At 30.5% G+C, this 72,089-nt stretch overlaps 3 protein-coding genes across 8 annotated transcripts in view; 2 read left to right on the forward strand and 1 right to left on the reverse strand.

Annotated features, from left to right (window-relative positions):
* Positions 1-11,557, forward strand: part of LOC115880233 (Ca(2+)/calmodulin-responsive adenylate cyclase-like) — a 549,269-nt gene extending 537,712 nt beyond the window's left edge. For all 5 annotated transcript variants that reach the window (XM_030897392.1, XM_030897391.1, XM_030897393.1 and 2 more), the window contains 5 exons: positions 1-1,012; positions 2,541-2,667; positions 4,697-4,812; positions 4,877-5,019; positions 10,651-11,557. The exon at positions 1-1,012 is cut by the window's left edge and continues 861 nt beyond it. In XM_030897392.1, the coding sequence (XP_030753252.1) occupies positions 1-1,012; positions 2,541-2,667; positions 4,697-4,812; positions 4,877-5,019; positions 10,651-10,985 (1,733 nt within the window). In that variant the 3' untranslated portion in view covers positions 10,986-11,557. The remainder of the gene's footprint in view (positions 1,013-2,540; positions 2,668-4,696; positions 4,813-4,876; positions 5,020-10,650) is intronic.
* Positions 11,558-20,266: 8,709 nt separating this feature from the next.
* On the reverse strand, positions 20,267-38,870 carry LOC115880225 (tumor protein p63-regulated gene 1 protein-like). Of its 2 annotated transcripts, XM_030897380.1 has the most exons (6): positions 38,482-38,870; positions 30,325-30,550; positions 28,159-28,335; positions 27,939-28,046; positions 27,120-27,253; positions 20,267-24,650 (listed from the first exon to the last, which is right to left on the reverse strand). In XM_030897380.1, exons 1-6 carry the CDS (start codon positions 38,699-38,701, stop codon positions 24,442-24,444), a joined length of 1,074 nt encoding a protein of 357 aa, XP_030753240.1. In that variant the 5' UTR covers positions 38,702-38,870; the 3' UTR covers positions 20,267-24,441. The 2 variants fall into 2 exon arrangements, with proteins under 2 accessions (XP_030753240.1, XP_030753241.1); XM_030897381.1 differs by lacking the exon at positions 27,939-28,046.
* A 5,660-nt stretch (positions 38,871-44,530) lies between these two features.
* On the forward strand, positions 44,531-50,617 carry LOC115880245 (thyrostimulin alpha-2 subunit). The gene is made up of 3 exons (XM_030897416.1): positions 44,531-44,603; positions 45,930-46,036; positions 49,648-50,617. The coding sequence occupies exons 2-3, from the start codon at positions 45,931-45,933 to the stop codon at positions 49,908-49,910; spliced, it is 369 nt and encodes a 122-aa protein (XP_030753276.1). The 5' UTR covers positions 44,531-44,603; position 45,930; the 3' UTR covers positions 49,911-50,617.
* Positions 50,618-72,089: the final 21,472 nt, after the last annotated feature.

The raw sequence follows: 72,089 nt of genomic DNA on the forward strand, positions 1-72,089 counted from the left end.
CTCCACCTCTACCAACTGATACACAACAGTTCCTATTTCCGTCTGATATACAAGTCAACCCACTGTCTTCCCCCGAAGTGTCACCCAGGGCATCTTTAGACTATATTCCTCCAAATTGTTCCTTGAGGAACAACTCGACTGATAGAGGAAACGCGAAGAGAAATAACCTCCCTCCCAGCGCGGTATTAGCTATAGCTGGCACGTGTAATACCGTAGATTCATCTATAATAACTAGTCCGCCTTGTTTGGATGGAGAGGATAGTTACAGAGGTGAAAGTTGTGCTAGTTTTGAATTTGTCGGGAGAAGTAATAAACAGAGAAATCCGTCTCTTTTACGAACAACTAGTGCGAATGGGGGAAATAATATCCCTAATAAGGTATTGTTTAAACAGAGAAGCTTGGAAAATAAGAGAATCCGGAATGACAGTGATTCTGTACTGGAATGTAACAAACTTGCCGCTAATTGTAAAAGATCGCCCAGTTTTAAAGAAGCCGAGGAAATTAAGGAACTACTGAAGGAAGACGATAACAAGCTGACTGTAAGTAGCGATAAGAGTCTCAAAAAGGACGGATCATGTCAGACGGATAAGAAAGACTTGAAAAAACTACGAATGTCTCCTCTGACGTTCCGGGATAAGATCTCCCCTAACATGAAACTGACCAATTTGGAGCACTGCGATAACAATATGGGTCCGTTCGAGAGGGAGATTCAGAAACTGCTCGACGAGCAGAACCTGCTGCAAAACATCCCGCCCAAGCTGGAGAATCAGCAAAACAAAGATTTAGCGTTGGAGCCGCTAGTCAGGTACGCTCCCAACAATAATAACCATCAAGTGGGGCTGGCGGCCATTCAAGCGCTAGCTCTGGGTTTAAGGGTGAATCCCACAGGCAGCGTTACCCTTCAGTGCATGTCCCCCACGCGAGCAAGCAGCAAAGAGGGCTCCCTTAAGAGGGGAGCGTCGCCGGGCCCGTCCGAGTCCAATAAACAACCTAAAGTGTCGCCTTTGGACAGGTATTTTTTCATTTAGAAACTCGCAGAAAACTAACACTCACATCACTTGGTTTGGGGTTATGATCTAGCAGTGTGGTGACATACAGATCTTAATAATTTAAACTTAGAGATTAATAGCTTTTTCTTTGTCAAGCATATTGATGACCTACAATCAATTATTAGTCTCTAACTGACAAAAGTTTGATTTTTATTGATTTTAATTCTTAATATTTTTCATTATTTCTGTACAACCAATTACTAATTTAGCTAAGTACTAATAATGTCAGTTAAAGCTGTTACAAGTTCGGGATTTTAGAATTAAATTATGATTTCGGGAATATAGAATATTGTGAAAAATTGCATGCTGAGCAAATAATAAGATTCTGTTTGTTGTTAAATAGGAAAATATGAGACGAAAACAGTAGTCTGGGAATATATCTGGTTAAACACAGAAATAAAGAATAAAAAAACTGTTCATCAGTAATAGAATTCGGAAAAGAAGAAAACGTAATTTAATATTCAGAAAAAAATAGACCTGTGTTGTACATTTCTTTTTTGTCTCTTACATTTCAACAAATTAAAAATTGAAATACACAGGGTGCTCCGAATTGTATTCGGAAAACTTCGGCAGGATATTCTGCAGATAAATATACCTAAGTAAAAAAGTTCGTATAAATGTATGTCCTAAAATGCTTCGTTTCAGAGATACAGGGTGTAGAAATTTCAATGTCGATATTTGGATGAAAATTGGTGTTGGTGCTTTTTGATATGAGAAAATTGATTTATATATATTCAATCATATTGATTTGATATCAATATGACTCCCGAGTTTCCCGAATACAATTCGGACCACCCTGTATATTTTATCTTGATTTTTTGTATATTTCAATAGTTATACTTGTTAACGACTAGTGATACTCGTATATGTACAAGTCGAAACATCATAATTTAAAACCTAAAGACAATATCACAGTCTAAGAAAACTTTTTTTACAATATCTCAGTAGTTTGTTCAGTAAAATTTTAGGTGTTTTATTCTGTATGTTACCACACATATTAAATGGTTAGCATTTACACTGGTCCATGCTGCTTGCTCACTAACATGCTTACAGTGTCTTAAACATACTCTTTATATTTTAAGGAATAAAATATTTGCATGTTTAGAATCGATGCTTAAAATATTTCTAGCTTTAAATAGAAATGTAACAAAATTTATATAATAACTTAATCAATGTATTTTATTTCTATAGTTCCCATTCTTATTTATGGGTTCTTTACCGAATTTTCGCATAAAATAAAAATATTAATAACTCTGATCGGAATAGATTACATTTTTCTTAAATAACCTATGATTAATAAAGTTAAATTTATAGTTTTTCAAGGCAACACCATCATCATTTAAGAGAATTTTTTAATGGCCTTTGCTTTTAGTGTACAGAGATAATAGGTGACCAATTTTAAATATTGAGATTTAAATACAAACAGATAAACGAGCAATATATGTATTTTCTGCTTTAAATGGACTATATTTTATATTGAATATGTTTAAGGACCCCAAAGTCTAATGAAGAACCGGATGTTGACTGTGATATGCTGGAAGTCCAGAAGAGAGATGACGATACGGATGTGGAAAGTTTTGAGAGGGATGAAAAACGGATGGAAGAAGAAGTAGCACAAGTAAGTTTAAAATTTTTGCAATAGTTGTGGGATATTTCTAGTAAAGATATTTCTTTCAGAATTATTTAAACGATACAAGTATCTACTGTACTATACTTACTATACTTTATCAATTCATAATATGTTTTTGCCATTTTTACATATATTATTTTGTTTAAATTCATTTAAACAAAACTAAATTTCAATATTTTAAGATTTTACTATAGATTTCTTTTTTTGAGGATATGAATATATAAAGAAGATACATATAAAGATAGATATATATACAGGATGGTCCGAACTGTATTCTGGAAACTTCGGCAGCATATTCTGCAGATTAAAATAAGTAAAAAAGTTCGTATAAATGTATGTCATAAAATGCTTAGTTTCGGAGATACAGGGTGTAGAAATTTCATTTTTATTTAGATTTTTTCCAAATAATTTAAGAAGTAACGTGAATATTTGGATGAAAATTGGTGTTTGGGAGTTTTTGGACATGAGAAATTTGATTTTCATGTAAATATGACTCCTACTTGTAGGAGCCACCTACATATGCTTTAACTGGTTTGCTTGTAGCCACCTACATATGCTTTAACTGGTTTGAAGAGTAATAACTTTTCATCCATACCTGTATAAAACTACTGGATAAAAAAATAAACATTTACAACTTTTTTTACATAAAAAAGATCTCTTGGTAAAAATCGCTACGCGTAATAATGGTTCTCGAGATATTCGAAATTGGCATTATCAATACCAGTCATCATTGACAAATTAAACATGTTGACCAAATCGGTAGTTATTAAACTGAAATCTTAAATTTGAACTCTTTTTGTGCCAAAAGTTCAACACAAACTGTTTAATCATCATTTTTTCGCAGAAAAATTGATGATTAATTTATAGAAATAGAAATTTATTAATTCAGTCAAATAACTCTATTCAACGTATGCTTATTTTTTGTCAATAATGACATGTATTGACTATTTCCACTTTAAATATTTTGAGACTGGTTGCTCGTAGCGATTTTTACCAAGAGACGTTTTTTACGTAAAAAGTCTACAATTCATCAGAATTAAACTATTTCTACACTCTGTATCTCCGAAATTAAGTATTTTAGGACATAAATTTACACGAACTTTTTTACTTATTTTTATGTGCAGAATATGCTGCCGCAGTTTCCGGAGTACAGTTCGGACCACCCTGTATGTAAAGAAATTTGATAGTGGGTCTAACACTGTCAAATTTTTTCAGATATCTTTTATGAAAAATCTTTGACAAAGAGATTTGATAGGGTAATACAGGCCTAATATGTGTGATGTTATAAAATATTGCATATTAACAATGTCAAATTTTTCATCAAATATCTTTTATAAAAGGTCTTTGACAAAGAAATTTGATAGTGTAATACTGGCCTAACACTGTCAATTTTTTCATCAGATATCTTTTATAAAAGATCTTTGACAAAGAGATTGGACAGGGTAATACTCGCCTAATATGCTTGATTTTATAAAATATTGCATATTAACAAAGTCAAATTTTTCATCAAATATCTTTTATAAAAGGTCTTTGACAAAGAAATTTGATAGTGTAATACTGGCCTAACACTGTCAAATTTTTCATCAGATATCTTTTATAAAAGATCTTTGACAAAGAGATTTGATAGGGTAATACTGGCTTAATATGTGTGATTTTATAAAATATTGTATTTTAACACTGTCAAATTTTTCATCAAATATCTTTCATAAAAGATCTTAGAAAAAGAAATTTGATAGCCTTGCTACAATATATAAGTTACATTTTATTTTGGAAACATGGTAATACCATCGTTCGAATTCAATAAATCGCCGTTAAAATAAAGACTTTGAATTGTAAAAAGTTAATATAATAGTTAAATCATTTATTAAGAAATATAATTTTTTGATAGTACGAGAGATATTGTTTATAACAATTATTGTTTATTTTTTCATGCAGAGATTAAATACGGAATTGGTAATATAAACAGATATGTTTACTTTAACGTTGTTTTTTTAAAAAATATATTTCTATCATTTAGGAAGCTGAGGTAAAAAGACTGCTGGAAGAAAAAATACAGGAAAAACTTAAAAACCTGGAAACCATTGCTGTGCAAGATAACCTACTGACCACCGCAAGTGCAATGCCAGAAGGAAGGTACTTTCGCAAAACATTTTTACATTAATAACGAATGAAACTAATATTTTTGTTGATTTTTTAGCGTGTCTGAATGGTCGGAAGATGAAGACGGTGGAGCTTCCGAACCTTTACTGAACGACAGGGAAAGTACGGGGTACACCACTGATGATCCAGCTTTAGAAAATATATCTATGATTAATGAGGCTGGTTTGACAGATGCAGAAGGTAACTTAATAAATAATTTTTATAATAAAACCTTTTCCAGGTCAATATCTTTTATATACAATTACTTACTGTTGTTTGGTTTAGTAATACTTACTTTCTTTTTATTTCATTAATAAAATATTAGGAAATCACTAATTATTGACCGTGATTTTTTAACATATTAGTATGTCTGAATATTTCTCAGTTGATTAAGTATTAATTTTTCTATAGGTTTGAGCAGATTTAGGAACGGGTTTAATAAATCCTCTACATCTACGTCATAGGTAAATTAGTTGAATGGAGAGTTTTTGTCTACCCCCCTTTCATTCACTAATTTTAATTGTGCATTAATTGTCAATATCCTTAACCCCTTATTTTAGTAGGCAAATCCACAATTTATAATCATTTTCACCTATTTTGATGATATACAGTTTCATTATAATGCTTATTAGTCTCAAGACTTGCTGTAATGGGGTGGAGTGTTTTTGCTTGACCCTTTAAATAATTTGAATCATTTGTAGTATGTTAAATATCTATGGCTGATTTTAAAACATGTTTAGGTGTTTACTGAGATTTTTTTATGATGGTGTCTTCCCAATCTGTAATAATCCAAAATGTCCCTCCTAAGGTGTCCCAGTTTCAGAATTATAGATCAGTTAGTCCAGCCCATAGACTTAAAATAAAATATAGACTACACTATTTACATCTCAACGCGGACAAACAACCTTTTTTGTACACATGTTTACTTCTGGGTACAGTCGACCGAGCCTTCCTCATCCAGCCTATGTTGTCACGTCTTTAATATTATCAATATTTTTTTTCTTGTTATACACATATATTGAGATATTAATACTACAGTTAATAAAGTAGGTTTTAATATTCCATAGATGTATTAAATAGTCCTTATACTACTAAATTATAAGTCGGATACTGTTTAAAAAGGATAAGTTCTTTACAATATGATAACACCGATTAGAGGCGAGGGAGCCTATTCATTCATTTATTACCTTGTAGTACGCGTGGCAAGTGTGCGGTAAAGCTTTGATGCCGCTATGTCCCCGGCTGTATTAACGCATTTTCTTAGTTTGTAGTCCTTAAGTGTTTATTTTATTGACTTTTTCTGTTCAAGAACTATAAAATATGGTTCGCCAGTGCCAAATTTGCAAGAAATTTGACTTAAATAATCCATTTAAGTCTTGAAACGACTTTCGACCGGTAGACAACTCTCAATTTGCCCATTGGGAGCCAGTGGCGTTGTTGTAGAAAGGCGCTTATTTAGATAATATTTTAGTAAAATGTAAAATCTGAATTTTTTCTCATTACATTATTTACTTACTTACATTGTAACAAAGTCATAATTATAACCCTGTTAATAATTAATAATGATTTTATTAAAAATATGGTTTATTCTAAAATTATCTTGAGCATATAAAATAACATACAAGAATTTTAAATTGATATTACATTATGAAACAATATTTTTTAATATACCGGGTCGTCTCAAAAGTGGCTCACCCCCTATAACTTTTTTATTTTTTCAGATAAAAAAAACAGATTTGTATGTTATAGGTATATGACATAAATTAGGATTTATTGATGTATTCAGTTGTTTTTGGTCTCTTCCTGTTTCACCGAAATGATTACATCTTTTTATTTTTAAAGGCAACCTCGGTATATTGCTACTTTATTCGATAAAAAATGACACTCTGAATAGAATGACATATCATATGTCAACTTTTGACATTGTCGCTGAAAAACAAATCGTATTTTAAATTTCAATCCAGGGTGCCATGGTGTTGTTAAAAACACTAAGTTTTAATCAAGGAGCCTTGGAAAAATAGTTTTGATCGTCTAATAGGTTTCGTGTCTTGTCTAAGTCGGTTAAAATATGTACAAATCGTATTTTTAATCATACATATGTCAATTTTTTCAAATGGAACAAGGGTGACTCATTAGCATATTTGGAAAAAGCATTTTTTTATGAATATATTGATACCACACACTTGGTATTTCGAGTCAAATTGTCGTTATGAACCACGTGTTACAATTACAATTAAACCATATGCGAAAGTGTCAAAAGTTGACATATGATATGTCATTCTATTCAGAGTGTCATTTTCTATCAAATAAAGTAGAAATATACCGAGGGTGCCGTTTAAAAATTAAAAGTTATAGTCATTTCCGGTGAAACAGAAAGTGACCAAAAACAATTGAATGCGTCAATCAATCCTAATTTATGTCATATACTAACATACTAAATCTTGTTTTTTTATTTGAAAATATAAAAAAATTATGGGGTTGAGCCACTTTTGGGACGCACCCGGTATAATAAAGACAGTACCGAGTTAAATAAATGTAGTTTTCATTTTATCCCCTTCCTATCACCTTCCTTGCTTTAATGGAACAGATTTATGTTTTCTCTATTTTACATAATAAGACATCACTTAACCAGAAAAAAAATTACAACAATCATATTTTTTTTTCTCTCTCTGTCGCCGATTCTATTATATCTGTGGAATAGATCCTGTTTTCATTAATATTAGGGGTTGTAAATGTTTGACTAAAATTAATAATTTATTATTAATTTCAAAAATTACCTAATTTCGATTATAAAATTTCTTATATAACGTGTATTTTATTTTTGGACTCTAAATTGTTTTTTCTAAACTTTTATTTAAAAAACCTGTCCTAAATCTTAATAAAATATAAAAAAGTTTAAATACGATATATTTTTAATTTAATTATAGCTTCATTAAAATAAAAAAATTACCCGGCTATGATACGGAGAGTTCAGGTGTACTTGAGAAACGAAAGACAGTGTTGCATTTCTCGTCAGAGTCGTCAGGGAACGACCGTTACGACAGAGACAACCTATCTATCGCTCGTGTCGCACTCGTTATAACCTAAAACAATAACACAACAATAACAAGTCAATTAAGTCTATGGTCCAGCCATTATAGATCATAATGCTTTTTAGTGTATTCTTATCTCATTGTAGTATGTTAACAATATGAGGTCAATTGAAAGTTCGTTCTTAGAACGATCATTCTCTTACAGACCTTTAGCCCCTACATTCCTCTTACCATTGCTGTATCCATCGCTGTGTCCACTTGATTTTGATTGATAATTCGACAAACAACAAATATGATTAATCATTCACGAAAACAGGAAAATTTGTATTTTTTTCAGGTTAAATATATTTAAATGATTTTAATAATCTAACTAACTAATCACAGCTTATTCATAGACCGCCTGACGGCATACGATGATTTGCGTACCTAAGACATTCGCTTATCTTATGTAACAAGTCGGGTCCTGAGCTCCATTGGAGCTGTCTTTATAAAAACGATTGAGACTTACTGCTTGTAAGTATAGAATATCAAACGCTGCAGTGATACGCGAATATTCAAAAACATGTGAAGATGACTTGCTGGAAGTAAATAAGCCGAGGACTAATAGTTTTTTTTTATTTTATAAAATAATAAAAGGCAAGTTTTGAATAACGTATATTATTTTAGAAACGAATAGACTTCTTTTATACATTTTGACCCTCTAAGTATCATTAAAGGGTTGGTGTCGTAAATTATTATGTAAATTAAAAAGAAGTATAAAAAGACTCAAAGTCTCGGTCAGGTTAGGTTGTCTTTTTATACTTCTTTTTAATTTCTTAGAGAAGAATGGACGCCTTCTTTAAATTATTATGTAGTTTGTCTGAAGATAGTAAACGATGTGGTTTTTGTTTATAAAACCATTTTGTTGCACGTCCCTTGTCTTTATTTCAAAAATAAATAACACGCCTATTCAGGCAGTCTAACCTTTTTAAAATATACATAATTAGAGAATTAAATATAAATTAGAAGTAAATGGTCTTCATCCTTATCTACCAGTAATGACGACTCGTGTGTACCAACATGTAAAATTTTAAAATCACTATATCATTGGATTTTATTATTAATGTTTATGGATATATACGTTTTGTTTTATGTTTCTGATAGAGATCTCTCAAAACACTAACAGAGAAACTATGGTTGGTACATTTCTACTGTATATTTCACAGATATTTTTAATCTGCTCGGGCTAATCCTTTATCCTGCGTATCCGAACCTTTCAATGGCATCACAAAAAGTCACTTGTAAGACCACATCCTATTTGAAGTAAAAACCCAATGGTACTCTATTAGAGAAACACTCTAATCAAAGATAAGCCCGAAAGAAACTGTTGGTCAACAAAAATCTAACTTCCCAATCTAAAGAGAAACGATTTAAAGCATTTTACATTGGGATCTATATGAGTTCTACAAATCTCTTGCATATTGAAAAGGCATATTTAGCTCAGAGAGGTAAAAGAGTTAGCCTCTTCCCACAAAATAAAAGGTTATAAGCTTCATAAGCAAGGAATGATTTTTAACTGGCATGAGTAACATTTATCTCTTTTGCTGATGATTGACAACACTCTGATATAATGTTAAGCTTCGGTCGATATTATGATAGATCACAAACTTGTGATTTCGTAGACCGTATATGGATAGTTTTGTAGAAATTTAATCTTTTTGGTTCATATTTAATATGATCTAATCCTAACCAAAACATTTATTTCACACGCTGGTATACACGAGTAATCAATACAGTATTAATGTGTTTGATATTTTTGCTGTGTGTAAGGGCGGAGATTGACTTGAGCCAAGTGTTGTAATGCAACGCTTAATAACACGAGCATTCAATAGTCAATGCTGGGAAATAATCAGTGAACCGAGCAGCTCGCGAACAACGACGGTGGTCCACTCGACTGTAGGTTATTTAGAGAATCCCATTGATTGTTACATTACAAATCAGTACAGGTTTGGCGATCGTCCGTATCCCAATCATAATTCTAGTAGATGCACTCAGTGATTTTAATTGTGGTCAAATATGCTTTTGTTAACTGGCGGTGTAAGAAATATAATAAATAGCTAAGAAGTTTGGATAAACTTTTTAGCTATATATTATTAGCATTATCCTTTCATCTGATCTTAGGTCAGGTTGCTGGGGCTTGGAATCATGTTTGATCCCTCACTCAGAGGCTTGGGTCTATTGCGATACCCCTGTATTATTGTACCAAACCTTCATGCCATTCTTTCTTTGCGTTAAAGTACTTCCAGCTCTTTGTAAAGTTTCCGATGCCGCTGGTGTTGACTTCTGCTACTTCCTCTAGTCCCTCCAAAAAGCCTTACTCTAAAGTTTTAAAGCGTCGGTCTTTCAGTGCCGAACAGTGGCACAGCAGGTGCTCTGTGATCATCTCCGCATTCTCTGCAGTAGTCATCGATGGAAATTTTCGATCTCACGAGCTTTACCTCCGTGAGGCTCCGTTTACCTCCAGTGATGACACCTACAATTATGTGTACTAGTTTTTTTTGTGCTCTAGTAGTTGTTTTGTCTTTTGCTATCTACCACTGACCACAGTTCTTCGAGCTGTAGCGCAGTTCTTTCGGGCATCTGACCTTAAAGGCTGAAAAAATACTTGAGCACAACCAGCCGAGCATGCGAAACGAGATTTTTGCGTTTTGATGCGATCAGCGAACAAGCGTTACATTACAGCGCTTGGCTCAAGTCAATCTCCGCCTTAAAATGTATATTATATAGTAACCATAGTCTTATTAGGTATATTTATTTCCAGGCGCTCTCAGCGACGTGAACTCAGCCTACAATGACCACAACCATGACTGCGACATGGACGACAACACGAGCATGTCCTCGCGTGCGTCGTCGCGCATCTTCGACTCCGACGCCATGATGTCCCTCGACTCGCTCAGCGCCCTCTACGACTCGGAGTACGACAACTGCTACAGGACGGACGACGATCTGAACGCCGTGCCCGACCTGGACCGACTGAACTATTTTTCCGTGCCAGTCAGTGACGTGCATCTCGCGAACATTCGCTCGATGAGCGAGAGCATCACTAGGAACTTCGGGCAGCCTCGTAGCGAGACCGATCCCGACAGTGATATATAAGTAGGGTTAAGTTTTCGGTGCGGTCTCGAATCTTGGAAGATAAGACGATATGAATAAGGTAAAATTATTGGTTGGAAGTGATCAGTGGATAAACGTAGTGGAAACAATCTGAAATAGTAGTTTAATAACAAGATAGTACATAGAAAAATTATCAGTTGATTAATTTCTTGAGAATATATTTTTGAAGTTACTATATAAGAAAACTAAACAAATTTAGGTAAAAGGTAAAACGTTTTTGAATTATTTTTTTTTCTAAATACAGGGTGTCCCAATATTCCGTCAACTGCTACGTATTTTTGAAATCAAAATAAGTTGATTGAACACAATTTACCTCTATCCTCCTCTACCTTATCTACCTGTCCTTCGTTTGTCCCTCAGAGGGCATCAAAATTTACACAAATAAATATTTTTTTTTAATTTTAAGAACCCTAAGAATTTTAATTATTTAAATTTGATTGAAATGCCTATGTTTTGTTAAGCACTTTAGCATTTGACTGAATATACACTCAAATGCAAAAAAAAACGCAATGGAGAAATTTTTGGTGAAATTTAAAGCGTTATATTTTTGTTATTTTTGGCCTTATTTTCATGATTTTTTTAGTAGGCTGTATATAATTATATCACCTTTAATTCGTAAACTATGGTGCTTATAAACTTTAGTATTTGGCATATTATACAGGGCTAATCGAGGGGTTGTTTTTTTACTTTAACTTTAAAAAACCCTGTGCAATAATTTCGTTTGTAAATTTTCCTAAAATATAATTTTACGGTCAGAACCATGACTCTTGAGCATTTTGTTTCTTGATTAATGTCAATATATGCTTTGGTTTATTTTTAAGAGCGAAATAAACTGATAATAAAAATAAACTAATTTGCAATTGTTTCTTCAATTATCATTACTTTTTGATGTAATTTTTTAATATAACGAGATGGTTTTAGTGACGTCATATTATCGTAACGTCATATCCCGCTGCATTGGATAATCTTTACTAAATTAAAAAAAAACAACGTTAAAGACTAAAGATACAGTCCTTGTTTTAATAAACATTAATAACGATAACAGAACCAAACATATTAAAGAAATCATCTGTAATACTCAAGTATACAAACAGAATTTTATATAGGCTGCATATATCATATTGTGTTATGTTTTCGCACTCTTCTTTAAGGACCAAGCGAAGTTTATTTAATGAAGCTGGTACTGCTTCGCGACCTCTAACCCTCCTACCAAGCATTTCCCAAACGTCGAACATGATTGGCAGTTCATAGAAGTATATAGTTTACAATAATCACCTAAGCCGCCTTGTCATATTAAAAAATAACTTCAAAAAGAAATAATTGGAGAAATTGCAAATTGTTGGTGGCAACTTCATTTTCCTCTTAAAAATTAACAAAGGCATGTACTGACATATGACAAAAATCACAATACTCAGGAGACATGGTTCTGGCCGTAAAATTATATTTTAGGAAAATTTATACACGAAATTATTGCACAGGGTGTTTTAAAGTTAGGGTAAAAAACAACTCACCGATTAACCCTGTATAATATGCCAAATACTAAAGTTTATAAAAAAAAGTGTTTACGAATTAAAGTTGACATAATTATATACAACCTGCTAAAAAATTTATGAAAATAAGGCTAAAAATAACAAAAATATAACACTTTAAATTTGACCAAAAATGTCTCCCTTGCGTTTTTTTGCATCTGAGTGTAACTCCAATGACCACTGATTTTTTTTTGTAAAAAACGTCACCTGGCATACTTTTGTGAAAAAATGTTTTTTCGAAGCTGATTTACAAAAAATATTTCTTACATCAAGCTAAGTAGGCTAATAAAATCTGCTATGCACTAATAATCTAGTTGCCGAAAGTGGAATGTGATGTTTATATTACAAATAATGATGTTTGGCAATAAATTTTAAATTAATTAATTAAAGTTGGGGTTTGTTTTTGATTGGTGGTCCTCTAACGAACAAACAAAGCACTTAAAATATAATTACTAATTAACTTATTTTTATTTCAACTATACGTAGTTGGTTTATGTCCACAGAATATTGGGACTGCCTGTATATTTTGCAGGTCCGCTTTAGAGAATAAAATCTCAATGTTTTTTCAAAAAATACGCGGGGTTGCGTTTTTACAAGAGACAAAATATGTATTAAATACTAGGAGGATAATTTTACGTAAATTAAATGAGTCATCATTGGAGCTAAAATATTTCTTCTAGAACTTTTGTTGGGGTGGGGGTAGTTTTCACCCTTCTCGTATTACTTCCCGCTTAGTAAAAGATAGGCACCCCAAATTTCATTTAAATCCGAATATCAGTTCTTAATATATCTTAAAAAGTGTTTATTTTTGTAAAGTTTGATGCCCTCTAACGGAAAAACGAAGCACTTTTGTATAGAGGTAAATTGTGTCCAGTCAACTTATTTTGATTCCAAAAATACTATGTTACCAAAAAATACCACCCAATGAAGTTCTATGTCCACGGAATATCGGGACACACTGTAGATTAAAAACATTTTTAAATAGAAAATGCGCTTCATATTCTGTGATATTATGAAAAAAATGCATATTTTTTAGTTCTCATTTATTACCACTTCAAAAAGAAATTAATTTTGGATCATTTTGCTTTAAAGTATAAACCAACCCATTCTTTTGCAAATAAACTCAATATAGAAAGTAAAAAAATAAAAATTTTGCAAAGTATCATGAATTTTAATTTTACTCTATTTTCATCAGATATTATTTTCAATATAATTCCTGACCTTCACTGCAAATAATTTTTTGATTAAAATGCACCAGAAACAAGAAACATTAAAACTATAACTCATATATTATGTTTATATAATGACATTGAAGAAAGCCATATATGAAAGTTTTATTTGTCTCTATTTGATTTAGAATACCTACAAGTGCGTTCTTGTTATTAAATACTGTTTATAGACAAGAGCAAATAAAAGTAAGTGATATAAAAGATATTTTAAGGATACTTGAAGTAATGGTTGTAACTATATATGACACACTCACTTTTAAAAGATTTACTCATTGTTCATACACATGTAAACATTCTTAGACTCTTTTTTACTGTATACTGTATATAAAAATAGAAATCACTCGTTATTGTTTAAGTTTTACTTTATTTTTTGGTTGAAAAATCCATCACTCAATATATTTTGTATATAAAACAATGTTTTCGTAAAGATGTTATTTAGAGGTCTTTCTATATACAACAAACTTCATAGAAGAAACATTGTTCAGCAATATATTAAACACTTGGAAAAGCTAAAAAGGAATTTAACTGAGCAAATATTTTTGGTATTATTTATGTATCAATTACGTATATACCGTGTGCGTCTCAAAACTGGCTTACGCCTATAAATCTTTTATTTTTTTTAGATAAAGAAACAAGATTTGGTGCGTTAGTATATGACATAAAATAGGACTGATTGACGTATTTAACTGATTTTGGTCACTTCCTGTTTCACTGGGAATTACTACAACTTTTGATTTTTCAATGGCACCCTCGGTATATTTCTGCTTTATTCGATAGAAAATAACACTCTGAATACAATGACATTTCATATGTCAACTTTTGACATTTTCGCATATGGTTTATTTGATATTGTAATATGCGGTTGATAGCGACCACTTGACTCGAAATATCATGTCTGTGGTACCAAATTATTTGTAAAAAATTGCTTTTTCAAAATATGCTAATGAGCCTCCTTCGTTCCATTTGAACAAATTGAGATATGATTAAAAATACAATTTGGGCATTTTTCAACTGGCCAGGACAATACACTATAAACACTAGACGATCAAATCTATTTTTTCAAGGCTTTTTGATTTAAAATTAGTGTTTTTGACACTCTAAATTGAAATGTAAAATACTTTAAACTAAACTAACTAATTTTGTTTTAAGCGGAAGTGTCAAAAGTTGACATATGTCATTTTATTCAGAGTATCATTTTCTATCAAATAAAGTAAAAAACCGAGACTGTCATTTAAAATTCAAAAGTTGTGTTCATTTCCGGTGAAACAGGAAGTGGCCAAAATGAATTGAATACATCAATCAATCCTAATTTATATCATATACTAACATATCAAATCTCGTTTTTTTTATCTGAAAATATAAAAAAAGTTATAGAGGTGAGACACACCCGGTATGTTAACTTTAATAGATTTTTTTATGAAATAAATATTTTCAATTTACTTTGCATAGAAAGCATTAATATTTCTTTTTAACTATTTAACTTGGTATTATGGTTTCTATGAAATATTCCATATATTTGCATATTTGCTGTTTGGATTAGTACTGTATTGATTTTTTAAAGTCAATTTGATATAGTTGTAACAAATGAATGAATTATATTATTTACAACCGTCCTAGATAAGAATTTATTAATTTTATTTTATAGAAAATATTTTTTTTTTCTATTTTTCTTAAATTTCTATTTTAACATTTAGGCCTTAAATTGTTATATGTTTCTAAAATTATACATCCCACTATTTGCAAATTGTCTAAGAAGTGTCCATTGCATATATAATCATAATTACATAATAAAGTGAAATTATCTCCACTTCTAACGTAAAGTTTATTAATTAGTAATTCTTCCAAGACTAAAAAACAAAACGTGCCTGTAGAATAATTTGTTTATTATTTTTTATTTTGTCTTACCTTTGAATGTATGTTAATATTAAGTTTAAAAAACGTTTTGTAGAGATTTCTTTATGTTTGGTGCTTAATAATAATTAAAAAATTGGACTGACGTTTGTGATTTTACTCGTATTGTTAGGCAGCTCTCTCTAACATGTTGACTTGTTACTCTAACAACAACTAAGTTGGTAGTTTAAAAGCCAAAGACACTATTAAAAACTCTGTTTGCTTAACAAACTTTATATTATTACCGTTAATTTATAATTTATTATTATTTAAGTTCTCAAATAAAAAGTTATGTCTTATGTTGTAATTGAAATGCATCATATTTTTATATTGCCCTGATTTTGGATTGTAGTAAGTTTTTTATACTCTGATGTTCTGTGCAATACTTTCACATTTTGTAATTAATATTTGTACTTATATTCTTAACGTTATGATATTATTTTAAGGAAAACTTGTTTGTGTGTACTTAAAATTTAGTTTTTGTTAAAATCGGAGATATGGTAGTAGGGATGGGAATTGACAACGATGCATCTTATACTTTTGACATAAAATAACTACCTATATTCTTTATTATTTTGATTATATTATTTAATTTTTTGCTAGAAAATAAAACAAAAACCAAATTCAAAATATTTTAACGCTATTGCCCATTTTCCCTATTTCTGTATTGCTGGTTAAAATATTTTTTTTACATTAATTTATAGAGAAAATAGTATATCTGGATGTCACATCGTTTATACCGGTCTGGTCATCGAAACTTTGTGGTCTGGATTTTAACGTGTAAGACAGTGATGGAGACAGCTTAAATTAAAAATCAAATGTATTAAAAAGAAATAAAAGCTAGGTTGATACATTTCTTCTATGCGGTATTGTCGGATTTTACATCAAAATTTCAAACCGCACAAGTAGGTGTTTACGAAAAATGTTGCATTTAAGGTTGGGACTCTATTTTTCACAATCAGTTACTCATTTTACTACAGCTGTAATAGATTCTTAAACAACTGTCTAACAGAAATGAGCATTATTGAATGAACAACTGAGATATATTATTTTCGTTTATTATTTTATTTCTCGTACAAACCGACAATACTGTATGCTGCTTTTTATTTTGTCTCTCTTTTGTGTAAGATAGAGAATAATATAAATAACCGGTCGACAGACAGAGAGACAAAATCAAAAGCGGCATACTGTGTTGCCGGTTTTTGCGTTTGTAGGAAAATTTGTGTAGATAAAAATTTTTAAAAACTTTCATGTATACTACTGAAATGAAGATAATATATCTAAGCTAAATATAATCTGTTACATCTGTAGTAAAATGTAAAATAAGTAACTAATTGTGAAAAATAAGGTTCCAACCCTAGATGCAACATTTTCCATAAACGCCTTCTTGTGCGGTTTGAACTTTTGATGCAAAATCCGTCAATACCGCATAGAAGAAATGTATCAACCCAACTTTTATCTCTTTTTAATACATTTGATTTTCCATTAAGCTGCCTACATCACTGTCTTACACGCTAAAATCCAGACCACGCAGTTTCGATGACCAAATTGGTATATTGTACAAGAGAATGATTGTGAAATAAACATTTTAGTTGGCTTTATTTTATACAATGATTATCAATATATATCATATAAAGACTCATCAACTCATCTATTTGCGCATTGATACTTTCCTTATAAAATATGCTCTGAAAGCTAATCTTACCTAGTTCATTAACATGTTTAAATTGCCTTGAAAACTATCCCAATCACCAGTTAGTGTCACCCAAAAAGTTTGCGACAAATGATATTTTCTTATGAATTTCTCATTGTTAAAATTTTATATGGAATCAAACCCAATATCAAAATACATCATTTTGAGATATCATGTTTGGTTCATGGTAATTAAAAAAGTATTTTACAGATATGAAAAGTAGGGTTAATTGACGATATTGTTACGTGTATGATACTAATTTTGAAAAATATATACTGTTTTAAAACAAGGTAAAAGAACATTAAACATTATTTTATAATGTTTTAAATAAATTTGATTTTCTAGTGAATTGTTAAAAATAATTTATGGTTGAAGATACAAGTAGTTTTTTTCTCTGTAGTTAACTTGCCATGCTTTATAGATTTCTATTTCATAGCAGCAAGTTTGGTATTGTGGAGTTTTTTTATTTATTACGTGAATCGTAAAAAATCTATTTTTCAAATTCCTTGAAATTATCTAGGAAAATTACTAACATCTATTTTGTATATTTGACTGTATGTATTTATTGTGATTGGTGTCATTCAATTGATTTTTCATAAACTCTTTCTCAATAATAATTGAATAATAAAAAGATGCTTTTGGTTGCGAATTTTTTACACACACTATATAATAAATTTCTCATATTGGTATAATAAATCACATAATACCGTGCTGGCAACTGTTACTTTTTGGACCGAACTTACATGTGTGGAAATAAATCGCATAGGGATCTAATTAAGTCAGAGTGAGAGAAATGCGACGGTGCCGGTACGCCTTTCCCTATCAGGTAAAGTAAAATCACAACCGCAAGCCGCTTATTTTTAAACGACTTTTTGTTTCGAAAAGATAACTAGATAAAATCATTAGATATGTTTCTGAGCATCTGTAATGGAATTAGGATATCATTAGTGTATCCTTTTTTATAACGATAAAACGTCAGTAATCGCGATAATTTAAAAACTCAACTTTTTAACACATAACACGCCATAACTTAAGAACCACTTTAGATATTGAAACTTTTTTTTTAAAAGATCGGATCTTTTACAATATGTTTAAATAAGAAAAATTCGATAAGGTTGTTTTTTTCTATTCAAAATTTTTTAACAACCCATCCATTTACTTCTAGTCCACAGCAATTTTTAGCAATCAAAGTTTTTTATTTATAAATATTTTCACATACTGTCTGCGGAGAAAATATAGCAGAAATGTTAAGAAAGTTTTTGAAAAAACTACAATCAAATTGTTTTTAATAGATTTTGAAATATCGATTCATTTTGCATTCAGAGTTCTAATAGCGCGACCACTGTCGAACACTAACTCAATTTCACTTATTTTTACCAAAAATGCATGTGTTTCTAGCTTGCACTTAAAAAATTTCAAGCTCTGGGGAAAATTTACAAAGTCTCCTTAATAAATAAACAAATAAAGTATCGCGAGACGTTATTAAATCGTGAAGCTGAACGCATGATGTACACCTTTCCATAGAACTTTAGGTACTGACAGAGGTACTGATTGGGTCGACCAGTGGGCTGCGACAAATCTGCTATATCCCCTTCCACGTCTCTTAGCAATGTGCACATATTCTCGATTTATTTCGTGCGTTTGGCAACGTGTTTACTGTTCCCTCTTTGTTCAATACATTATAAACGCATTGTACTCTTCTTACATACGGAAATCTCGACCCAAGACTAACCTTTGCCAGCCCTTAGTATAGTAATGTCATGTTAAGTTGTGCTCTCGTGCTCTTGTTCTATTTTTTTCGTCTATCCTCCAAAACGATGTGCAAATAGATGTGTGTTCTTTAAGGCAAATTATTTCAAACATAGAACGCTCTACATGGAAATAATTCAATATTAACTCCTTTGGATTGTTAATTTATTCCAAAATATTTAGTTGTAAACAACTTAGGTCATAAAATACGAGATGTTAATATAGCTTAAGTTTTATAACATATATTTTAAACTGTTATCAAAATTCATGTTTGAATTTGTGTTCGGGATATTGCAATGCTTAGTATCCTAATTATTTTATGGGACATATTTTTACTAAACGGATCGGTAATGATCCAGGTTTAATATTAATAAAAGAACTACAAATTATTTTTAGCACAATTATTTATTTTATACAAATAACATAATTAAAAAAACAATTTATAAAAAATATATAATATATAACATGGTGTTCCATTATCTTGTAAATATCTCGAAACAAATTGTAAAACAATCTGCTATAAACTTTTCCATAAAACAAATCCTTAAATTTCACATAAATAACATATTAGCTTGGGTTTGAAATGATTTTGCCACAGTACACGTATCTTTTTTACAACTATACATTTATATTGTATATTTTGTTTATTTTTTTTATTACTCTTTTTACATTTGTAAATGTTTTCATAGTTATTTGGGTATTATTTCTAAATGGATAAGATGGACTGAAGGTATTAGATATGTCTATAGTTCTTAAGTATATGAAATAAAATATACTTATCTTAATATAAAAATAAAAATATTGTTACCAAATACAACATCAAGAAATTCTTTTCTTACATATGTATCTTATGTGCCAAAAATTGTTACACATTACACCGAAACATGAAGATTTACCCCACATATACTTAAGTACTAACATTTTTACGGCGATCGAAAAATTATATATTTTTTCGTTTTTCTCTGTGATCACCATTAGATTAAAACTTTACTGGTGATAGTAGTACATGTATAACTTGTAAATAGATAGAAAATAATTTCAGAAATTATTACTCTGTAGATGTTTGTTAAGTTCTAAAATATTAAATTTTCTGTTGTACTTTTTCAAATAAAAAAAAACAATCTTCTAACGTGAAAATTACATATTGTATCTGTGTTAATACGGTTTTATTATTTATTGAGTGCTTACATGAAGATAACAAATTACATAATCAAAATATTACATTTGTCTTTTATTTCTATTTTAATTCTTTCTTTATATATTTCTTTTTTAACCTCTTTTTTGCAATTCTAGTTTTATAATTTGAAGTTAAAAAATAAATAATAATCAGAACACAGGAAATCAGGTAATAAAATATTCTCAAGAACTGATACTTATATTTAGGCAAAGTATGCTTCCTGTGACTTCATTAGTCCATTTTCATAAGAAAAATAATTTTATTCTCGAATCCATGGCTTTGAATTCTATAGGTATATGCATATTACAAAACACACATGTGTTTTTGTCACCCTGTATATATGTTATGACACTGCTCTAAACTACACACAAAATAGGCAGCTGCATTTGCATGCACATCAGATAAATATAGGCCACATCAATTATATATTTACACACACCACTTAACATTTATTATAGTAATCATGGGATTGTTGGTTGAAGAAATAAGAAGATGCGCGACCTTACGGGCGATTTCGTGGCACAAAACATGTCCGAGATGTAGCTGGCGGGACCCTCAGCCTGTCCGAGATTTAGCTTAGCTCTGCGCCGCGCCGCTGCGCACTGATGTCGTTTACAGCGCACCATATCAAGAATACTAGTAGTACCGTAGTTCTGATTTCAGTCGAGAGAGTGAGTGGTTGCCGGAGACGGTGTTGCCAGAACTACGGATTAATCCTTAGATTTACAAGTTTTTGGTACAGTACGTTAATAATACGGATTTTCTAACATTAAAAAATTTAATATAATATATGATTAAAAAAAGAATGGCGTCAGAGTTGGGATGAAAATGAAGATGGCTGTTATTTCATATGTAAAATATTATGGTAAATGTCAATAATCGTCATTTCCAAGTCAACAATTAAACGATTATACGAAATATTCAGTATATATAATGTCTTCACTGAAGAGAAAGAGAAAATAAGTGTATTATGCGTTGGCTACAGAACGATTGGTAGCTCCACCGTACACCATTTGAGACGTAAGGGGAAATCACATCAGCCTTGTCACGAATTCGCCCATTAGGTTGCGTATCTTCCGAATTCTTTCAATCAACGGTAGGAGGTCTAAAGGTCATTACAGAATACGACTTTTTTGTTTGTTTTTTGTATTTGTTTTTTGGACTTTTAAATATAGAGTTCGGCTGATAATGTTTTTATGTTCCCATAAATATCATTTGTTCATAGTTCTAAAGTATGTATAATACTTTAATACTTCTTATAGTAAACTAAATAACAGTTAGTTAACTTCTAGCACGTACTTGTCATGTATGTCATCAGCTTTTCACAAGTACACGGGGTCTAAATTACATCCTCGAATACAAACGACGCTTATTGGGAGATTTTACTAGTGAAATATAGGCAAGTGCTTTGCCATTGCCTCCCTAAGCTGATTAGTTGATGCTCTATTTAGATAAATATTTTTATTTCGATAAATAGAGCGACTGTATAGAAATGATCGACTGTATAATGATTCACTAATAAATTATGACTTTGGACTTTCGTTACCTTGTATTTGAGAATCATATCATTTCGATAGCTTCAAAATCTAGAATTATTCTTTGCAGTGTAACCTTTGCAGTGTGTGCCTTTGCAGTCTAGGTACAAGACTGAATTTTGTAGTTATACAACCATAGCAATAATCCATCGAACATTATGAATTTTTATTATACGAAGGTAGAATAAATCAGTATTAGTATGGCAACAATCGAGTAATCATTTATATGACTCTAAACACATTTTTACAAATCGAAACGTTGTACTAAAACTATTAAAAATGAACGTATTGGAAATCCAAAGTCATTCATATAGTAGTCAATTGCTCTTGTTTAAAAATTTCATAAAAACATTCTTTGTATAAAGTAGTTGTATAAAGTAATATTTTTAGAGATCTCTCAAGAACGTGTTGACATGTAATTTAGTATTTTATATCTATCTTTTCAAACTATCTCAGTTAAAAATCATCTTATCTTTTATATTCTTTCTAATTCAACCTGATAAGACCTATAGAAGAATATATTTTTCAATTATGTATATTTTCTAGATACATATATCTATTTTACATAAGACTGGTCATTGATATGTATAGATACAGTCCGTCAAATACAAGGTGATATGCGAATGTCTCGATGCAATGTTATCTTTTGATTCGCAGTAAACAAGTATCTGCTGGTCGTATATATAATAGTTTTCTTTCTTGTTAATTTTCGCATTTAAAGAGATGTCTATAGACTTTCTCAGATCCTCTCTCAGATCATTGCTGTGAAAGTATTAAGTAATCGAGAGAAAAATCTATATTCTGTCTAAACTTATTACTTCATATCTTTAATAGGCTTGATCTTAATCTTGTTCTTATGTTATCAGTGATTTTTCTAAACTGGGGGGTCTTTATTCACAATTCATCTTATTTTTTCCTGCATTGATGTTCCAGAAAATTGTTTTACTTGACCAAGCCAAGGTTTTATAAAACATAGTATTTTTTCTCTTCCACTTTACAATGAGTTTTTCACATTTGTCATCTTTTCTCTAAGTACATGCCCACAGTGTGTTGTTTTAAGTGTTCGTTGTTGTACATACCCTTATACACTACCACCACAAAACGTAGACTAATCATACATATTTATCTCTAATAAGTACACTGGAACTGAGGAAGCAACCAGTTATATACGAGAGATAATCGCTGATAAAAAAGTGCTAAGTCCTAACTTAATCAATAGGAGATACCTGACAGCTTGGACGCTTTAAAAAGCATCACCATGCAATCAATGAGATCAAAATCTGTGATGGACTGCCGAGAAGCACTGTCCTGGCTGCGTCAAGGCGGGGTGCTAGACCAGTGTGGTGGAGAACCATGAGCGGACAGACTAGCCATAGACGCAACTAGGGGAGAGGCCGTGGTAGATAACTCACCACTTGTGACGATCAACACACTGAAGGAAGCTACAGGAACTACTATCAAAGCCAACCAGCAAGAGACATGACAACACCGTGAGGACTGCCCTACAGCTCGAAGACTGTGGTAGATAGCAAATAGACAAAACAGCTACTAGATCACAAAAAGAACCTAGTACCCATAATTGTAGGTGTCGTCACTGGAAACTGCTCCACGGGGGTAAAACTTGTGAGATGGAAGATTTCCTACGACTACTGCAGAGTATGCGGAAAGGAAGAAGAAACCGTAGAGCACCTGCTATGCCATTTTCCAGCACTGGAAAACCGTTGCTTTAAACTTTAGCGCACGATTTTAGGAGGGACTAGAGGAAGCTGCAGAAGCCAACATCAGCGACATCGGGAACTTTGCAAAGAGCTGGAAGTGCTTTAACGCAAAGAAAGAATGAGAGAAAGGTTTAGTACAATCATCCAGGAGTATTGCAATGGGCCCAAGGCCTCCGAGTGAGGGATCAAACAGGAACCGAAATCCAATCCATCGACTTCTTTGTTTTATGAACAGCCAATGATCGATCAAGACCGAGTTAAAGTCAATGGCGTTTTGAAGTGCCTCCTCTACACTCATCTCTAGCGGATCAAGTTTGATAATATCCACATATTCAAAAATTCCATGTTATTAAGCAATAATGTCCTTTAAGACAAAGATATCCTTTCATATTTTATTTAACTTTGCCATGGTGGACCTTAGTCATGGTTATGACCTTCTCTCAACAGTGTCAAGAACGTTTGGCAGAGCTATTCTCCTTTTTTTGTACAGTTGAATGTGAAGCCATCTGTATGGCGATAATAGGTAAATTTTTAAGACTTACTTGATATATAAAATACGTATGTAAATGGTTTTTTAAACTTGGCCGGCAACGCTGTGCCTGTCTAGATTGTCTAGAGTATTTTAGTACTTCATTTCTACCAAATACGTTCATCATCTTATATTTGACGGGCTCTTATCTCTCTATTGAATAGTTTTAAAGATGAAACAGCAATGTACTGATATCAAAGTATAAGAATATTTTTAATAGAAACTTTAGATCAAGTTTCGTATTCTGTAATCACGTACAAAATTCAGGTAAATATATATTATATACTTCATATTTATTCATATATCTAGGAATATATAAAGTGACACCAGCGCACGTAATAATTGACCAAATAAATATCACATTCAGATTGTAAAGAGGTAAGCCTGATTCAGAAGCTGAATTTGCCTCTCACCTTGAAGTAGCCCAAGTCGTGGCGATTGTGAATGATGGCGCCGAAGCCGATGTAGTTTTCCAGCAAAATGTTGGAATGGAGGATGCGAGATTCGTAGGTTTTGCCGAAGTCGATGATTGTCTTGCAGAAATGTTCGATGAAGTTTTCTAGGTCGTACAGTTTTCGTAGGTTTTCGTCAGTACAATCTGTAATATACATAATTAGGTATATTGGTTCAATATCTGCATTAACCAATTTTCAGTAATGGTTGTCGATCATTATGACAATGAGGGGGTTGTATTTTTATTGCACATAAAAGGGGGGTAGCAATTGTCTGTAATTTATGTTATTTTGCTGGATACGCCATAGATATAATATCTACCGTTGATGCAATTATTATACGATTTCGATAGACGGTTTCTAAAAATTGCAAAAACAATGTAGTTTTGAATATAAATAACAGTCTATTGTCATATGAAATGGCTTATTATATGTAAATGTATAAAATGATTAAGCACTAAAAAGTTCCGAGGTGAATAAAAAAATAAAAGAATTTTTTATATAGAGGGTGGCGCGCTTCATTCGCCTCGATTAATTATACAAAAACGGAAAGCTGTAGAAACAAAATATTTTATGTGCATATGTGGGAAGACATTGTGCGTAATTTAAAATTATTTTGAAATGTACAGGGTAAGTAAAATCCATACCAAAGTTATATTTTTCCTTATGGAACACCAGGTATTTTTAGTAGGCGTTTACTTTTATTTAAAACACCTACAATAGTTTCAATAAATAAGTATTTATTATTTTATCAAATAGTTTTGCAAATATTTTCTGTATTACATATGGGATTTTCAACGATAAAATATCATATTAGGTGGCTTTGATAAAAATTTACTGTTGAAAGAGCCATCTGTAATATAATAATCGTGAATATCTGCGAAACCGTTAAAAATTTAGAAACACTTTAAATAAAAAAAATTCACTTTTTAATTCTGCATCAGAAAAATAATATACAGAATGTTGCTTTTAAAAAAATTGAGATATACCATTTTAAATATTCCGATTTTGGTGACGCCATAAAAAATACCCTATATAGAATAATGTATATAGAATGATGTAAAATAAATAAAAAAAAACTAACTTTACCATAACTTTTTTTGTGACACCCTGTATATAACCATATGTTTTAGAATACGCCCCTTTATAACCCTTGAAACATATGAATAAAACTTTTTTCACATCTTCGACAACGACGACGATATTGGACTTCCTCGCACTAATGGGCCACCCTGTATATTTACGGTGGTTTAAAGCTAGGTGTGGCACTTTTCTTCCCTCAAATATAAACTCAATATTTTGTCTATAATATTTTGAATATTGTTATATTACGACCACTTATCTCGTAAATTATTATTGGAATGAAAATTTTATGGCAAATCCACTGACCAAAAAATATTCTCATGCGCATATTTGAGACAACCTGTATATCTAAAGAACTATTTTTAAAATGTGCCCACATGCTAAAAAAATAATAATATTTAATTAATTACATAATATCTCAGCTTCTAAAATAAACAAATATAATTAAATGTTAATTAATAATTACTATCAGCTTGCCGATTTACATTCGATGGAAATCTAAAAAAACTCAAAGAACAATTTTTTGAATTATTACTACAATTAATAGCAGCACACAGTAAGGCACTCATTTTTTGTCAGTCCGTCTCTGTGCTGGGACGCAACGCTCGAACCTCGCAGGTCGACGGACGGTATTCAACTGAAACGCTTTGCAATCTGCCGATATTCGACAGATTGCAAAAACAGGCAGAAAATATTTGCGAGAGTGCAACTACTCTTTTCCTTAAACTATGATAATACCCCCACCAGCAAACTCCATAAGACGACGCATGGTGTCATTGATGACGTGCAACGAAAGTTGTTCCAATTTCCCCAGCAGATACTGCTTCATTTTTCTTGATAAAATAATAAATACTTACTGTTAGGTAAATTAAATAAAAGTAAACTGTTATAAATTTAAATGAAGTCCATAAATGAATGTAGATTTTGAAAATAACTACTGTCACTAGAAAATCGCTATGGCGACATCAGCCATCTTGATTGCCATATTATTGAAAAATCGCAATTTTGTTTGCAATTGCAAAATTGCAATTTTATTCAAAGTCTGAGCCTGAGAGGTATAGGAAACCCTAAAATAATTTGAAAGAGCATTTAAATCTACTTTAAAACAGAGTGTTGCATTTGAAATAACATTTGTACTTTTCTATTATAGCATGCACACCCTGTACATTTCAAAATAATTTTAAATTATGCACATTGTCTCCCACATATACCCATAAAATATGTTGTTTCTACATCTTTTCGTCTTTTGTATAATTAACCGGGGCGAACGAGGTGCCACCCTGTATAATTTTTTGATTTGAGATTTACTTGCAACGAACTTTGCTTCATATAAACTATAATTCATTAGGTTTTTTTTATTAGCTTTTTTATTAACCTTTTTTCATAATATTTTTGAAAATGATTGTCTTCTTTTATAATTATTATTTCCTTTTGGCTTAAGTAATATATATATCACCCTCGATGTCATGTATTTTCTTATTTAAAATTACAGTTTTGTTATTTTATAAAATGAACTATTCAGTATTACTTACCCTTATGAAAAAACAATGGATGATATGTAAATGTCCATATAGGCAAATCTTCAGTAAACGGATTCCATTTTGAAGATAGTTTTATAGGTCTTCCTTTACCAAACAATATTCGTATTCCTTTCATATTTCTATCCCTGAAACACGTTATACAGAATTATAATCGTATTATTTATTTTCCATTAAATCCATATACATTTTTTATCATATTTAGAAATTCTATATCTACTAAAGCAGGATCGTTATGCATGCTATTATCTTGATTTCCATTGACTGAAACTTTCGAAAGTACAATTTTGTATTACCTACTTGATTTTATTACTGCTGACTCTAACAAAGAAATGTTTATCGTATATAAATAAATTGTGCAAACTAAACATTCTAATGCATTTTTCCTTTCAATTTCAATTGTCTATATTTGCGTGAACCGTTCTTGAGCTACTTTGGTTTAATCAGTATATTTAAAAATCGATCAAAATTTTAAGGATTTTTTCAGAGTAAGTTAGTAAGTTTTCAGAGATATTTAGTGTGATAAAAAATTAAGTTATACATTGATTATCTTTGGTTGAATTTTTTTGTTATTTCACGAACTGACGATTCAGGTAAAACTTTACAAGTCTTTTACATTTACCTTCAATAGGTATGCTCAAAAATATCGTACTAAATATCTCTGAAACCCTGTACGAAATTTCTAAATACACACTATATATTTTTATCTTTCTTGACTAACTAATAATAACGTGATATTAATGTTGTGATGATTGTGTCAATGGAAAGCAGCGCCGGTTAGCAAACTGTACACCTATAAATATTACAGTATACCTAGTGGGGGATGAAAATGATTGAATTTGCTGATTGTCGTTAGATGAGAGCTTAAAAAAGCAATTTTCCAGCATGCTCGAAATCCCGTCTGCCAATCCGTTTATTTTGCTACATGTAAAGAAAAAGGAGATTAAAAAAACGTCACAAAACAACAAAAATATTCTAGGGGTACACAAATTTATTTTAAAAGGTATTTAAGTATAAAGTATTTTTAACTTACGGTATTAAGGAACCGTTTGGGTAGACCAAATCGCCGATGATGATGGCTTCTATATCTTCTAGAGGCAGTTTCTTGTAACTTAATCTTTTTAGTGCGATGAAGTCGTATTTTACAACTAGTAGAATCTTTGGCGTTAGGAGTATAAGACGTTCTTTGTCAGTATCCCAATGATTAATCCTAAAATAATATATTCTACTGCTAAGCGTGTTTAATTTCCTCAATATATTTTTGTAATTTTAGAAACTAGAAAATTCTAAAAATCTATTGTCTCTAAATATTAGGTACATGCCAATGCAATTTACGAGCCATCTTAGCCAGCGAGCCAGCTTAATACATCGAATATCTAACCTAACCTAAGGTGTTGTGGAGATCTTGTGGAATTGACAAGTTACTTATAGTCAGAATATAAAAATTAAGAGTTTTCTTTATCCAATGGCAGATTGGTTTATGCCAACATGGTTGCCAGGTGGTTGCCAAGTACACAGGGTGTCCCATTTTCGTTGAAATCTTACATAATCTCCGTTATTAGTAAAGATAGGAGGATGCGGTTTGCACAAACCTGTCCCAGTTTTTTCTCAAACGGAAGTTACTGCAAACAAAATTTTCATAGTCCTCTAAGTTTCTGAGTTACAGGGCCTTCTCATCTTCTCTCTTCTTATCAGAACTGATTCTTGTAGAACTTTTTACGTAGAATACAGTAGCGTAGTCTGTTTTCATACGAAAAAATATGAACTAAAGTTATGTTTTTTCAAATGGAACACCCTCTATATTTATAAATCATATGATCCGCCTTGATATGAGCTTCTCAAAAATGTATATCACTCTATATTTATTTTCACTATTTACTGCAATATTTAAAAAAATATATTAGTTTCTTATTAATAGGCCGTGATAAATGGTAAAAATGGTATTTACTAAAACACTCATACAAATATTATAATTTTATTTGGGACTCAAATATTTTACTTTTAAACTGTTACCACTGAATCTCTGAATATTCTACATTTTTCTTCATTTTTTATCACGGGATTTATTATAACGGGATGGGTTTGCAAATATCTAAAAGCTTGCCTGATAGCATTTTCTAGGTCTTCAAAGTTGTAGTTGCCACGATATATTTCATATTTTAAAAATCCGTAACTACAGAAATCGAGAACGGACAAATCCGGGGACCATGGAGGCCATTGTATGGGTCCATATTGGTCCCAATTCATTGATTTGGGAAACTAGGTCATTTAACAAAATTTTAATATTTTCAGAGTTGTGAGACGGAACCCCATCTTGCTGAAAGTATATTTCACGTAATTTAGATAAAGGAATATTTAAAAATACCGATACGATAGCTTCCAAGATTTACAAATAGCGGTAAAGAGATAAGCTTTTTCTGATATCTAGAAAATTTATTAGTGACTTCCAAAATAAATCAAGAGACAGAGAGCAGCATACTTCTAATATTTTTTTTAGTTTCTTTTATTATCCATCATGGCCTAATGAAAATTATCTTTTAATGAAAACTTTTAAATATTGCAGTAAATAGTGAAAATAAATATAGAGTGATATATATTTTTAGAAAGCTTATGGCAAGTCAGATCGTATAGTTTATAAATATACAGGATGTTGTGGTATTTAAGAAAACATAACTTTAGTTAATATTTTCAAAAATATTTTTTTCGTACACTAACAAACCACGCCACTGTATTCTACGTAAAAAGATCTACAATAAACAGTTTTCACCTTTTCGATACCTTTCACTATAACAGAGATATAGGGAGTGTCCCAAATTTCAAAATTTTCAAAATGACCCTGTAGCTCAAAAAGGAAAAAATTTAAAAAAAATATGAAAATTTTGTTTAGAGCATTTCCGTTTGACAAAAAAGTGGGACAGGTTTGTGCAAACCACACCCTTCTATCATCACTAATAACGAAGATACCGTATGATATCAACTAAAATGGGACACCCTGTACTGTTTTTTATAATAATTGTGTTAGGACCGAAAAAAACTCGACAGAAGTATTTCTTTTCAATTTTGCGCAACGTCGACAAATTTAAAAGAAAGATTTCTGTTGAGTTTTTTTCAGTTTTAACCCAATTATAAAAAGATACACTATATATCATTGTATTAGTCGAGTATATATCATATTGCCGAGTTTAATCATTGTACTTACTGGGTGAGTAAAAATGATCCGATAACTGGTCCTTCCGTTTCCATGTCCAGAAATTCTTCGGCGCACTCTGTAGCGGCCCTGTCGGCTACGCCATCACGATATGTGAAAAACTTTTTCGCGTCTTGGTCCACGGTGATTCTGGGTTGTATCGTGTGCGTTTGAATTATAGGCTTGTCTTGAACGGGTGTGATATCTTTTGTTTTAGAACTCCATAAAGTTTCAGAAACTGCAATAATAAAAATATACTCATTATAAACCTGTCAAAATGTACAGGATGGGTCAAATTCGACGCTTTTAAATGGAAACACCCTTTTCTATAGGAGATAGACGAAAACTAATATCGGTGTCTGGAGCTCAATTTTCATCAGAAACATGGTGGTGAAAACCCCACATCAATATCTGTTACCGTTTCGAAGTTACGGGGTGTTTTTCAAAAATGTGCATTTTTAACAAATCGCTGTAACTTTTTTGCTATGGAAAATTTTGTATTTCTATGAAAACATTTCCAAAGCACCTTTTTACGTAGAATTTAATGGTATAAGTATATTTTTTTTAAAATTAATAATTTAAGAATTATCAACAGAAAATTTGATTTTTTATATGAGACACCCTGTATATTTTTAATTTATTGAAAAGAATTTAAAATTACCTTTCCAAAAATATAACACACTTTATATTTTGCGCGATTCCTCTTCGAGATATAGAGTATACAAAAATTCGCCCGCTTTAAATAAGTAGGCTTTGCACGGCACCGGCTGTAATGCAAAAAAATTCTAGCTGTGAGCATCAATTAAAACGAAAATAATATTTGCTTTGAGAGATGCAGAATTTTATAACAATTTAAAATATATTTAACCAACATCAACACATATAAACTATATCCCATAACAATAAAAATAAATAGCAAACCAAGACATGAGATTTTGCGACAAGTGTTCGACATATCGACCGTCTTTTGTTATGGACAGACGGTGCAGTTTTTGAACATTTCTCGCGGAATTCATTAATTCAGTGGGGGTGAAAGATACCCTCTCATAACTGCTAAGTATTTCTAATTCTTGTCTAGATTATACGGAAGAATAAGGAACCTTTATTCTTCCGCAAATATATCCATAGGATTAGATCCATGGGCACTAAGTCAGGCGGCCTCGACGGCCAACGGCTGGGATCTTGGTTAGCTATTCAATTATTCTTGAAATTGGCTCCAAAAATGTGCTGATATCTTCAGCGTTCAGAGGCGGTGCGTCGTCTTGCTGCAAAAATATGTTTTCTAGTTCCATTAAGGGCATATCATCAATGAGGGGTCCAAAGCCTACTAGTTAAAAGTGGCGAACTTTTAAAAACTCTGTATTTCGAAGGGGATTATAACAAAATATCAAGTGTGCTATATTTTTGGAAAGGTAATTTTAAATTCTTTTAAGTTAATTAAAAATATAGAGGGTGTCCTAAATAAAAAATCATTTTTTCTGTTGATAACTCTTAAATTATTAATTTTTAAAAAATTATACTTAAACCATAAAATTCTACGTAGAAAGGTGCTTTGGAAATGTTTTCATAGAAATACAAAATTTTCCATAGCAAAAAAGTTACATCGATTTGTTAAAAATGCACATTTTTGAAAAACACCCCGTAACTCCGAAACGGTAACAGATATTGATGTGCGGTTTTCACCATCATGTTTTTGATGAAAATTGAGCTCCAGACACCGATATTAGTTTTCGTCTATCTCCTATAGAAAAGGGTGTTTCCATTTAAAAGCGTCGAATTTGACCCACCCGGTACAGTGGCCCTGTATATATCTAATATCAATATTAGATATATACAGGGTCTAGAATAAAACACTTGGGAATTTTGTTTAAGTGCAAACCTAAAGTACGTATTAGGATGTATTTCAGGAAAATATTTTAACTTCTACATGGTGGCTCAAAAAAGTATGAGCGGATCGGGATGATTTTTTTTAAATGAAACACCCTGTATTATTGAATTTTTGGCTTCCTTTCAGATAATTTTACATAATTCTAAAATATGAATAAATAAAATGTAAATATATTTCAATAGTTTTAGAGATACTAATTAATAAATAAAAATATATATTTTCAGCATTTCTTAAAAAAAATATTAAAAATACAAGAATTGTTCAAAAATCAAAACTATATTTGGTATTTAGTTTAGATGTTCTGTACTTACTTTGATATAAATGGAGGAAGTATATCAAAATTTTTAACGGTTTTGCAGATATTCGCGGTTCTGTATTTCATATCGCATTTTCCACAGTAAATTTTTATCAAAGCCACCCAGTGATTTTTCTCTGGTATTTTACCGTTGAATGGGCTATACCGGGTGAGGCTCAAAAGTGGCTCACTCCCAATAACTTTTTTATTTTTTCAGATCAAAAAATGAGATTTGGTATGTTAGTATATGACATAAATTAGAATTGATTGACATATTCAATTGTTTTCCGTCACTTCCGGTTTCAGCTAGATTGAAATTTAACATTCAATTTGTTTTTGAGCGATTATGTAAAAAGTTAAGATATGATATGTCATTCGATTCAGAGTGTCATTTTCTATCGAATAAAGTAAAAAAATACCGAGGGTGCCATTTATCGAGAATGACAAACCAAATCAAAAGTTGTAGTCATTTCCTGTGAAACAGGAAGTGACCGAAAACAATTGAATACGTCAATCAATCCTAATTTGTGTCATATACGAATATACCAAATCTCGTTTTTTTTTTCTAAAAAAAATTAAAAAGTTATAGGGGTGAGCCATTTGAGACGCACCCGGTATAAAATAATAACGCGAGTATCTGCCGTTAAAATTTTTGAAATATTCTTAATACAAAAAATGTTAATTTTTTATTTCTCCATCTACTAAAAAAAATACATGGTGTTCTATTAAAATAAACGTAGAAAAATTATTTTAAATTTAAGAAATTTTGGCGTAGAATTTTGAACATTCTGTATGATTCAAGATTACGATATTTATAGCAAAGTAAGTACAGACCGTCTAAAGTAACAACCTAATATAGTTTTGATTTCAGGACAGTTCTTGCATTTTTAATATTTTTTTTAAGAAAGCCTGAAAAATATATATTTTTTAATATCTCTGAAACTATCGAAATATATTCACTCATATTTTACCGAGGGGTAAACCGCAGAGGAATTATGGTGTACACTATGAAGGAATTCTACAGGAATTCCAAGGAGTTACGAGGAATTACTAGGAATTCCAATGATTTCCGTAAGAATTCCGATGAATTCCAAGGAATTCCTTAGGAATTTAGAGGAATTCCACAGGAATTAAGAAGAATTACAAGCAAATCTATAAAAAATTAACGAACATTAGTAGACCATGAATACTATAATAGGTAGTACTGAATTTAAAGAAAAACGTTTTGCAGGCGATTTTTACAATCCGTTTTCGTTTCAGATCGCTTCCAAAATTTCCCAATATCAAATATCTACAGGTTAGATATTCTTTTAATTTAATATTGTACCCCTCGATTATATATTCCAATAGTACGGCCGAACCACCCCCGACAGATCTACTTATAACGTTCCCTGATTTCGCCATTTTAAAGAAACCCTCATAAGATTTTTTTATTCGGTACTCAGAAAGTGTAAAGTTGTTTTTTTCCCATTTCCTCGGAATAATACCTAGGTATATACTATAGGAAATTAATACAACTTGAGGTGCACTTCATCAATGACACCATGCGTAATCTTATGGAATTTACTGGTGATCGTATTATGACGTGCAACTGAAGTTTTATTAATTTCCTTTCCTATAGATATAACTAGGTACCTATCATTTTCAAAAAAATCTCGAGAAAAATTAATTTTAATAAGTAAGTGCCGACATATTTCCAGTATTTTCACCTCATGATTCCATAGTAGTCCTAAAATTTAACTAAAAAATCGTAAATCTCGTAATAGTACTTTTTATTGTTAGATCTAGTACTTATAGAGACATTAGACATTTATAAAAATCACTAGAAAATTCATTACGAAACTGCGAAACCGAGGTGGCAACGCTGGTTCAGACTGAAAAAGAGTTACCGAGTTCGCACCAAGGAATTCCAAGGAAGACCTTGAATGATTGACCTTGACCTTGAAGACCAAGGAATTGAGGAATTCTGAGGAATTATTTGAGTAAAAGGAATTACGGTGTACACTTTTCCCTCTGCGGTTTACCCCTCGTATTTTACGATTATGTAAAATGATCCAAAAAGAAGCCAAAAATGCAATAATATACAGGGTGTTCAATTTAAATAAAATCATCCCTATGCACTCAAACTTTTTTGAGCCACTATGTAGAAGTTAAAAGTTAAAATATTTTCTCCAAATACATCCTAGTACATACTTTAGGTTTGCACTTAAACAAAATTCCCAGGTCTTTTATTATTTTATTTTTATCCCAAGTTACAGGTAGATCTAAAATGACGTGAGGCATTACCGTTTCCGGAGGCATTGCCATTTAAACAAAATTCCCAGGTCTTTTATTAATTTATTTTTATCCCAAGTTACAGGTAGATCTAAAATGACGTGAGGCATTACCGTTTCCGGAGGCATTGCCATTTCCCAGATTTTTTTTATTTTCTATTAATAAAGGGGTTGCCACCGGCATAAATATGGCGACATTCACGACGTTTCAGTAACATTAAAGAACGTTCAATAAATGTTAAAATTTTAAATTTTAGTAACACTTACTTATAGTTGAATAGTGTGGAAATATAAAACCTGTATGAATGGACATAACACTTTTTCCATAAACATAGCAAAGTCACAGTAGAGGTAACTAAATATTTTTAAGACTGATAAGAGCTTTTGTCACATTGTTTATTATCCAGTCTATATAAAGTTTGAGCGCATCTGAAGTACTTATATCAGTAGGTGGCTGTACTTTATTATCAGATAAAACGGTAATATTATTTGAATAGTCATGATTTGAATATTGTCATACCGTTTAGAATATTCATATTTCCGCGCTTTTATGTTATTTGTTTCAGGCAATGCTCTTTAAGCGTTTTATTATCGAAATAATTTTTGCATTTTTACAAATCCAAGGAAAAAGTGAAGAAAATAATGGGAACTGTATTTATTTTGAAATTACTTCTTTCTTTAATGGTAAGTGATCATTCTTTATGGGAATTACTAATTACATATTTCCATCTTTTATTTTTAAAACATATTAATGACATGAGTTGTAAATTATTGGCATTGCTTCTTGAATTTTTCATGTTTGCTTTTATATTTTATGTTACAGTAAAAAAGATCTGTGTGTATCAGTTAATATTATTAATTAGTACTAAAAGCTCACATTCACTAATTTGCTAACACTGCGCAAAAGTTCAACATCTAATTTTTAAATAAACCTTTACTAGTGAATGCTAGCATTAAAATTCACTTTGCAAAATTTTGAGAAATAAGAAGAGATCGAATAAGTAAACTACTTGGTAAATTTTTGTTTGAAGCTTAGATAAGCAGCCAGACATTAGTACTTACGTTGATTTGTAAAGATATTCTATAAGACAAAATTATAAATACCGTGCTGGCAACTGTTACTTTTGGGTCGGCATTTACATGTGTGGAAATAAATCACATAGGGATCTTATTAAGTCGGAGTGAGAGAAATGTGACCGACCGACGCGACGCGCGACGGTGTGCTGTTGCGGCGTTGCCGATACGCCTTTCCCTATCAAGTAAAGTAAAATCACGATCGCAAACCGCTTATTTTTAAAAGACTTTTTTTTTCAAGAGATAACTAGATAAAATCATTAGACATGTTTCTGAGCATCTGAAATGGAATTATAAAGATATCGTTAGGGTGTCATTTTTTTATAACGAGAAAACACCAGTAATCGCGATAATTCAGCAATTGTGTAATTTTTTTATTGATAAAGATTTTCACTTACTGACTACAAAGAAAATACAGCAGAAATATTAACAAAGTTCTTGAAAAAACAACAATCTATTATTTCTAATAGATTTCGAGATATCGATTTTTGAATTCAGAGTTCTAATAGCGCGACCACTATCGAACACCCACTCAATTCCACTTATTTTTACCAAAAATGCAAGTGTTTCTAGCTTGCACTTCAAGCTATAGGGAAAATTACAACGACTCGTTAATAAATAAACAAATTAAGTATCACGAGACGTAATTAAATCGTGAAGCTGAACGCATGACGTACACCTTTCTCTAGAACTTTAAGTACTGACAGAGGTATTGATTAGGTCGACCGGTCAACTGCGACAAATCTGCTATATCCCCTTCCACGTCTCTTAGCGATGTGCATAGTTACTCGGTTTATTTCATACGTTTGGCAACATGTTTACTGTCCTCTCTTTGTTCAGTACGTTATAAACGCACTGTACTCTTCTTACATACGGAAATTTCGACCCAAGACTAACATTTGCCAGCCCTTAGTATACAGAATAATGCAGTAAGCTAGACTACCATTACTGGGCTAGAAAGATATATTTACTGTAAAGTTATTTGATATATTGCCAAACAAATATACATTTAAAAACTTTAGCTTATACAGGGTATTTTAAAAAACAGGTATCATCTCTCGTGGGGAGATTCCTCACGTAAAAATAAGATTTATTTTTTGTTAAAGTGTGTTAAAGTTTTAATATTTTTTCGATTTATTTTAATTTCTTCTATAATTAATAATTTTATATTTCTATGTACTTTTAGCATTTTGAATCAAATTTTGAGGGTAAAAGTTACTATAAATGCGACATATTTTAAAGCTAAAAAAGTGTCGATATTCACCAGGGCCGTGCATATGGGTTATTACTGGAATATTTTTCTAAAAAAAAGCCTGTACGTCACTGACTTTTTTCTCTTGTTAGAGAAATAGTGTAAGCAGTTTAATGCCGATTAAAAGTTGCCTCTTGATATTTTGCCGATTTCAGCTTCCTTGATGAGATAAACGCAATTTTATTAATTTTCCTTGATCCATGTCTAATAGTAACCTTTAAAAAATTATAATATCATTAACTTGCGAAAGTTTTGAATAAGTACTCAATCATTTCTCATCAAAAAATATGAACAAAAGTTCCTATAAACATTAATATGGAAATGCATAGTTTCCGAGTTACAGGATGCTAAAACTTTTTAAAATTAGGTTTTTGGTAATTATCTTAAATACCATTATTTTTTATTTGAAATTGGTGTAGGTTGGACTAATAGTGATAATGACTAATAGTAATAATATTTAATAATAAATTAGGTAAAATATATAATAATTTATTAATTTTATTTTTATTTTAATTTTATTAAATTGTGATTTGTAAAATTGCGTTTATCTCATCAAGGAGGCCAAATTCGACAAAATATCAAGAGATAACTTTTAATTGGCATTAAACGGCCTACACAATTTTGATATCAAAACAAAAAGTCAGTGGCGCACAAGCTTTTTTTTAAAAAAATACTCCAGTGATAACCCATATGCACGTCCCTGATGAATTTATCGACTCTTTTTTAGCATTAAAATATGCAGCACTTGTAACTTTTACCCTCAAAATTTCATTAGAATCACTAAAAGTACTTGGAAGAAAATTATAATAAATCGAAAGATTATTAAGATTTTAACACCCTGTAGCTATGAAACAAAGCAGAATCGGACCTATGTTGATATGAAAAATAAATGTTGTTTTTTTGTAAGGAATCTCCCCACGAGAGATTGCACATGTTTTTTGAAACACCCTGTATAAATTAAACATAACTTAACATAATATGAGACACACTTTTTGATAAATCTGTATCTTACCCTTATTTTATTTTTAGATATTCATTACGGCTCAATGCGCATTTTTTATTGATTTTACACGAGGGGCAGTTTTATATTTTTTTAATAATTTTTCAGGAACTCTTATTTTTAGTATCGAAATATTTATGTAATGTTTTTTTATATTTTACCGCATTCATCAATATTAAAAACTAGATTATTTTATTATACAGATATTATTAAAATATTGATCACATAAATTCTGTACAGTTTAGTGCTTGTTTTTAATTTCATATTCTGCAATCAAATTGGATTTTTTTATTAGTTTTGATTGACTTTGAAATTAAATATATTATGTTCAAATATATTTGCGATATAATATAGGTAGTTTTAATTATTCATTAAATAAATATTTACTTCTGGTGGATATCGACGTTAAGGGCAGTGGCAATCCGCCCCAATAGCAACTGGTATTGCTGCTCGTGCTGTCCGTCTTGCTGAAACCTCCCTTATTTTCACGGTAATTCTCCCTCAGACCTGATGAGCCTGCAGACTGTTGCTCTCCACTTTTATTTATGCGCAAAGTCCCGCCCCTAAACTCTTCTGGCAATTCTTCCTCCAGAGACATATCTATCATGCTCTATTTTCAACAGGTTTGATTCTAATCGACCTCTGGCACTGTTTAGACTATATTTCACGGCGCTTTTCAGTTATTTTAGGCCGATTTTTAGGATTTTTCGAGCGACTCGCGCGTTCAAACGTCAGAGCGGGGTTTAATAACAGAAATCAGCTGTGGGACGTCGCATTGATTTTTGCAGGTGTCAGAGACGCGTAAACGGTGCCATAGCTCGGCATAATTTTGCACTAAACGAAATCGATATATATATATATATATATATATATATATATATATATATATATATATATATATATATATATATATATATATATATATATATATATATATATATATATCTATTAGGTCTACCAGTACTTTTTTACTGCTTTTAAAAGAAAATATATATTTCTTGATATATAGTTGTTAAATAAGATTGAGTATATATATATATATATATATATATATATATATATATATATATATATATATATATATATATATATATATATATATATATATATATATATATATTCATATCATGATTCATATCTCATTCGATTTCATACAGTTTTCTGTAATAATTCAAACTGATATCTGAAGTACATATCAATAATATAAATCTACATGTTTTCTGAGTTGCATAACATATTTTAATGAATTTCAAATTACTCCCCCTTTATATTTTTAATAAATTTTAAATCTACCGAAAACTCAATTCAGTTCAGAATAATAAGTTATATTTCTGTTAATTATACAGGATGGTCCGAACTGTATTTCGGAAACTTCGGCAGCATATTCTGCAGATAAAAATAAGTAAAACAGTTCGTATAAATGTATGTCCTAAAATGCTTAGTTTTGGATGTACAGGGTGTAGAAATTTTATTTTTATTGAATGAAAATTGGTGTCTGGGAGTTTTTTGACATGGGAAATTTGATTTTGATGTCAATATGACTCTTATCTTAGAGGGCGCTACCTACATGTGTTTTAACCTTTGAATTTCTGCTTTGAATAAGAAGATTAAGGAAGGAGCATAATGCTAGCCATATATTCATGCATGGTGGGCGGAAAAAGCACTCTAGGGTGGGGATCCTTGACAGTTCTGTTTGACAATTCATTTGACACATTTGAATTTGATTTGAAATTTTGTGGATTTGTCAGTCTTTACGGAGCTTATTTTATGTTATTTATTATTTATTCTACTACTGATAGTTGTATAAAGGTAGTAAATCTAGATGGAAATTGTGGCAGAACTTAAATTAACAGTGACACTATCGCGATTTATCGAAAAAGACTCTAAAATAGTTGGTTGTGTAGCGTGCGGTAGATCTCGGCAAAAATTGAGTGAAATAATGGAACAACTTTTCGCTAGTAAGTAACTATATAATATACATACGTGTAGTAAACCGATCATTTATGAAATTCACTCATTACTTAATTTAAGTGAGTTAGTCTCCTTAGTCTTCTTATTCAATAAAAAATGTCTCTTCGTAGAAATCGCTACGAGCAAAGATATTTATAATGGAAATAGTCAATACAAAAAATAAACATACGTTGAGTAGGAATAATATTTGACTTAAACGATAAATTTGGGACCTTTTTATTTTTTAAATTAATAAAAAAATTGTCTTCGAAAAAATGATGTTAAAACAGTTTCTGTTGACCTTTGGCACAAAAACAATTCAAATTTATGATTTCAGTATAATAACTATAATATAGTCAACATGTTTAATTTATGTCAATAATGACAGGTATTGACTATTTAAATTCTAAATATCTTGAGAACGGTTGTTCGTAGCGATTTTTACCAAGAGACATTTTTTACGTAGAAAATCACGGAAATTTGTATTTTTTTACTCAGTAGTTTTGTACGGGTACGGACGAAAAGTTATTATTCTTCAAAACAGTTAAAACACATGTAGGTGGCGCCCCTCACAAATATCAGTCATATTGACATCAAAATCAATTTTCTCATGTCAAAAAACTCCCAAACACCAATTTTCATTCAAATATTGACGTCACTTCAGAAATTATTTGGAAAAAATCGAAAAAAAAATAAAACTACTACACCCTATACCTTCGAAACTAAGCATTTTGGGACATACATTATTTATACGAACTTTTTTACTTATTTTTATCTGCAGAATATGCTGCTGAAGTTTCCGGAATACAGTTTGGACCACTTTGTATTATACAGTTAGATTTGAATATGTTTAGCTATTAGGTTAGTTAATATCAAATAACTTGTTATATTAAAATATGGCCTGGATATCTAATTTTTTTATTTTATTAATATATTATAGTTAAATTTACACACATTTTTCATTCTTAAATAACACAAATGGATTTAAAAGTCAAACGCCTACTAAAATTGCATTGCTTTAAAGACAAACAGGTTCATTAAAAAGCTCTCTAATGAGGTGAAAACTGGATATGCAAAACTCCGGTAATATCCATAATTTTTCATCCAAATTCAATTCTTCGAACGATACCCCCTAGACTGAATAGCAATCTTAAACTTTACGTTACAATTTTATTATGATTATTGCTCCATAATTTGACAGTATGATATAAGTACATAATTTATATGTAAGAGTACAATGCGTTTATGTACTGAACAAAGACTCAACAGTAAAAATGTTGCCAAACGTATGAAATAAATCGAGGAACTGTGCACATTGCGAAGACGAAGAGACGTGTAAGGGGATATAGCACATTCGTCGCGGTCAACCAGTCGACCCAATCAGTACCATATCAGTACTTAAAATTCTAGGGAAGAGTGTACATCATGCGTTGAGCTTCACCTTTTAATTACGTCTCGTGATATTTTATTTGTTTATTTATTAACTAATCATTATATTTTTTCCTATACCTTGTAAATTTTTAAGTGCAAGTTAGAAACACTTTTGGTAAAAATAAGAAATATAAGAAATGTCCATACCTATGTGGCGGATTCATCTATCCAAAAAAATCCTTATGGGTTTTTCGCCACTGCACTGCAAGAAAAATCTACAAAATAAAATAGTTATTTTTTGTAAACACTTCTGCGTTAAACCTAAACGGACGCTGCTTGTCAGAAGTTGTGTTTACAGTAATAAAAATTGGCCTAACAAAGAAAAAAATGCTTAACGTTTCGGAAAGTTTTCTCTTTCCGTCGTCGGAAGCAAAAAAATATAAAGAATCAAGAAATAGTATATATATACACTACCCACAACCGGTTTCTGGGAGTGGAGCTTGGTTCCCCCCTTTACGACAAGCAAAGCAATTTTCTTTTTACTTTTTATTTTTTTAATTTTTTCTCTACTTTCGATTTTTCGAAATTAGAAAAAAATACACAGCTAAAGGTAAGAAAATATTATTTATTAATATACACTAAAGCTGTAAGAATTTTGTTCATTTCATATATTTGAGCGGGCCGAAAAACGCTCTTTACCATCTTTTGACGGGAGATGCACTAATATCTCACCGACACGTTACGACATCGTCTGTTGATATAGGAGAAGTTTTGCTTGCCGTATCGGTGAGAACCAGCCCCTGGACAGCCCACCTGATGAAGGGTAGGCCCAGAAACCGGTTGTGGGAGTGGAGCTTGGTTCCCCCCTTTACGACAAGCAAAGCAATTTTCTTTTTACTTTTTATTTTTTTAATTTTTTCTCTACTTTCGATTTTTCGAAATTAGAAAAAAATACACAGCTAAAGGCAAGAAAATATTATTTATTATATATATATATATATATATATATATATATATATATATATATATATATATATATATATATATATATATATATATATATATATATATATATATATATATATATATATATATATATATATATATATATATATATATATATAAAATTATTATATTATTTTAACAGAACGTCAACGATTTCTTGTAGACGTATCTGTTTTAAAAAGTAAAGTGTTCTCGAATAGTTCAATTTAAATATTTTAACTTGAGTGTTAAGTGATTGTGCATTTTTTTCGAGTTGTATAATATTGAACTTTTAACTAACTCTGAGCGTGGGGTAGGTAGATAAAGATCTTGCTCCGCGTTCCTGAGTGGATAAGTGTGAGATGGCATTTCTTGAGAAGCTGATACATGCTTACGTATTAGGCAAACGGATTCAAATATAAATAAGGAAGGAAGAGTTAATATTTTTAATTTTTTTAAAAAGTCCTGGCAATGAGTTCTGCTGTTTAGTCCCAGTGAATATCGAACAGCTCTCTTCTGGAGCTTGAAAATGCGGTCAAAGTGAGTCGCACAACACGTACCCCAGAATGGAAGGGCATACCTGAGGTGCGACTCAAAAAGTGCATAATAAACAGTTCTAGCCACTGACAAGTTAAGCTCCTTAGAAACAGATCTTAATGCAAAACAGGCAGAGCTCAATTTTTTCATGTCCCATTTCAGAGAATTGTCTACAACAAGCCCTAAGAATTTTGTTGTTAAGTTAAAGTTTTGTTTGTGTTGTTAAGTACAAAAGGCTGCAGCGAGTTTTTATACGACAAAGCTTTAGTTTTAGAAATGTTGAGACTCAGGAGGTTCGAATCGCACCAAGATTTAATGGTGATTAAGTCATTGATATAATCCTATGAAGTGCCGTGACGTCCTTGTTGCTTCAAGTGCCGTCCGCAAAAAGACATATCTTGCCACTGATGTTTATGTTAGCAATGTCGTTAATAAAAAGAAAAAACAAAATAGGGCCTAGTACTGAGCTTTGTGATACTCTACATTTTATTGGCTTGCTAGAAGACAACGTGGTATCCACCCTCACAAGTTGACTTCTGTTGCTCAGATACGACTTAAACCATTCGAGAGATGTTCCCCTGAACCCATAGTGCTGCAGTTTATTAATTAGGATCTTATGATTTACACAGTCGAACGCTTTAGAAAAATCACAGAAAATTGTTGCTGTAAAATGATGGTTATTTACGCTTGAGTAAACTTTATTAAGGAGGGAAAACATAGTGTCATTTGTGGACATGTTGCTTAGAAATCAAAATTGATGTTCAGTAAGCATTTTGTACAACAGAAAAGATACCAGCCTTCCTTTAAGCAACCTTTCTATGATCTTAGATAGCGTTGGAAGGAGTGCAATTGGGCGATAGTTTCATATTTGTCTCCTCTTTTATGCAGAGGAATGATTATTGCCGTCTTAAGACATTTTGGGAAAATACCATTTTGGAATGACATCTTTATTAAAGTAGTTAGGTGATTTAGAGTGCTTTCTGGCAGATTCGAAAACATTTTTAAAGTTAGCCCGTCGGTCCCAGATGAGGATTTATTTTTGATGGTGTTAATTGTAATGCGAAGCTCCTCTAAAACTACGGGCGAAAAAAAGAAACTGTGTAAGTTTACATTATTATTAGAAAGATATGAAAGTGGATCATAAGAAGGACATATGGTATTAGTTAAGTTTTTCGCTACATTTACAAAGTAATCGTTAAGGTTCTCAGGTGAGGTAGAGATATTGCTAGACGAAGAAGCTTTGTTTCTCAAATCATTCACAATAGACCATGTTTCCTTAGCAACTTTACCAGAATTGACTATTCTAGTATTATAATAAAGGTCCTTAGCGGCTCTTATAGTCTTTTGAAAATTATTCTGTATTGCCCAATGAAATCAACAAGTCAAAGAACTTCATTACGACAATCTCTCAATGAAAATGAAGTACCTATTCAAAATGCCAGAAATATCCATAATTTCTATCCAAATTTGAATCCTGAACCGACATTTAACTGAATACGAAACGACACCGTGGGCCAGCGGCCGAGAACGGCTCTATGGGGGTGGCGGAATTGTTTAAAGTGGGGGTAGAGCGAAAAAGAGGGTAAAACACGCGCGCAAATACAAACTTTCATTTAAGATTCCGGCGGCGAAAGTTCGACTACTCTCCGCCAATTTCCACCAGCTAGGTACGTACATTTGTTTAAACAATATACCATAAAATGCGTTTTTGCTATTTAGTGTTAATTTTGTGTAAATTGCATGCTTTTAGAAAAATCACATCAGTTTTTTTCTTACACTAATGTCAATATATTATCAATTATAATATTGTAACGCTATTTTTTATATATATAGATTAAGTACATTTTAAAATATATAAAGTTTTGCTATTTAATACTATTTTTTGTATTATTGAATTTTAAAACAGTTATTTTAAATAAACGTGTCTCAGAGATTATCAAGTTACGAAGTTTCGTTATTATTTTAGTTCAATTAATTATTAATATATGAAATAATTATTAATATATAAATTAATATAATAAACATAAAATCTACTAAATTTCTAGTGTATGGTTTATGAAAAAACAAATATAAAAAGCATACTTTTATTTTGACTTAAAACTGTTTAATATTTATTCTTTTACATTAAAACTACATATACTTTTTGATAGATATCTTATAAATTATGTTTAAATATAAGCCAATTAGCTATATAATTAATGATAATGTAATTGATTAATTACTGTTTCATTTTATTTGTATTTCAGATGGTTTTATATTGGGTGTGAAAAAAATATTTTAATATTCTATATGAAAAAACAGTAAAGCTCCTTTAATATACTTATATAAAAAGTTTTTTTATTATTATTTAAAGTTTATTGTTTATCATATTATTTTAATACTCGTTTTTGTAGGACTACTGCTTTTAATTATTGTGGTGAATATTTGTTCTATTTTATTAACATGTTTTAATATTAAAAATGAACGCATTAAACATGACTTGAATTGAAATAAATAGAATATACACACTAAAATTGTATTTTAGTTTCAACTTTGATTTTCTTTCTTAATCGTATATGTACTTAGAGTAAAAATTGATTTTCGTATACTTTTACTTCAATATTATAATTATAAAATATAAAAATACAAACAGCATATACAGGGTGTGTCTGCTCGATAAAAGAAACATTACTGTTTCTCAAATAAAGCTACCGAGTTATTCTACTTTGGAAATTAAAAAAATATATATATTTTTGCTTAAATTACGAAATCCACAGCATGAGTTTTCTTTATTGTAAACTTAATCTACTACCCATATTATGAAGTATTTATATTTTTTAACTAAAAACTATAAAAAATCCAAATTTTTAATTTTCTTTTGGCGAAAAAAACCCTCATATTCGTTTTTCTAGGGTCGAAATATACTACCCCTAAAAATATTTGCGCTCATTTAAGACTCACCCCTTATATTTTAAATAATTTGGATGATGTTCTTTTATATGTCTTTTTTTCAGAATGCTGGCTTTTTATCTTTTATTTTGGGTAATTTCATTTTCATATGGTTCCATTATCACACAAGAGAAAGTTATCGACTCCAACTCTCCAGGTTGCCATAAAGTTGGTAAGTCCTTTACATAGAATTTAAAAAAAACGTAAGGAAAATATTTGTTTAAAATAAATATGTCTAATACTGTTTTTTATGTATTTAATTTTTTAATTCTTAAGTTGGGAAATCTGATATCATTGTATACATACAAAACATATTATTTAAGTATGCTAAAAAATTATATGTTAAATATTCAAGATATATTATGTACAGGGTGGGCCAAATTCGACGTTTTTAAATGGAAACACCCTTTTCTATAGGAGATAGACAAAAACTAATATCGGTGTCTGGAGCTCAGTTTTTGTCAAAAACATGATGGTGAAAACCGCATATCGATATCTGTTACCGTTTCGGAGTTACGGAGTGTTTTTCAAAAATATGCATTTTTTACAAATCGCTGTAACTTTTTTGCTATGGAAAATTCTGTATTTTTATAAAAACATTTCCAAAGCACCTTTTTACGTAGAATTTAATGGTTTAAGTATAAATTTTTTAAAATTAATAATTTAAGAATTATCAACAGAAAATTTGATTTTTTATATGGGACATCCTGTATATTTTTAATTTATTGAAAAGAATTTAAAATTACCTTTCCAAAAATAAAACGCACTTGATATTTTGGTCGGTTCATTTTCGATATATAGAGTATATAAAAATTCGCCAGCTTTAAATAAGTAGGCTTTGAACGGCACCGGCTGTAATGCAAAAAAAATTCTAGCTGTGAGCATCAATTAAAACGAAAATAATATTTGCTATGAGAGATGCAGAATTTTATAACAATTTAAAATATATTTAACCAACATCAACACATTTAAACAATATATAATAACAATAAAAATAAATAGTAAACCAAGACATGAGATTTTGCTACAGGTGTTCGACATATCGACCGTCTTCTGTTATGGACAGACGAGGCAGTTTTTGAACATTTCTCGCAGAATTCATTAACTCAGTTGGGGTGAAAGATACCCTCTCATAACTGCTAAGTATTTCTAATTCTTGTCTAGATTATACGGAAGAATAAGGAATCTTATACGGAAGAATAAAGAATTCTTCCTCAAATATATGCATACGTTTAGATCCATGGGCACTAAGTCAGGCGGCCTCGCCGGCCAACGGCTAGAATCTTGGTTAGCTATTCAAAAAAATTAGCTCCAAAAATTTGCTGATAACTTCAGCGTTCTGAGGCGGTGCGTCGTCTTGCTGGAAAAATATGTTTTCGAGTGCCATTAAGGGCATATCATCAATAAGGGGTCCAAAGCCTACTAGTTAAAAGTGGCGAACTTTTAAAAATTCTGTATTTCGAAGGGGATTATAACAAAATATCAAGTGTGCTATATTTTTGGAAAGGTAATTTTAAATTCTTTTCAATTAATTAAAAATATAGAGGGTGTCCCAAATAAAAAAACCATTTTTCTGCTGATAACTCTTAAATTTTTAATTTTTAAAAAATTATACTCAAACTATTAAATTCTACGTTAAAAGGTGCTTTGGAAACGTTTTCACTTATAATATCACAAGAGCTTAAATTATTTTCGGAAATTTTTTTGAGGGCACGAATATTTTGAAAATTATCCCGAGTCGAAGACGAGGGATAATTTTCCTAAAATATTCGTGCCCGAAAGAAAATTTCCAGGAATAATTTAAGCTTGCGTGGTATTCGGTAAGAAAATTTCACACCTAAATTTGAAAAAAAATATTAATCCAACATGACATTTTAAAATAATTTCAATTTGTTAAGTTGGCCAAGGTATTGCTAAAACTCAAATGGGTAATATTTCAATATATAGACATTGTAGTTCATTCACATTATGATTGTAGATCTTATGTTTACCTTTTCAACTGTCAAAAAATTTCCACTAAAGTTTCGTGGCGCCTCGAAAAAATTTCCGGAAATTTTTTCAGTTGCCATGGTAACTAGTCAACATTAAAGCATGTTATTGGTTGAAAAGTAGAGGTGTGAAATTTTCATAGAAATACAAAATTTTCCATAGCAAAAAAGTTACAGCGATTTGTTAAAAATGCACATTTGTGAAAAACACCCCGTAACTCCGAAACGGTAACAGATATTGATGTGCGGTTTTCACCATCATGTTTTTGATGAAAATTGAGCTCCAGACACCGATATTAGTTTTCGTCTATCTCCTATAGAAAAGGGTGTTTCCATTTAAAAGCGTCGAATTTGACCCACCCTGTACAAGGTATTCAAAATTTGAGAGTGGCCATCGGGATTTCGAAAACTATAAGACAGATATGCAGGAGATGACATTTCGGCAAAGTTTTACAATTTTAAATGAAACAAAATTACGTTTTGAAAAGTAAAAAATTTCGAATATTTCTTAATAGATAAATAAAATCGAAATTAATAAAATATAATGAAATAAAATAACACAAAATCTTTTTTTATTTTTTTCTGGCATTATTTGAGGGTAACTTTTTTTAAATTATATTTTAAAATAAATCCCACTTCATTATTGTCACATTTTCTACCTAAATGTTTTATTTATTTTAATATAGCTAACCTCCTAAATGCAATGTTGTAGCATACTTGCTGCAACGTTGAATAATATAAAAAATATGCACTGTGTTGTAGACGGTTTAAAAACTGGTGACATTTTTTTGAGCAAGTGTAACCATAATTGTATTTTTGGTATGATAAAGTTAAGTCTATTTAAAATATACTAATTCTTGCTATTTATTACTATTTTTCTTAATAATTATATGATCTACAAAAATTTGAATTAGAAGAGGCATTTTTTTAATTTTAAAACAAACGTGTCACACAAATTATTATTGAACTATGAATTTTTGATATTATTTTACTTCAATTATTCATAAATATACAGGGTATCTCAGAAATAAGTGCATATATTTTAAGGGGTGGTAGATCTGGTCAAAAAAACATCTTTTTTCTTTATCTTTTTTGAAAATAACTGAGTTATTTAACTTTGAATATTTTAAAAAATAATGAAAACATTTTGAGAACCGCTGGCGATAACCGGCTATTAAGGTTCTTCACGAGGGTTTTAAACTTATTCGGCGCTTTAGGCGAATAAACAAGTGGCATTAAAAGTTTTTTCAAAACTCCCGGAAATTGTCAAGTAAAATATAAAATTTTTAACATTTTTTATTCGTAAAAAAACTTATAAGAGTGTTTCTGGAGCCAAAATATACTACCAGTTAAATATTTGCACTTATTTCTGGAACACCCTGTAAATAAAATAAAAATGACAATGATGAAGTGACATTAATTTTAAAATATTTTTTCGAATAAACTCCTCTATAATATTTCGGTTGTTTCCAAATATCTTTATTCGAGTAATTTAATTTGCTAAACGGAAGTTTATTGGTCATAAAATTGTGCAGCTTTGCTATAATTTGAGTTTGTTTGTGTCTTTTATAGTTTTCTAGGTTCCAGTGATTTTCCTCGAATTTGCAATACCCTGTAGAGATGAAGTAAAAAATTAATGAGGGGGAATACTTTAAAGTCATTCAAATTTTATAAAAGAATGAAGTATAGTTTTTACAAATTAGTGATAAATGTAAAAAATAACTGTTCATTTTGTTTGGTTCTACAATATGGCATAAATGTGTGAATTTTTAACGTTGTTTTATTAACATTTTAGGTCATACCAGGAAAGTAAACATAAGAGACTGCGTTTCATTCGATATAACCACCAACGCTTGTCGAGGTTTCTGCGAAAGTTGGGCGATTCCCTCAGATCCACAAAACCACCAAATCAGCCAGCCTATAACCTCAATCGGAACCTGTTGTAACATCATGGAAACGGAACCTATCGATGTGCACGTTCTGTGCAAAGAGGGCGTGCGCACTTATGTGTTCAAGTCCGCTGTCAACTGTGCTTGTTACCATTGCAAGAAGGATTGAAACTCGCCTCGAAGACCTAGATGAACTTACCTTAAAAATATTAATTATCTTATTGGTTTTCTGTTTTATTTATGCAAAACTGTATTGCTGCTGAGGTTTATTTTAACAGATCCCCGAAATTAAGTAATGTACACTGTGTGACAAAAAGTTCGCAAACATACGGTAAATTTGTCGAGTAATTGTATAAAGTTTTCTATTATGCCTAATAATATAACAAATTCTTCTGATATATTATGTCACTTGATAAATGACATTGAGAAATTGGAAATATATGAAACACGTAAAAATTGAGGTTAAATATCAAAATATCGGAATATATCAAAGGGAAAGTTACTCAGCATTCGATTTTACATCAATACATTCATTTTTATAGATAAACATGGCTTTTAAAAATTTATTTATATAACATTTTTCTTAAAACTTTTATTTTTTCACTTTCATTTTAGAATTGCAAAAAAATAACTTCCCTGTAAATAATTTTTATAACATTTAAAACATTTTTTTATTTAACACAAATTATTAGATTATTGACAAAGATTCTAATTTATATTCTACAAATGAAAACTTGAAAACAAGTATTTTTAATTTTAAATAAACGTGGCTCATAGATTATGAAGTTATGAATTTTTGTATGATTTTACAGTGTGTTTCAAAAAAACATATGCCATCTCTCGTAGGGAGATTTCTCACGTAAATATAAAACTTATTTTTCATATTAACATAAGTCCGATTCTGCTTTGTTTTGTAGTTACAGGGTATTAAAATCTTAATAATCTTTCGATTTGTTATAATTTTCTTCCAAGTACTTTTAATGATTCTAATGAAATATTGGGGGTAAAAGTTACTATAAGTATTACATATTTTAATGATAAAAAAGTGTCGATAAATTAATCAGGGACGTGCATATGGGTTATCATTGGAATATTATTCAAAAAAAAACAATCATGTGCGCCACTGACTTTTTCCTTTTGAAATCAAAATTGTGTAGGCCGTTTAATGCCAATTAAAAGTTATCTCTTGATATTTTGTCATATTTCGGCCTCCTTGATGAGATAAACGCAATTTTATTAATAATAATAATTAATAAAAATTAAATTAATAAATTATATATTTTACCTAATTTACTATTAAATATTATTACTATTAGTTATTATTATTATTAGTCCATCCTATAGCAATTTTAAATAAAAATATAATGGTATTTAAGATAATTACAATTTTTTTTAATTATGCATTTCCATACCCATATTTATAGGAACTTTTTTCATATTTTTTGATGAGGAATCATTGAGTACATATTTGAAACTTACACAAATTAATGATATTACACTTTTTTAAAGGTTGCTATTAGACTTGGATCAAGGCATATTAATAGAATTGCTTTTATCTCATCAAACAGGCCGAAATCGGCAAAATATCAAGAGACAACTTTTAATCGTCTTAAATTGCTTACACCATTTCCCTAACAAGTAAAAAAAGTCAGTTACGTACATGCATTGTTTAGAAAAATATTCCAGTAATAACCCATATGCGCGTCCCTGGTGAATATGTTGATACATTTTTAGCTTTAAAATATGTCGCATTTATAGTAACTTTTGCCCTCAAAATTTCATTCGAAACGCTAAAGGCACTTGGAAAATAATTATAATAAATCGAAAAAATATTAAGATTTTAACACCCTGTAGCTACGAAACAAAGCAGAATCGGACCCTATGCTGATATGAAAAATAAATCTTATTTTTTGCGAGGAATGTCTTCATGAGAGATGGCACATGTTTTTTGAAACACCCTGTATATGGTAAATGTTTAATTTCTGCAGGTTATTGCAAAAAAAATCAGTATTCTAAAAATTAATATTTTTTAGTATTTTACAATTTATTTTGAGTGAATTTTATGTCTTATGTCATTCATACGAATACATATAATTTTTTGAAAACTGAATAAAAAACGTATTTAATTTGTTGCAATTTTTTTGTCGCACACTGTTTAAATTTTATTTATTTTTTGTTAAGTAAGAAAATTAATATTTTTAAGGTAACTTAAATGAATTTAACTGTGTAAATATATTTTAGCATTTACATGTTTTGTGTCATTAAGTATTAATTAAATAAAACTAATATACTTTAAATAGTTATTAATAAAATATGCTTGTAATGAATATGTTAAAATATATAAACATAGGTGTTTCTTGATGATTCTTTAAAGGCTGCTGACTCTTATCAAAACACGTTCAATTAAATAATTGTAAAAATTAAAAGTTATAACTAACATGTGTGTTTACTAATATATATGCGAACATTTATGAAATAGACTTTATTTGTAAATAGATATATAGACTGACTGACTATATTAACAGTAAAGAATTTCATGTTATAAAGATAAATAAAAATAGTTTATATTTTAAGACGATTTTTATTTTTTATGTTGTTTCTTTATTAAGTTTTCCACTATGATTGATTTCAGTTGTTAATCTTAATTAACTGACAGTATATTAAATGTAAGACCATAATAAAAATATTTAAGAGCATCTCCAAAATTAGTTTTCATTAATTTAAAAAAATATATATTAACAAAGTTCTAAATAAATATGTTCTAAAGTTTTTCTATAAATTAATTTTGTTTTACGTAGATCTTGATTATTGATTTAAAAATAATCAATACATTTTTTATCTAATAATTTATATCTAGATACGCTTTATCTACAAAGAACTCTACAAAGAACGTTTTATTTTGAAAAACTGACGTTGACGTACTGACTTAACTTTAATCTAGTTCAATATTCAATAAATTAATTAAAAATTAATATATTATTTATTAATTTTATTAAAAGATATAAGTGGATGTTGGAAAATCAAGAACATTTTTTTTAAGTTTTCCATTTAAGAAGTGTAAACACAAAATTATCCATATTATACAGGGTTGTTCCCCACATACGACACGGAGTATTGTAGCTAAACGATGAGATCTTTACAAATTGTAAGTTTTGGGTTTGATGAAGGACTATTAGAGGTACAATTTAAAAATAATTTTACATGATACAGAGTGTCCCAATTAAGTAAAAAATATCTAAGTTGTATTTTTTTAAATGGAACACCCTGTATATTATTACATTTTTAGTTTCTACGAATAAAATAAAGGTAAATTTGATTAAGGTTTATGATACTTAAACCTTACCGTTTTTGAAATATTTTCAATTTTGTGAAATTGCAGTAAAAATTTTAAGGCTTCATTTCTCCAAGGGTATCAAAGTTTTTAATACTAAATATTTACTGAAGTTTATTTATTGATCAGTTATTGTGTTGCAGTAATAAAAATAATACTACCTCATACAGAGTGTCTAAAAATTTATTTTAAATAATTATTAGCTTCAAACGGCAATAACTTCTTTAATTTTAATGGAATGCCCTGTATATTTTAGGAGAATCAGATGCACAATTTAATTGTCTATCAAATTGTGTTATACTATTTTTTACCTATCCCTTCAAGTTTTCGTAGAAAATGCATTTTCTTATAATTTAGACCTCATTTATCAATATACCCATGGAATATTGACATTTGAGATTGTTTTTAAAGATGTACCAAATTTTTAAAGAGTACAGATACTAATATTGTCGATATAATTCGTTTATTTCATTAAAAAAATTAAAAAAAACTGTTTAAATATTTGTTAAAGAGGACCAATTAATATGATTCCAGTATTCAAACTACATGAACTGACTAATAATAATTGCTCCAAATACTAAAAAACTGAATTTTGTATGGGTAATCGACCCATACAAAAAAAAAATTCCCAAATTCCCCATGGAACTTTCATCGTTACTGTTCCCAGTGTTGCTAGGGGGTTTCCCCACAGCTTCACCGGTGATGTTTTTATTACTATTATTACCAGGTCTCATAGTGTTCCCATGAGTCGCTAGGGACAGTCGGTCCACTTCTACAGAGCCCCGCATGTAGAAGTAAGGGGTAAAATACAATGGGGTGCCCCCTGGTGCCCCAAGGTTGAGACTGTCCGTAGCCCCGCCCGGTATCGTTATATGTCTTGGTGCAATTCCCTGGCCACGACACTACAGTCAGGGACAAGACGATGAGTGAGATGCTTCTTGGACCAAGCCAAGTGCTAGGGGGGATTCCCCCAGCACCTGACCAGGAGCTTCCCCACCAACGACAAGGTCTTGCATCTCCTAGGGGAAGCCCTGGCGTTCTATTGATTTCGTCCATTTAGAGGCATCGTGCATCGGTTCGGAACGTTGAAAGCGTCATCCTGTAGCCCGTCCCCAATTACCAACATTTTTCTTCAATATCAAGCCGTTAGTCCCACCCTGATGAAGATGTAAACGAAACTTCGTATCCGACTTTGGAGGGTGGGACCGTCTCTCATAGTAGTAGTACTACTATGTAGTAATAGTACTAGTACCCATCAAATTTGGTCGCGACCGGACGACATCAGCTTTTGACGTTTCTTACAGTGACATCAAAACTAACTGTCACAGTAAGACGAGTCGTACATGGTCAAGTTGGCCTTGGTTCAATATACGACATAACAAATTTGATGTGATTCATTGATGATGGTGTTTCGTAATGCACGAAATGTTAGCAAAATATCATAAAAAGATGGGGTCATTTCTTTATTTTTTAATGACGCTTACTGCCAGCTGGCCTTAAAAAGGTTGTAATTTATTATTGTATTGAATAAAAATTATTTTGAAATGGTGTAGGTAGTTTAAAATTCTAGAAAAAAAAATGGAAACAGATTCATGTGTCTGGAATCGGTCTATTTTATTTTAATCTTCCTATAATTTGTGTTAATTTTTGAAGTTTTACGTAAATTTTAACTAAATAACATCTAGAGATTGGCCTCGCCAAAATTATCATAGATCTTTTTTCGAACATACGGCATAAAAATGCTTCATATTCCAACCGATGATATAAACCTTTCATTTAAAAACAATTATCCAAATTGGAGAAGCGGTAGCTTCTTGAGGAGACGGACAAAAATACTTTTTGAGCATTTATATATTATCCATTGAAAAAACTTAAAATTTAAGTGACGATGCAGTCAATAATCACCACACAGGCTAATAAAACTACTTTTTCAAATTTGTCAAGCTTTAGAGAATTTTATTCCCATCATCAGGACAGTTTGACTGAGTCAATTAGCAAAAAAACATCCTCTGCACAAAAAGGCCTTAAAACTAGCATTATATGACATTGGAATATAAGGACATTTTTTTTATAAAATTATAAAATACATATACAACGACATTACTTTTCTTTAAACAAAAAAAAAATTAAAATTTACTAAACTAATTTCTACATTGTTGTTTCGAGCTCGATCAAACAGTGACTGATACGCTGTCACTAAGTGATTGATACGTCATTATGATGCTAGTTTGAAGGCTTTGTGTACAGAGGATGTTTTTTTGCTAATTGGCTCAGTTATATACTCTCCTGATGATGGGAATAAAATTTTCGAAAGCTTGACAAATTTGAAAAAGTAGTTTTATTAGCCTTTCTGGTGATTATTGACTGCATCCTCACTTAAATTTTGAGTTTTTTCTAAACTTAGTTAGTCACGACTGACCTGCTATTTTTATTCTTATCCATTGATATATTTTTCGAAGTTCAGATGTTTTTTAGAAAGTGGAGACTCCCTTTTCCAAATTAAAGTTAATTACACTTTATGTCAGAGATTTTATTAACAATTCTGATGAATAAAATAATAGTATACCATCTTCTTCTTCTTCCTACTCTATATTAGGCAAATTACCTGTTTATTCTTCACATCGAGCCTACGGTTTCAATCGATGATAGGTCCATCTTTTTCTTGGCCTTCCCGTGCTTCTTCTTCCCAGTGTTGATTGGTTTCGAGCTGTCCTTACAATTCTTCCCTTGTCCATTCGCTTTTATGTTCATTCCATTCACTTCTTCTGCTCAATACCCATTCATTAATACTATCCACCTTGCATGTTTGCCTTATATTGTCACTTCGTTCTCTATCTAGCAGCGTTCTACCTGTGATTTTGCGGAGGATTTTCAACTCGCCTGTCTCCAAGAATCTTTTCTTGGAAACCATATAGTGATTAATTATTAAGTACACTATCATAGTGATTGATTTATTATTTTTGTTAATATTATATTTGCAAATATTAATTCCCTTTAATATTATATTTACATTTTTTCTGTTTTGCCTGCACCGTGGTAGAAACTATATTAATATAAATCAATAAAACAATTATTTTGATGTAATTAATCTCAACAGCAAATCCCACTCACGATTATTTCATATAATATTTTTCTCGCTATTTCCCACCAAGCTAATTATTATATTTTTTGGATCTGGCGATTTTGATTGCAGTGGAAATTTTTATATAAATTGTAATACACGATTTGTGTGTTTATGTATACCGGATGGTGCATCTTCATCGGAAACATAAGAAATCGCATGCAAATTTTGAATTGTTTAGATATTGGCTCCCCTGTTAATTTTACAGCGAAGTCGTAAGTAGGTTTTTTAAGAGCCTATTACGCTGTACTTTCAGGTCGCTCTCAGGGGTCGGGTAAAGCGGGTGTGTGGGAGAAGGAAATATATATTATATTTCAGAAATCTGCCTAAGGCTTAGCCCGATCCTGTCCTGTTAAGCCACACCTAAAATTACAAACACACGTGCTTTAATTAAGGCTTGATTAAGGTTTGCAAAGCTTCAGCATTTGCCATAAAATAGCGAGCAATTTGTGACAAAATTATATAAATTATATATCACTGTAATCAGAAAACTTCAATCTATTTCCGTATTGTAACGGAATTTTAAATTATGTTTCTATTTTCGAGAAAATTTAGTCCAAACATAAGGAATATGATATTTTTTTTTTTCTATTGATGTTTGACCATCAAAATCTTAAAAATAAAGAAGTTGTCTAAAATGTGCTACAATACGAATATAGTATAAACCTTTATCTTTAATTTCCTTCTTCATTTGTGTAAAAATACCTAGCCAGTTTTACATAAAATGTTAAATGCCGAACGCTTATTTTGCTACTTTTTCGGACTACTGAAATGGACTTTTAAGCAACTTATTTTTATTTAGAAGTTATCGGTTTTTTCATTATAATTCTTACATTATTTAAGTGTACTTTATCGCCTGTGAAATCGTTGGTTTAACCAACATCTATGGGACATTCATTGGACAACCATATAAGTTATTTATTTTAAAGTAAAATAATTGGGTTTCCATTAAAAGGTTCCTAGAATATAAAAGTCTTTTTTTCAAATACATTTGCTAAATTTAGTGGTACATTTGTTAAACTAAAAAGGGTTTAAAAGCATTAAAAAGCTAACGCGTTTAATGTAAAATGCAATTTGTTGTGCTGTTACTTTACTTACGTAGTTGTGCATTACGCCGTCATAGTACCTACGGTTAGTGTGTCCTAAATGCATTTTTGTAATTCAACAACAAAATCATAAACCTAAACGGACACTGCTTGTCAGAAGTTATGTTTACAGTTATAAAAATTTGCCTAACAAAGAAAAAAATGCTTAACGTTTCGGAAAGTTTATCTCTTTCCGTCGTCGGAAGCAAAAAAAAAATCAAAAGAATAAAGAAAAAAACTATTTAAAATATTTAAATTCAACTATTCGAGAACACTTTACTTTTTTTAAAAACAAATACCTCTACAAGAAACCGTTGATGTTCTGTTAAATTGACATTATATCAAGTTAAACTTCAAAATTACCAATTACTACCTGATAACAATTACTTAATATGGTAAAACCAAAAATCCCAAACTTTCTGTATGATTATTTTTAAATTTTACGTAAAAGCGAAGAAACGATTGCCATACATTACTAACATCTACAGATGCATGAGCAATACATTTATTTTTATTAGATTGAATTAAAAAAGTCTCTTTTATTTTTCTTTTAGAGGCTATCGCTTCTTTCATTATAATTTTGGCGTTATTAAAATTTATTCTGTGCCCTCTGTCCCATGAATGCTGACAAATCTTAGATTTGTGAAAATCTCCTTTTCTTAAATAATCTTTATGTTCTTTAATTCTAACATTTAAGGGTCTAGATGTTTCACCAATGTAAAATTTATCGCATTTGCAGGGTGGTATATTACATTTTTTGTTTGTTCTGTATAAAAAATAACTATTTTATTTTGTAGATTTTCTTGCATTGCAGTGGCGTAATACCCGTAAATGATTTTTTTGAGAAAGTAAGTTATGTTAGCATTTGTCTGGTTTTGTTTTCTGTGAAATCAACAGGAGGGCCAATATTTGGACAGTTTAAAATTTGCTCCCCTAGAGTTTTCAACGACGATGTACTACCCGGAATATTTATAAATGATATTTTATAAGTACTTTTAATTTTACATTAAAAAAATTTAGTTTCTATGATCAACAAGTCTACTTAAAAATATAAGTACGTCTACTATATTTTTCGAATTTTATCACATACAGCTAAACCGAATTTAAAAGATACGAAAAAATATATTTGTAGCTCATCCATGTCAATAGACGTTTCGTTTTCAACTATAACCTGTACAAAATTCGAACCGATGCTCGAAGAATACAAATGCGTCCGTGACTGTATGAGATGAAAATTTAAATTCAAAAAATTCGTATAAAAATGCAATCCAGACTATGGAAATTGCACTTTTAGCATTAGCTCTGTGGAATAATTATTCGGATTCTTACTATTCATATATGTATACTAAAGCGTAAAATGATCCATTTATAGATTTGTTAGTTTTATATGACTACGAGATTCTTTACTTAGATTTAGTACTTAATGTACATAAAAAACTGTAATTATTTTGTACTAAATATAGTGTTCATAAATATTTAATTCTTATTATGTTTTTCTATATTACTCAGAATTTAATTTCTGACTATAGGCTTGGTGCATTCTCCGCCGGTGCTGCCATCTTCGTAAATAACTAGTATACTTGTATATGAATTTTTATATAAACAAGGCTAGTATATACAAATACACGGGTTTAAATAGCAAGTATACGAAAAATTTATTATTTAGTTATTCTAAAAGCGGTAGGAAGTATAATTTGTGAAAATTTTAAAAATAAAAATAAAAAAGTAAATATTTTGATATCTCCAGAAGGTCTAACTTGTATTATAATTTATTATTCCAGTTAAAAATTATTTTTACATGAGTTCCACTACGTTAGCGAGCTTAGTTTTAATCACCGGTTTTGATAGTGGGGCATAATTGGGGCTATTTCGGCTATAACAAAATTTTTTAAAGGTACATAATTATAATTTTAGAAAATGTTCATAAAACATTTAATCACTAGTTGATTAAAAAAGTATACCATTAATATTGCAAATTATATTTTATCCACTCATAATATATGTCTATTTAATTTTTTGATTATGTAACGAGCACTTTGTTTACTCACTTGTTTCGTCGAACTGCTTGTGAATCCATTTTTGCTTTTGATCAAAGTGGTGTGAGAAACTATGAAGCTATAAATTGTTGTTTCGGGAGAGAAAAATATCCGGGAAAGTTGAATTATTGAATGTTATTGCACCCATCAACGCCCTAATTACGCTCTCCTTAACATTTTTTCGATAATTTTATTAACATTTGAATTTGTCACAACACAACACGACGCGCGACGCCTAGTTCGAATTCCTTTCCACTTTTTTTTACTACCCGAAACAGCGTTACATCACACAAACCTCAAATGTTTAATAGTCTCAATAACTGCACTAGCAAAAAACTAAAATACTTAAATATTATGACAAAACCACGATTTCAGTATTATTTTAATGCGATCAACATGACGCACAGTGTAACGAAATCGAGAAATGCGGGACATTAGCCCAAAAAACAAAAAAATTAATTCATCAAGTTTTTTATATAGATGGATAAAGGACATCCCAAACCTCCACCATGTGAGATATTTCTTGAGTTGACCTGTTAGTCGGGGAGTTATAGCGGGTTAAAGTTATGGTTTCCTTAATTTACCAAATCTGTACAAAAATTTCATACAATGAAATTTATTATTTTCAGAAGTTTTCTTGTGTTGTTCAATTCCAACAATTTTTTCCGTAAAGAGAGATCTTTTACCAACAACAAACCTGAAAAAAATGACCCAATTTTTTTCAAGTCTTGTTTCTACATGTTTATTATGACTTTCAAAAAAACGCTTACATTCGCGCAAGGTTATATATACAAAATATCATAGAGTGAACCTTCTAGTATACTGTTACATAAAAATTTCATCCACCTAGATCCGAACCTGGAAGAAAAATATACATTTCTTCGGCAATAATCACGTTTTCCATTGATTCGACCGTAGTTTTTATCCGTAATTTTTTGTGCTATAATTTCTTTATTGAAAAAGCTATACGCTTGCTATGAACATACTGAATGCTATTTTAGGGGCGAAGAACCATCCTCACATTGGGGTGGGGGACAGCTTACAACAATTCAGAAAATCTCAACATTGGAGAAAAATTACTCAAGAGAATAGTTTTTCAAACCGGCAAAATTTTCTTCGATGTATTTAACACACCACCCTCAATGCTGCATCATTGTTGGTGCCAAACTATTGAAGATATATTGCACAACTTATTGATATTTTCAGATCCTCTACTTTCACATCTGAGACCAAAGCACTCTAAAAATAAAAAAGTAGACTTGTTTCCGGAAGCGAAAGAGCTCTTGTATATGGATGGCGAAGAAATTGAGAATTATTTTTAAGCATGTTTTATGTAAGTGCCTTACATATTATGTTATTTTGGAATAATATACACCCCACATAAATTATCGCATCACTTATTAATTTGGAAAACCGCAAAGTATTCTTAAATTCTCTTGGTTAACAATAATCTCAAAAGTTATTTGCATTAATAGCAACTTGTTAAGGAATGGAAAGTATATCATAACTCAGGCAGACCTTAGATTTAAGTTTTTCACATAAAAATGTTTGAAGCGTTTCAAGAATAAATACTACGAAAAACGATACAACAATAAATACTACGATGCGAAATTTTTGTGTGGTGTGTATTATGGTTTCCTTTGTTGAAGTTGAATACGTTTTTTTCGCATATTATCATATTATTTAATACTGTTAAATGATATTTGCCACTTGTGTCGTTCTCTTTGAGTTTTGCAGTCTTATCTAATTTATCCCTGATTATTTGAATATTTAGGAATGTTGATTGAGTTTTGACATATTAGCGGGAGATAAATGATTGTTCGACAGTAATTTGATAACGTTTTTGGTCCATAAGAGCTATAAACTCTTCGTAAATAAAAAATATACCTGTAAAGTCCTTTTATAAAACTTCGTATTTTTTTACCTTCCATTACGCCTTTTTTTACTCTTTTCGCCCTATAGCAAAAATTCCTAGTCGTATTATTTAATTTCTGTCAAAAAATGTCAGCAAGAACAGTGATAACTGAAGAAAAATGCCAATGTCCCACTATTTTAGTTTTCGTTACACTGTGTGACGGCGCGGCGCGCGGCGGCGTAAAATAGGTATTGATAATTTCTGATATTTGCCGTTGAAGCGCTGCGGTGGGAATTTGTTGAAATCAACTGAAATGCACCAAGCCTACATGATGAACAATTTGTAACCTATATAATTTAAAATCCGTTTACCTATATTTTCTTCTTAATATTAGTAGCATTCTTTGTTTAATTTTTATAAAACTGTTACATACTGTTACAACCCGCTACTGTCTGCTCTTATTAGCTATAAACTAAACTGTCACTGTGCTTTTAATTTTACGTACTTTAATCTTTCGAAACGATGAGTTCATTATTGAAGTACAGGTAATAAACCGCCAATAATGCCTCTCTTGAGAAATGATACTGCAAAAATATCTAATGGATTTTTCTAAACGTGTATGTAAAGGACAAAACAGTTTATAATTCTGCTTATATATCATTGCTATATATCAAACTTTACACAATAAGATAAAAAAAAGTAAATAATAAATTATTTTATTGTTTATAATCTACTATATTTATGTTCTTTGTTTAAACTTACAATTAATCATAAGAAGGATTATTATGACACATCTAGGGATGTTAGTAGAATGCAATTATTTTGTTTATTTAATTAAAAATAACCTTTTAATTAATAGCCGTTATTAACAAAAGAAGGATAAACATTTTTTTAATTAAATTTATGTTCCTATAAAAACTAAAATATATAATTGCGACATTATGTTTTTTCTTTATCTACCTCCAGCAATCACTCGATAAATTCATGAACTTAGAATATGCATGAACAGGTAAACTGTGACATTTACCTATTTAAAATTAGTGTTAAGCTAAGATAATGGGTTGGGCATTATCGTTAATGTCGTCTAATGTAGTGTAAACTTTTCTGTGAATATTAAAAGATGCATTTCGTTATTTTCAAAAAAGCGAGGCAGAGATGATAATGGGAGAACAATCTCAAATTACGAACAGTAAAAAGAATTAATATCTTGTTTTAAAGACTGTACTGTGCACATTTAACCACATTTAATCTGAAATAATTTCTGTTTATTTTAAAAAATAAATTTACTAAAATACAGAGAAAAGAATAAAAAAAATAATGAAATAGGGAAAAAAATAAGCTAAATGTATAGCAAATTCGAATTTTACGAAGATTAACAAAGGATTTGCTTTTGGTTTTATAAGATACCAAGGATCTAGTGGAGTGTCATATTCTTCTTTTCTTAAATGTAATTAACATATTTGCCTCCAATTTAAAGCATCTAAAATATTTTCGCTGGAGTATTGCAGCTAAAGTTGTTTACACTATGCAATATTAGTTAAGAGTAATATAATATGACTTTAAGCATCATGTTAATTGAATTAGAAAATAACAGCTTCTTGTGTTGTCAACTCAAGAAATTAAGGACGGTTAAGTTAAAACATTGTCTCAACCGTATATTTTACGACTAAAATTTAAGTCTGAAAATTAAAAATATTTTTTATTGTTTAATTCGACTGGGTTTACCCTGGTTAGTACCAAATATATTAAAAAATTAAATTTCTTATCTAAAGATCTTATTACTACCTATTTTTTTTTCTTTTTATTCTTGGCTTTAGGTCGTTGGGGTTTCTAAAGATGTTACTGGATTTTGTTTATTATTTTTATCGATCGTGTGCATCGAGTGGTTTTTTAAATGTAAATGAAATAGTTTCTAATAAAAAAAAACAGTGTATGCACTATGTGCGCATATTTGAAGTTAGACTTCTTACTAATAGCTATTAAATTGAAGGATTTCCTGGATATAAAGTCACCGGCAAAAAAAAACGGCCACTAAAAACTAGACCCAATATCAAAGTTGGATTTCTCGCGAACCACTCATTAGATTTTGATGATTTTTTTTAAATTGTAAATTAATTCCTTTTATCAGAGTCAGAAATTTTTATTCCGAATTTATTTTGAGCATATACAGGGCACAACAATAAGACGAAGTTTTTTGCCCGAACTATGTAACACCCTGTAGGGTGCAGCAGCGGTAGTAGCTGTTGCTAAATTAAATCACATTGTAGCCTCATCTTTTGTGAGCATTTTGTTTTTTTAATCATCACATTATCTCTTTTTGTATTGGAGATATGCTGTTTTAAAACGAACTCGGAAAAATGCTTCGCAGGCAGAAAGTTTTATGTATAAATAATCAAGGCGACATAAGCGAAAACGGATTTATGAGTATTTGCAGTACGAAAAAAAAAACGGTTGTCAAATTAAAAACGGATGTAGCTCGTATGTAGGGATGGATGGAGAAAACGGATGTAGGGGGAAAACGGATGTAGCTAACGGATGTAGCTCGTATTGTGGCTTTAATTGAGGATGGCCGAAGTCAACTTTATGTCTCCGATACACTGGGTATATTTTCTGGGAAATTTCATCAGGCGAGTGGATACTAGATATTAGTCCCTTAAAATTTCTTTACCTTTTTTTTTAATTTTCATGTTTCAGTTAGTTTTCAGGTTAAACTTACCTACGTTCTGATGTTTGATTTGTTTTTAAAGCTTTTTTCGAAAGAAAAAGTTTTTTAAAGCTTTTTTCTTTTTGTTTTAGCAGCGTATCTCCAAAACAAACAGAGATAATGTCGTGATTAAAAAAATAAAATGCTCACAAAAGATGAGTCTACAATGTGATTTGATTTAGCAATAGCTACTACAGCTGCTGCACCCTACAGGGTTTTACAAAATTTGGGCAAAAAACTTCGTCTTATTGTTGTGCCCTGTATATGCTCAAAATAAATTCGGAATGAAAATGCTGCCGTAGCATCCGTTAAGAAGGAATTAATTTACAATTTTGAAAAAAAATCATCAAAATCTAATGAGTGGTTCGCGAGAAATCCAACTTTGAAATTGGGACTAGTTTTTAGAGGCCGGGTTTTTTTGCCGGTGAGTGTATATTTTTTATAAATGCTTTTTATAAACTTCAAAAAAATTAGAGTTAATATACAACCGTATACTATTCTAGCTTTATAATTTTATAATGTCGATCTTATCCAAATATGAAAATACAAGTTACCAACTCTAATAATTCACTGGCAACTGAGCTACTGTTCAATTTGCGAAGTTTGAGTCTTTCGTCACATATTGTCATTCTCTCTCTTATCCATGTTTATCAAATGAAATGGAAATTTTGTGTCAAAAACGTAAGTCCATTATATTTCTTACATCATACGATTATTTTTTTCGTTTTACATACGGATCATCTTCATTACGTATAAAGAATCGTACTTCCTTGTCTAATGTGCATGAATAGAAAAAGGCAAACATCATATTTATTGTATTTCCCACCGAAATTGAACAAAAGAATATCGCCGACTGTCAACGTTGTCATTAAATTGTAACGACTCCGATAGTTTCCCGTAAATTTTTGTGGGATTTTCTGTGTTTATTTAATTATTTGTGATTTAATTTGTGTTTAAAATGCCGTCCCGTTTTAGTAAAAAAGAACAACGGCTCATATTAAAAGTTATCGAGTATTTGAAACTCGAAAAAGATGGTGGAAAAAACATTTTTACCTGTGTCAGCTGTTTACGATGTAATTGGACAACTAACTACCGAGTTAATATTTTGTAACTAAATCGAAAATATTCACGTGTTTTATAGAGAGCATCGGAGGCTTTAGGAATTTCATGCTCGACTGTGCAAAGAATAAGTTCCAGAGGAATCGTGAAAGATAAAGAACAAAAAGCAGCAAAACAAGTCACAATATTGGTTTGTCCCCTGTCTTATAAGCAGGAATATAAGATCCATGAACATATTAATAGAGGGCGTATTTATTCATTGTATACAGTACGGTATAGGCTACAATAAATTTGTCATTGTTTAATATTTTGTTATTAAATTTGTTATTGTTAGTTTACAACTAGAGATATAAACAACTCATGGACCAAGTCAAGAAAATGATGACGAAAGTTTCAAACTTCGCAAATTGAACAGTAGACGCTTTATCTAGGCCGTTATTTAGAAGCTACAAACCTATCGATGAAAATATGCATAAAAATTTACTTCTTAGCACACAACTAGAGGATATTGGTATACAGGTACATTATTAAGTTTAATATAGTAATTTTCTTAGCCGCGTATAGCACAGATCATTACCCAGAGCGAGTTAAATTGTTTTATAAAGGGGTAGATCTACCCCGAATGGGGTAGCTAGTATGGGGATGCTAGCTCTTCTGTCAAGGCTTTGAATTTTTACTCCCAACATGCGTAAAGTAGTTTCACTTAAAAAAGGCTTAACGTTTTAGGTGGTATTTCTTTTTTATGTGTCTCCTAAAATAAGTATTACTAAAATAAAGAAAATAAAATATTTAATTTATACAGGGTTGTTCACCACATACGATACGGATTATTGTAGCTAAACGATTAGATTTTTACAAATGGTAAGTTTTGGGTTCGTTGAAGGAGTATTAGAGCTACAATTTAAAAATATTTTTACAAGATACAGAGTGTCCCAAATAAATAAAAAATATCAAAGTTGTATTTTTTTAAATGGAACACCCTGTATATTATTACATTTTTAGTTTCTACGATTAAAATAAAGGTAAATTTGATTAAGGTTTATCATACCTAAACCTTACCGTTTTTGAAATATTTTCTATTTTGCGAAATTGCAGCAAAAATTTCAAGGCTTCATTTCTCCAAGGGTATCAAAGTTTTTAATACTAAATATTTACTGAAATTTATTTGTTGATCTGTTATTGTGTTGAAATAATAAAAATAATTCTACCTCGTACAGAGTGTCAAAAATGTAATTTAAACGGCAATAACTTGATTAATTTAAATGGAACCCCCTGTATATTTTAGGAGAATCAGATGTACAATTTAATTGTCTGTCAAATTGTGTTGCAACATCTTTTTGCACCAAACCAAACCAAACCAAACCTATCCCTATACTATAACAGTAAAATATTTCAATTATAAAAAACGACGCTGTTTAAATTTTAAAAATTATACAGGGTGTCATTGAAATGGTGTAAAAAAATCGGGGGGTGATAGTACTTCTAAAAATAGTAAAAAAATTCCTATAAGTACAGGGCGGAAAATGCATATTAAGGGAGTTAGGGGCACTTAAAGGGTGAATTTAAAAAACGCTTGTTTTAAATTTGTAGGCTTAAAAAACGAGATAAAATTTCGAAAAAAAATCCTCTGCCATAAATTTTGACCCTAAATCAAATGGTGATACTGAAAATTTATTTGGAAAAGCGGAAAGGGTAGTTTTTGCAAGGATAGGTTGTTTTTTCGTGAATAACTTTTTTGAGGTTATTTTTTTTTGCAACGTGGGTTTATTTTTTGAAAACTACATACTTTTTCCTACAAAAAAGATACTCTTGTTGCACATCGCCCAGGGCGATGGTTTTCGAGAAAATTGAAGACAAAGAGTTTGCTCTGATGTGTTGCTAACTGGTTAATCAACATAAACTTATGAAATTTATGGCGGTTCAAAAGTAACCAAGTAGTTATCAAATAATTAATTGAAAAATCAAAATTTCATGATTTTAAAACATCTTATTGCTTTAAAAAACGAAATAATCCAATTACCAAAATTCCTTATAAAAATAATGCATTCCTTAATTCATTCATAGTAAATGTTCAAAGTGACCACCATTCATTTCAATGTAGACATCTGATCTTCTTCTCCAGTATCTGCGTAGATACCCTGTGGAATATCCTTGGTGTTGTCCGAATTTGATTGGAACAATCAATAATGCGTTGCCGTAGTTGCTTTACAGTATTAATTGGCACTGAGCAAACCAAATTTTTTTAAAACCAAAAAAGTTTATTTCGTTTTTAAAACAATAAGATGTTTTAAAAATCATGAAATTTTGATTTTCCAATTAATTATTTAATATCTACTTGGTTACTTTTGAACCGCCATAACTTTCATAAGTTTAGGTTGATTAACCAGTTAGCAACCCATCAGAGCAATCTCTTTGCTTCCAATTTTCTTGAAAACCATCGCTCTGGGCGATGTGCAACAAGAGTACCTTTTTTGTAGATGTAGTTTTCAGAAAAATGAACCCACGTTGCAAAAAAAATAACCTCAAAAAAGTTATTCACGAAATAACCCCCTACCCTTGCAAAAACTACCCTTTCCGCTTTTTCAAATAATTTTTCAATATCACCATTTGATTTGGAGTGAAAATTTATGGCAGAGGATTTTTTTTTCGAAGTCTTATCTCGTTTTTTAAGCCTACAATTTCAAAACAACCGTTTTTTTAAATTCACCCTTTCAGTGCCCCTAACTCCCTTAATATGCATTTTCCGCCCTATACTTTTAGGAACTTTTTTTACTATTTTTAGGAGTACTATCACCCACCGATTTTTTTTACACCATTTCAATGACGCCCTGTATATTAGCGCATATTGTTTTCAAAGACTGATCTGTTTGTTAGTTATTTTACATTCTGATGCTAGACGCTCATACATAGATACACCTGCAAATTACTAAATGCGATTTGCAAGTCGGAGTATGTTCGATAAAAATATGTCAAATATATAAGATAACGCGATAGTTCAATACGAATACGAGTACGAATACCTCCATAGCTTCATTTACTACAGGATTTTCCCTCTGCCTCTTTTTATTCATGACTGAACCAGTTTCGCGAAATTTTGCTAGTAACTCGCGAACAATTTTGCCATAAAGGTGTTCGGCAGGATGGCGTTCATTGAATATCTGCACAAACCGATTGCAACATTCATTATTTTTAAAATAAAGTTCGATTATTTCCACTTTTTCTATAAGTGAGTACACCATATTTGTTAAAAACGTTAACGATATTGAGAAGAACTTCAACGCACAAGTCAAAGAACAGCTATCTAGCAACTACCGCACCTGATCGAAGGAATTTATCCTTATCATTTACTCTGATAAATGTTTAAATAAACTTTTCAAATTTCAATCTTTCATATTTTCTCAATGACTCAACCGATTTTCAAAAACGATGCGGGAAAGTATAGAGAATAGAAAGCCCTTTTCATGGCGGTAACACTTGACCCCCCTTCCCATTTGAAAAAAGTAGGGGATGACACCCCCGCTTAGAGGGTTGAAGATATTGCAATCATTTTTGGGGCAAAAGTTGTCCCATAAACAAAATTGACGTGTTTTTGAATTTTCTGAAAAATAGATTACCCTGGCCGTTAAGCCTTGCGGAATGTTTTCGATGGACCACCGTGTATGTAACTACTAGCTGAAACACTTCGCTGTACTAAATGCTTGAACATGTCAATTGTTATTTTTATACAGGGTTGTTCACCACATACGACACGGAGTATTGTAGCTAAACGATTAGATTTTTACAAATTGTAAGTTTTGGGTTCGTTGAAGGACTATTAGAGCTACAATTTAAAAATATTTTTACAAGATACAGAGTATCCCAAATAAATAAAAAATTTGAAAGTTGTATTTTTTTAAATGGATCACCCTGTATATTATTACATTTTTAGTTTCTACGATTAAAATATAGGTAAATTTGATAAAGTTTTATTACACTTAGTTTTTGAAATATTTTCAATTTTAAATAATTACTAGCTTTAAACGGCAATAACTTGTTTAATTTAAATAGAACACCCTGTATATTTTATGAGAATCAGATGCACAATTTAATTTTCTATCAAACTGTATTATACTATTTTTTACCTATAGCTTCAAGTTTCCGTAGAAAATGCATTTTCTTGTAATTTTAATTCATTTATCAATATACCCATGGAATACTGACATTTTAGATTATTTTTAAAGATGTACTAAATTTTTAAAGAGTACAGAAACTAATATTGTCGATATAGTTTGTTTATTTCATTAAAAAATAAAAGAAAAAACTGTTTAAATATTTGTTAAAGAGGACCAATTAATATGATTCCAGTATTCAAACTACATTAATTGACTGTTTGCGTTGATTAATAATAATTGCTCCAAAAACTAAAAAACTGAATTTTTTATGTGTATTATACAGTGTGGTAAAAAGTAACACCTTAAAAATATTTCATTTTTTGACAAATGCTTATTTGTAACAACAAAGACATTCATTTTTATAACTTATTATTATATTGATTTCTGATTCAAATCCACATTTATTTAGAATAATTTATTCACGAACATAATTAAGTATGTAATTAATTAGTATTTGGGCGGAAATAATGGTGGTATATTTAATTAATGGTATACTATTTTATGAAGATTTTGAATAGTTTTCTTTTTGCATACAAATGGGCTAGTAATATTATCATTTTGTTAAAAACGATAATATTACTAGCCTGTACATTTTGTGCATTTGTTGCTTCAAAAACAATCTAAAATGTCAATATTCCATGGGTATATTGATATGAGGTCTGAATTATAAGAAAATGCATTTTCTACGAAAACTTGGAGGGATAGGTAAAAAGTGGTATAATATAATTTAATCTGATTCTCCTAAAATATACCGGGCGTTCTATTTAAATTAAACAAGTTATTGCCGTTTAAAGCTAGTAATTATTTAAAATAAAATTTTAGACACTCTGTATAAGGTAGTATAATTTTTATTTTTGCAACACAATAACTGATCAATAAATAAACTTCAGTAAATATTTAGTATTAAAAACTTTGATAACCTTGGAGAAATGAAGGCTTAAAATTTTTACTGCAATTTCATAAAATTGAAAATATTTCAAAAACGGTAAGGTTTTAGTGTGATAAACCTTAATAAAATTTACCTTTATTTCAATCGTAGAATCTAAAAATAGAATAATATACAGGGTGTTCTATTTAAAAAAATACAACTATAGCATTTTTTACTTATTTGGGACACTCTGTATCTTGTAAAATTATTTCTAGATTGTAGCTCTAATAGTCCTTCAACGAACCCAAAACTTAAAATTTGTAAAAATCTAATCGTTTAGCTACAATACTCCGTGTCGTATGTGGTGAACAACCCTGTATAGATTTAGGCACCATACGATCTCTAGTGAAAGAAAGAGGAATATAAAATTCTTATAAGAACTAATCTGCATGTTTCAATTTTGTCAAAATTGTCTTAGACTGCCTTCACCAAACTGGAATTTGCGATTTTTTGTGAAAGTAAGTATGTTTCTTCTCGTAAGTAAGTTACTTGAGGTATAGTAAATAACATATTGTATATCATTAGAATTTTATATTATCATAACTTTTTAGTACCTGATACACTTTTAATACTAATAAGAGAACGATGATTACAGTCTACAAGTTATATTTAATTATGACTAAAATAGGTAATCCAATATCCTATATAAAATTTAAAAATAAAATATTACATACAATAAAATTCCTTCTAAAAATGGAAAGTATGTAAAAAGATACGGTTGAGATGCATTATATAAAAAGGCAGCCTGGTTAACAATTGACTGTCTGATCTTACATCATTATATAGATATAAATAAAATTGTTTCGTTAGTATCCGTTTTTAATATTCTTTTAAATGTAGTCTCTTTCTTAAGGTTGTAAAGTTTGTGATGAAGACATAAAAAAATTGTATTGTTTAAATATCTATAAAAATATAAAGTTTTAATAAGAAAAATAAAAAATAAACTTAAAACTTCCAAAAATACTTTTTGCCATTTTTGAGGTCAATAATTTACCATAATCACAATTCTATAGAATATGACTAGAAACGTCATTATTTTTTCTTAAGCTAGTGAAAATGAGAGTTAAAATTTAATAACTCGTTTACTACCAGATAAGTTATATTAGAAGTGTTTCAATTATGACTTTTTTTTACTATACTAATAGTCTAAGAGCTGGCTACATAAAAAACCTTATCATTTTTACATTTTACAATTTTTTGTGTAAAATATCCTTCTGTGTAACCATTACGAAATAGTCATGTCTGACAGCGCGATCCCGGGGCTTAAAGCGGGGGCGGCCAATGGAAAGGGTGAAATTTTAACACTAAAAATATTATAAGATACACGAGTTATAATCGCAAAAATAACTTTTATTTATTATTAAGAAACGTGAAAAATTGTTGGCAGAACTCTTTTTATTCGCTAAAATGCCGAAAGACAACGCGAAAGAGGCATGAAATTTTAAAAATTACTAAAAAATGAAATTTGAAGAATGAAAAGAAAAATATATGGCATATTTGCATGCCGATTGGTGAAATGCCATATAGTTATTTATTTTAAAAGTCGTATGCAAAAGGGCAGATAAAAAGACCGTGGCTAAATCAGCTGCAGACAGTCATTAAAAGTGCGACATTACTGTAGCGCTTTCAGGGAACGCTCGCCGCCTCATCCATTTAAGTATAGATAAATCATATATTATACCATTATATTATAAATATATTTTTTATTATTTCAATAACGATTTTTTTTGTCTGCCCTTTTGCATACCGCTTTTTAAATTAATCAACAGTAAACATGACATTCCACTAATCGATATGCATGTATGAGATGATTTTCTTTTGTTAAAATTCTATGCCTCTTTCGCGTTGTCTGCCGGCATTTCAGCAACGAGAAAAATGTCTGTCAAAAAATTTTACACGTTTTTTAATAATAAATAAAAGCTATTTGGCAATTATAACCCGTGTACCTTATAATATTTTTAGTGCCAAAATTTCACCCTTTCGATTGGCCGCCCCCGCTTTAAGCCCCGGGATCGCGCTGGCAGACATGACTATTTCACAATGGCTACACAAAAGGATACTTTGTACAAAAAATCAGC

The sequence above is a fragment of the Sitophilus oryzae genome, unplaced genomic scaffold, assembly GCF_002938485.1.
Source record: "Sitophilus oryzae breed Bouriz unplaced genomic scaffold, Soryzae_2.0 scaffold_1620_pilon_pilon, whole genome shotgun sequence".
In the NCBI taxonomy this organism is placed as follows: Eukaryota; Metazoa; Arthropoda; class Insecta; order Coleoptera; family Curculionidae; genus Sitophilus; species Sitophilus oryzae.

Bases quoted from the DNA above. Each gene is read 5' to 3' on its own strand.
- LOC115880225 (XM_030897380.1), bottom strand. From the start codon at position 38,701: ATGATAGATATGTCTCTGGAGGAAGAATTGCCAGAAGAGTTTAGGGGC. The intron at 28,336-30,324 runs GTAAGTACAATG...ATATTATTTTAG, and splicing joins GGATCATTTTTACTCACCCA to GATTAATCATTGGGATACTG. The intron at 24,651-27,119 runs GTAAGTAATACT...TGTATATTACAG, and splicing joins TCCATTGTTTTTTCATAAGG to ATTGTACTGACGAAAACCTA.
- LOC115880245 (XM_030897416.1), top strand. From the start codon at position 45,931: ATGCTGGCTTTTTATCTTTTATTTTGGGTAATTTCATTTTCATATGGT. The intron at 46,037-49,647 runs GTAAGTCCTTTA...TTAACATTTTAG, and splicing joins TCCAGGTTGCCATAAAGTTG to GTCATACCAGGAAAGTAAAC.